Genomic DNA, 72,089 nt, shown 5'->3' with positions numbered 1-72,089 from the left:
GGGTTTTTTGGCGCCCTGAAACGCTGAAAATTGGCGCCTCCCTCCTGAAACAGACATGTGAACTAAAAACAAATGTCGTGGGGAGACTTTTTGCGATAAGGCCCTGAAGGGGCTGTATATGCAGGTCCTGCTAGGGAGAGGGGCGGCTTAAGAGCCCCTACCCTTTCCAGCTAGGGTCTGGGGTAGTGCTGTAAGTTCCCCAAGCAAGGTCTGGGGTGGAGCCCACATCTGACAACGGTTTTCCAACATATTATACACCTAAAATTATGCTAAAGTACCTCATTTTCAATAATATTTGGACTGATTTGCATTAACAAATTCAGCCCAAAACCCCTTTTTGGCGCCCCCCCCCCCAGAGAAGCGCTAGGGTGACTGCCCCACAAGCCCAACCTTTGATATTTAATTTAATTTAATTTAAAAACTTTATTTTTTGTTGATGGTTACAATAGTTTTAACAAGAATAAACTAATTAAAATCAACACATTTAACAATTATAGACAATACACACTCACATGAAAATCGTTAAAAACAATAAATAATAAATAAACCAAAAAAAATCAAATAAATAAATTGACTATATATATGTCCACATATATATAGTCAATTTTCGATTAATCTTTTAAAAAGTATTTAAAAACAAAAAACAAACTACAATTTACAAAATTATAATATAAATTACAAATAACATTAAAAATATTCAAATTCAAATTCAAATTACAACCGTTTCATTAGAGAAAAATGAGTAAATATTGTATTATAATGTCAGGATAAATAAAAATAGTAATTAAAAACGACAGATTTTACAATAACAATTTTTTGCATACCAATTTTTAATATGTTTTTTGAACACCTCAGAACTTTTAGAGGACATGGTCTTGTTATCTAGAGTGTTCCATAACGAGATGGCTCTAAATATAGTACAACATGTATCCTTATATTTGGAGCAATTTGAAGGTAGAATCAATTTTTTGCTACAACGAAGTTTAAAAGGAAGGTTTTTTGTATTGAATAAATCCTTCATAAATTGTGGATTTAGACAATTAATTGATTTAAAAACTTCTATCATAAGAAAGCGCAAATTTCTTAAGTGGATCCTCGGACTATTATCAAAACTTAACAATTCATCAAGAGATAAGTCAAACCTTTTATGGACAATACAAAGAGCTTTTTTATGAATTTTATTTATAAGGTAGTCATAGTATTTAGAACAAAACATCCATATTAGGGGACAATAAGAAAAATTTGACATTATGAATGCGTTAAACAACAATGTAGCTTTATTACGGGATAAAAAACTTCTTACGCGTGAAAGAGCAAAACATTTACCATTAGCTTTACTGCATAAGAATTTATTGTGTTCTCCAAAATTTAGATTCTTATCAATTGTAACACCAAGTAGTTTCACCCTATCAGAGACAAAAGCAGTTATATTACCTATTTTTAGGTATTGATTTTTTGTGTTTTTTAAACCAACTAAAAGTAATTGGAATTTATCAGGGTTGGCAACCATCGAGTTAAACTTAAACCAGGCAATGGTATTAGTTGCTTCTTTTTGCAATCGAAAAATAACCTTTTCTAAGCTGTAATCACAGGCATACAGCGTATTATCATCTGCATAGTTGCACAATTCAGTATCTTTAATAAAGAAGAATATATCATTTATAAAGATATTAAAGAGGATGGGGCCAAGAATGGAACCTTGAGGAACTCCCGACAAAATATCAACCCAATTAGAAACAAAAGGTCCTATCCTTATCCTTTGTTTACGACCACTAATATACGATATAAGAAATTTAAGACTTTCTTTAGAGAAACCATACGCTTCTAATTTAGCAATAAGTACGTCATGCGGAATAAAATCATACGCTTTAGATAGATCCATTAATTATGTTTCAACAATACCTCCATTGTTAATGCATTCATGTCACTTATTAATTAAAAAAATAAGTGTATACTGAGTACTATAACCTTTACGAAAACCACACAAAAGTTTGTCAAATTTTGGCTCCATAAATAACAAAATCTGTTCATAAACGATCATTTCAAAAACTTTGGAGAGAGCGGGTAGGATACTTATAGGGCGATAGTTAGCCTTATCTGTTGGGTCATTTTTTTTAAGACACGGTAAAACATCCGCCATTTTTAGAAATGACGGGAATGTTCCATCTAAAATGCTATTATTGATACAATCTGTAAGACTATCGCTAAAGTATATTTCACCACTTGTTTTTTTTTTTTTTCATTCAGAGACCCTATAATTTTTGTAATATCATCAGGTGTAATACAATGAAACTCGAAATTATGTGCATTCATTTTGAATTTATTTTTAACATTTCTTATACTAGGATGGTCAACATGCTTTTTTATAACTGACTCAACTGGGTCTGAAGTGCAAGGAGAAAAAGACCATTTAATATGGTCGGCCATACTTGATGGCAATGCAATATTTATGAAATATTCATTAAAAATATTAGTCAACAAAGAACTGTCTGAGATAATGTTGCCATTTTCAGTCAAAGTGATACGCTCGTTAGAATTTGTAGATTTGTCCGAAAAGAAAGGCTTAGTTAGCTTCCAGAGAGATGTATTTAAAGTAGAATGTGTATTGATTTGCCCAAAGTACTTCTTCTTATTTTTTCGGTTAAGCTTAACCACCAAATTCTTTTGTTTTTTGTATATTAGAGCTGAAAAATCTGATTTATCAACTAAAAATTTTTTATATAATGAAGAGCGGAACATAATTGCTTTTCGTAAGTCTTTAATTATAAAAGGTTTATTGTTACCTCTTAGGATTTTTGATTTAAGAGGGGCATAAATATATTAAGCATATTGCTGAATATCTCATTAAAAGTACTAATATCATAACAAGATTTTAAGTTGAAACGAAGTATTTTTGCAAAAATCTCACTTGAGAAATTTTTGAACGATCTATAAATAAGTTTTTTAGGTGGTAACTTACAAAAAGTGGATCTTAGCATGGTGTATATTAAATGGTGATTATCACTCACACCTGTACCAAAGGTATTTGAATGTTGGAAGCTCAGCTTTCTGTTAGTAAGGATAAGGTCTATACAGGAAGGGTAATTGACCGATTTAAAACAAGTCGGTTGTTTAATTAAATTAATACATTGATAAAGTTGAAGGAATTCCTTCACTTTTTTTTTTGAAGGTTGTATATTAAAGTCTCTTATTAGAATAAAATTAAGATATGATTGCAAATAAAAGTCAAGCACTCCTTTAAGGTGATTGAAGAAATAGTCACAATTCTGATTTGGAGGTTTATAAGTGGCTATTATGAGCCATTTCCGCATTCTTAATTTAATTTCAAAGGTGATAATTTGAATGTCTCTGGGGAAATCCTTTTTAGCTAATCTTTTAGAAATGATATTTTCATTTATGTATACAAGAAGACCTCCACTATGTTGAGAGATATCAAGCCGATAAGGCGTTTTATTACCTGGATATAAAAATTGATTTATTGGAAAGGAGTTATCTAACTTGGTTTCACCTAATATAAGTATATCAACAGTTTTATTTATATAGGTAACAATATCTGAAAATTTATTACGAATTGAATTAATATTTAAAAATGCTAAACTGATATTTTTGGGATATTTGGCCCTTAGTTTATCCAAATCAGAATTTAGACTAATTTCTTCAATAGTACTTGGTAAGGTAGATCGGTGATAAGAATCTATAGGGGAATGTCTATCAAATAGACTTTAGATATGCAATAAAGTTCATGGCAAGTCTACCTGATCCTCGTGTGTTTAGGTAAAGACCACGTAGCCCAAGGTGTTCATTAGACAAATTAGAGTTATCAATAATATTAAATTTAGTTAGTTTTAATTTTTCGGCTAAGTGTAGCGACGTTAATTGAGCTTTAGCATTATCGAAACGACGAATTGGTGTAGATAAAATTATTGAACATGAAGGGTTAGATTTTGAAATGAAGGAAACAAGATCTTTTAATTTTGCCAAAGCAGATTCAGATGAATCATTTGTACAATTATTTGTTCCAGCATGCAGGATAATATTTGAAGGTTCTTTTTTCAAAAGTGGAACTAGGTTATAATGCATGTCTTCAATCGTAGCACCACTAAATACTCTTACTTTTACTTTTCCAAGCTTATGCATTTTTTTTCGTTAATCCCCATCAAAATAGAGTCTCCACATATTAGCGTCGTTCCTACTGGCCATTTATATTCATCTGTTTGGTTATTACGAGGATTGATTATTTTAGTGACATTGTTTACTTTTTTTATTTGATTTTTTGTATTTTTTACATTTCCAACCGCTTTTGTACTAAGGGAACTTGAAGTCGAAACAACACCATTTGATGAAAGATTTTTATACTTTAAAAAGTCTGACTGATAATTTTTTCTGACTGAGACGAGTTGATTTGTTACATTTTCAAAATTATTTATTGAATTACGCATTGTTTTATTATTGTTTGAGTTTGAGGATACAGCTAGTTCAGGAATATTATATTTTTTAAAATTTAAATATTTAATGTTTAATTGACGGCGAACATCTGCTAAGTCATTATTTAAACGGTCTTTAATCTCTTTACTTTTACTATCAATAATTTTAATAATACATTCTTGTTGCCGGAAGGCATTAATGGTTTCAGCTTTTGGTGAATTAATTGAGTTTTGGTTTAATGGGCTATTAAAATCAAAATCGTTTAAAAAATTTAAGTTTTGAGTTGATTTTAAATCAGTCACGGTTGATTTGACTTCTAGCTTATCGATTAAAACGGTAATAATTTTCCTGAACTCCGATAACACTGCTTTTTAAGTTTTTTAATTCGTAATTCAAAATTTTAATTTCAGATTCTAAGGTTTTAACTTTTTTGTGATTAATTATACAAAGATCAGGTTCTAATTTTGTTTCAGGAACTATAAGTACTTTATACGACTCCTTACCATTTTTTATTGAGCAACTTAAAAGGTTTTTTGATACAAGTAAATTAAGAAACTCACTAACATGTAATTTTTCAAGCCGATTTTCAAAATGTTTCAATACTTCTTCGTAAATACTTTCCGTATCTGCTCTTTTTTTCTTTTATGGATGTTGTTTATGGCATTCATAAAGATTTTTAAGTGTTCCATTCTCAAGTTTACTTGTAGTTCGGCGAAATCTAGTAAAAAGCTTTCAAAATCATTTAGGTAACTAATAGTCTCTGTTTGGTTTGCATTATTTTTGTTCTTAGTTTTACTTTCTTGTAATAATAGATCCTCCGTAAATTTAGCTGACATCTTTTTTTTATCTTCTAAATCAATTCTTCTGCGCCATGCCTCTGTCTAGATATTTGTTAAAGAATTTATTCAATTTCATTTCATTTGTTAAAAAATTAAAAAAAGGGAAATATTTTTTGATTATTCAAGCGCGATTCGCTAGCTCCAGACAGAATTTTTTTTTTTTTTATGCATTATCCTTAGGTTCCCTAAGGATAATGCATAAAATGTATATATGCGGTATAGCGAGTCAAAAATCAGAAAATTTTTTTTTTTGGCCCACCCTATTGAGCAGCTGGGTAAACGTTTTTCTTTCCTAAACCATTTTTAACAGATAGAATTATCTTTGTAACAGTGAAAAAATAATGTAAATCCGATGCACCGTTAAAGAGATCTCTTAAAATTAGTAAAACATTTCTCAATTAGCCCCCCCCTACCGCTCCGACCTACTACTTTATACTAGTTCGATAAATAACTCCTAGTGTCAAACATAGCACCTGCACTTTTCACATTTTTCTTTCTCGGACAAATATAATTCGAACATATAAATTTATACATAGTGGACAGCTGTGAAATGTATATATTTGTATGTATATGCATTTTAATAATTGTGTGCAATTATTTTAGGAAAAACAGTTGCCAAAAAAACTGACAAGAATCTCAAAGAAGCCTTCTGTTAAGTCTGGTGTATTTGAACATTTTATTATTTCTCAAGATGGAAAATATTTTGTCTGTCAGTGTATGACAAATGATTCAGATGAAAACAAATGCTGTGGAGTCAAGATCAGTTTCTCTTTTACTACTTTGAATAGATCAGTCTGAATTATTTAAAGTAGTGGAAAATAAAGACTGCATCCAAAGTAATGAACCAGTGACCAGCACTTCCAGCCAAGCAAGGGAGCAGAGAACCTTGCAGATATTAGTTCCAAGATATTTTGTTAGTGACGAAGTTACTGTGACAATTACAGTAGATACATTTAAAAAACAGATCATAGAGCTTGTGGTAAAGGATGGTTTGCCTATATCATTATTTTCAAAATCAGCTTTTATGAGTCTTAATGAAGAAATGGACCACAAGCTTAGCGTTTCTCTGGAGAGAGAGAGAGAGAGAGAGAGAGAGAGAGAGAGATTTAGAAAATTATTGATTGAAGAAGCTATTAAACAAAACGAGAACTTAAAAAATCTCTCAAAGGACGCTTTGTGTTACTTAAAATGTACGGCTGTACACGTAACAGAGTGAACAATTTTGCGATCAATGTCCAATTTGTTTGTAAAAATAATGAAATAGTTACCAAGACATAGGCAGTAAAAGACACCAAAGTTCATCACACCAGCGAATTTCTCTAGATCTTAGTGGAAAAGAATCTTTAAGAATATGAACTTAAAAAAGAACAAGTTTTTTCAGTTGTAACTGACAATGCTTCAAACATGATAAGTACCATTAAGCTGATGAACAAGACTACTGAAAGTGACAGGCAGCTGGAAGAACATACTGGGTTCAAAGAAACAAGTATATTTGAAATGGCGGAACACAGTATAGAGATAGAGGAGCAAACCGAAGTTGCTTCAGATGAACAGCAACATGACAGTTTAGATGACCTTGTTGAAACTGTCGATAAGTTTTCGTATTCATCACATGCGCTGTGCAGTGCATACGCTACAGCTGGCTATACTGGATGATCTGCAAAAAAGACATGCTGCTGCGCTAATTGAAAAGTTGAGAAAATTGGCTACTGCTGCCAGAACCCCCAAAGTTGACTCAATTTTGAAAAGATGCGCTGGAAAAGGGGCAATTATTGATCAAGCCACACGATGGGGAAGTACCTACTTAATGATTCAACGCTTGGTTGAACTAAATCCTTTCTTGTAGACATGGCTAATCCTCAATTAATGCTACATAAAAGCTAATGGAAACAGGTGAAAGAGCTTGAAGAATTGCCACAACATCCATTTGCAGAGACTAAAAAATTGCAAGAAGAAGAACTCCAGGTATTTTCTTTGAGGAGTGGAAAAACTTGATGTTTTGCCTGTTCCAAAAAGGAATGCCATTTGCAAGTAGCATTACCGCTTTAATGAAACAGAGAGAAAAAGTACTATTAGTAAATAAGATTTCTTTGGCAGCTGTTTATGTAGACCCAATGCATCGGATACTTCTAGATGATCAACAACTGACTAAAGGAAAAGAAGCTCTGTTTGAAATAGCTGTAAGAATGAACAAGTTGCAGTACAAGAGGATTGGGTCATACTGCCACATCTTCAACATCATCTACTGCCACATCTTCAACATCATCTACTGCCACATCTTCAACATCATCTACTGCCACATCTTCAACATCATCTACTGCCACATCTTCAACATCATCTACTGATGAAGAATTTGATTTTGAGAAATATTCGGACTATAAAGACCGTGTAAAGCGTTCCCGCATGGAAAAAGAGTCATCCCTATCAGAGAACACTGCCAGTAAATTTCAGCACAGTTTTTCATGTGCATTAAAAGTAGTGGAACAATTTGACCGTTCATCTAAAGTAACAGTATAGGAAGCAAATGATATGTATCCTGAAATGGTCAGAGAAGTTGCCCGAGTGGTTACTGCTTTGCCACCAACTCAAGTTAGTGTGGAGAGGTTGTTCTCTGCGCTAAAAATAATAAGATCAGATTTGAGACATCCATGAAAGAGGATCTGACGGAGGCAATACTTTTTCTGAGGACTAATTCATAATTTCATTAGTGACTGCATAAGAGTTTATTATATATCTATTCACAAAAGTTCAGAGAAGTTATTTGTTCAGAAATTGTTTTCTAATAAATATTGTTTAAAGGATTAAGTGGTCGGATTATTTATATTATGGTAATGAAATAGGCAACCGACTCCACAGCCCTTGTAACAACCACTCTAACAGAAATGAATTTTTTTTTTTGTATGTTTATTTATTAATAGCTATTCATAAAACTGTTGTCTGGAATGAACTAATTTCAATTAGTCTATTACTATTTAATTAGTCTACTAGACAACAATTATTCCTTATTTATCCTTATTTATCCTTAATTATTCCTTTATTTAATTATTATCTAACAATTGTTCTAGTTATTCATTTCCAGACTTTTAACAAGTCTCTAATGTCATGCAATAATCTCTTAGTGTCCAAAAGCTATGACCATATAAATTTTGAGCAACCACCCCAATTATTTAGGGGATTTATAATATTATCTTTAATTAAGTTATAAATTCGTCTGACAATCAAATTCTGTTCCTCGTTCAAAAGTTCGGAGCAAAAGTTTGTTTAACTCTTTTTTCGTGAAAAATCAAATGACGCGGACTTTAAATTTGTCGAAGAATAACGAAGAAAATTAAGTTTTTATAAATGACTTTAGCCTACAAGATCATTTGCATTTTTCAGAAATAATATAATATTATTCAAATTATTCTTGCTATTGTTATTATTAATTTAATAATTATCAAAATAATTTTTTTTTCAAATTTAATTTCTTCATTGATTTTTATTTTTTTTAATTACATAAAGGCATTCTTTAATGCAGTGATTGATTTTTAATTTTTATAATTTTTTATTTTTCAAAATTTGCCGATACATATTAATACTTTTCTTTTGTAAAATATAGGAATGGCGGGGACAAGAAGAAGACAAAAATTATCTTATTGCCAAGCCATTTAAAGTTATTAAAAACTTGTCATTAAAAATTGATGATCATGTGTTTTTCTGAAGTTTGAGTTTAATAAGTTTATTTTGGTTGACAATTATTGTTTTGTATTTTTGGGTATATATCTAAAAAATGAAATATATGTAGCTGAAATACCAAATTCTCCTGTTTTAATATGTTATTTTAGAAAAAGATAAATCTTTTTCTAAAATATCATACTAACACAGAAGAAATATTGCATAAATAACAGAAATTTTGAATAACTTATTTTTTTTAGCATATAAATAAAATTGCTTAAAAAATATTAACTATGAAAATAATAATTAAACAGAATACAAGGTTTAACTTTAAACTGATTTAAATACAAGTATTGGGTGGTATTATACCACGTCAAAAGCAATGTAAAAAGGTTTCATAATTTGAAAATGCGGCGATTCCTTTTATCACCAAACGGATTAGAAAAACTTAATAAAGTATTATTAATAGTTACGTACAAATGACGTCTTTTAATGTGTTGCTTAAAACTATATTTAACTCATTTAAAAACTTGGTAACCTATATTAGAATGATGTCTACTAGCGTAAACTCTGAGATGTAATATTAATATAATTATGAAAAACCAATGATCTTAGTTTATAAATATACTTTTGGTAAATATAACATGCTTACGTGCCAAACTTAAGTATGTTCTTGTTTATATCACATTAGAATGTTTAGAAAAATGTTGAAACAACCGCCTTATTCGGTTTGGGTGTAAACTTTATATAATCATAACCTTTGAATTTTGAATTTTAAAACCTGTCGACTAATTTGTTGCCCTCACATTTGGGGTTGGGATGGTAATGTTTTAGGGGTTTTTTTTCCAGGCTCCAATCACCACAAGTTTTATTTCTTATTCTACGTATAAATCATTACTTAGCTATAGCTCGGGTTATACGTATATTAGGCTAGCAGTAACAGTATCGAAAAAAGTCAAACTGATAAATCTCGAAAAGCGCCTTTCCGGAATGACATCGAAATTGAGATTAACATCGAAATTATAAATAAAGGAATTGTATCGAAAATCCGAAAAACAGAATAATCTTGAAATTGTGAAAAAAGGAATAGTATCGAAAAGGGACTTTTCGAAACAATATCAAAAAAGAGAATACATCGAAGTTGTTAAAAATGGAATAGTATCGAAAATCCGAACAGCAAAATAATCTCGAAATAGCTCAAAAGAAAATAATATTGAAAAGGGACTTACCAAATAATATCGAAATTGTGAAAAAAGGAACAATATCGAAAAGGGGCTTTCCGGATTAATATCGAAATTGTGAAAAAAGGAATAGTATCGAAAATTTAAAAAACGGAATTAGATCGAAATTGTGAAAAAAAGAACAATATCGAAAAGGGATTTTCAAATTTGTGTTGTTTTCAAGTTGTGAATCAAAGTGTAGTAACTATACGGAATAATATTGAAAATGTGAAAAAAGGAATAGTTTCGAAAATTTCAAAAGCAGAATAAATAGAAAGGCCAGTATTTTGCGGTTGTAAATCAAAGTGTAGTAACTATACTGTATAATTGTATATTTTGTACAATATAACCCAAAAGTTCTATTAGTAGAACAAAAAATATTTAATGTTGTGTTGTTGGCTATTTATAAAACGATTTAAAACAAGATATATTGATTTTATTTACAGGTAATGTCAACAAACCATAAAAAGTTACAAAATTTTGTCAAAAACAATAAAGACAGAACCATAAAAAGTTTAAAGGATAAAGTTATTTGAAAATATACAAAACTATATGCCAACTAAGTCATCTGTTATATGTGCACAAAAATTTTAAGAAGAAAGTACTTTAAAACAAGCCTTGTTTTAAAGTATTTTTTTCTTGAAATTTTATGATATAAAACTCATTTATTGATACAAAACTCCTTTTTACAAGTAGAGCAGGCTAAAAGACCCTGCTTAATAAAATAATTAGAGCTAATTAAAAATCCTGATTAATAAAGCAAGAAAAGCATGCTAAAAGATCTCTTTTAATAAAAGATTATAAGCAATACCCACTCTTCCTCCAATTGTCATGGAAAAATTACTATTACAAGTAGTCATCTGGTCATTCTGTTCCAGAATGTTTAACTGTAAATACTAAAAAAATATTGAGCACGCAATTTTAAATACATTGCTGGTATAGTATGTAGCTACCAAATGTTAAAAATTAATTATATTGTATTTTACAAGATGCTATTTAATAAAATTTCTATACTAGTAGTTATTGAGGTTATTATGCAAGTTGCTGAGAGCTTATATGAAGTTTTTTTACAAGAGTTGTCTATTATCTTTACATAATGTTTTGTAATAGTCATAAAAAGGCCCTACATATGTGTTTAAACACTTTCTTACTTACTTACAAAATCATGCAGAATCTTTTTGGTTTGATTTTTGAAGAACTTAAAAAAAATAAAGTACCCAGTAAACATTAAACAGTTGGTAAATAGTCGGCCCGATCCTAATAACCAACTATTAGCTACAGTTGGGCCAACAGTTGGCTATTTAGTTGGTACCGTGAAAAAAACGTAACGCTTTTACCAACACTTAGCCAACTGTTTTATAAACTGTTGGCTAAGTGTTGGGCCATTTATGGTACATTAACGGCCCAACAGTAATAAAACAGTTAGCTAACAGTTGGTACCATTACTGGTCCAACTATATGATTTTTTTCGCGATTTTTTAAATTCGCTTTTGCACTTTAATTGAAAGTGCAAATGTTATAAATGTTTACAACTATTTTTACAACTTGACGTGATGGTGAAAAATGAGTTGCATATTTGAAATCAAAATGAGATATATACAAAAAACAAATTGTTTGCTCGGCACCAGAAAAAAATTTTTTTGTTGACCTGTGTAATAATACAGTAATCATCATTGTAATAATAACAGTAGTAATAACAATAACAACTACAACTATAAAAATAAAAGAAGAAATATACAACAGTAGCAATAATCAAAAAAACTAGCAATAAGCAACCCTTAATAGCGATTATAAGTAATTAAATCATTAATAACAAAAACACTTTAATAACTTGATATATTATTTAAAAAATTAAATACAAATTTATCTATAAATAATATTTTAACTTTGACTCCCTATCAGCAATATAATTGCTTATAGTTAACGACACAATTATAATAGACCGCATTAACATCAGTTAAGTTCTTTTTAAAATACGTCACAACACAGGTACCAGAAAATGAAAGTCAAGTAAAGCCTGCAAAAATCTAAAAAAAGAAATTAAAAAAAGTTACAATTTTTAATTAAAAAAGTATTATTTGCATTTTATTGTTAGTAGAATTAGGATAATAATATAACAGAAAATACAAAGAATAAAAAAATAGCTATAACAGCCTAGGTCTATCAACACAAAACACAGCAACAATAGCGCATAGCATAAAATATTTGTAAACACACAATACTGTCTCCCGAGTAATTAAAAAAGTTTTACTAATTCTCCCTCTCATCAAAGAGAGAGAGAGAGAGAGAGAGAGAGAGAGAGAGAGAGAGAGAGAGAGAGAGAGAGAGAGAGAGAGAGAGAGAGAGAGAGAGAGAGAGAGAAAGAAAGTGTTTCCAAAGCAGCATGTTAAAAAAAGTAAAAAAACACCCAATAAATAGTAGTAACTGGTTTTATTATGTTACCAGTAAACAAAATTATTTTTTACATTTGTTTTAATTTCCAGCATTTCTTAATTAAGCTCCAGCTTCTCTCTAACTGTTGACTAATGATTAATAGAGTAAATTTCACATCATATTAAATTTACAAAATTAAAACCATGTTTCAACAGTAAGCAAACTAATCAAGTGATGACAAAGACAACTAAAAAAAAAAGAAGAACATAACTATGTTTGAAATTGTGAAAAAATTTTAAATCATTTAAATTCAAAACTGTTATTAATTGTTACTATAAATAGTAAAATTCATACTTTGTTTTGTTCTAAATTGTCTAAAGTAAAATCAAATTAACAGACATTAACACTGTTCGACACTTAATTCTGGCAAGTAAGCTTTCTGCTCGCTGAGTAGAAAACTTACTTGCCAGAACTTTTATTTCTAACATTTCCACAACGATTAATTTCATCTTGCCTAGACCTATCTCTTTTACTTAAATACAAGTATTTTCAAGTTGCCTATTAATATTTACATTAATAACTTCTTTGAGCCTAATATTATCCACTTCAATTTCACTATTATCATTAAACATATTGTCAATAACCAAATACGCCATAGCCTAGGGGCCCCGCAAAAAAAGGGGCCCCAAAATCGAATTGCAACGAAATTAAATTTTAATTTTTGGAAAGTGCATACATTTTCATTAGAAAGCAATTGTGTAAAAAATTTTACTTTTTATTTTTCTAAATATTTTCATGATTAAAAAAAAAGAAAAATATTTTAAAACGAAAATTAAACAAAAAGTATTTTGCAACATTTTGTTCATTAGTATAAATAATAACTTTAACGAGCAATCAACTCAACAATTTTATTTAACATTTGACATTTTTTTAATAACATTACGTTTTTTTATTAAAAGTTCAACCAAGAACCTTCTAAAATATTATTCTCTAGAATTACTTGGTTCAACTTATCAAACTAAGAAAATAACGATAATAAGGGCTGTTTTTCTAATTAATTAAATTTACAATAGTAGTAAACATTATTTATTAGCAAAACAGCCTGATTAATTTTCCAGATTGATATTAAAAACGGTAGTTAATAAATTTGCTTTTTTTATTATTTGTGCATAATGTTTTAAAATATTTGATTTAAAATAAATTGAATGCGTTTATTTTAAGAGAAATTTTGCACGCTTTTAAGTAAAATAACTTCGTAATTGAAGAAAGTAATTGTTTTAAATTTTAAATTGCATTAAACTTAAGCAATATTTTGGACGTTTTTAAGTAAAGTAAATAAGTGCGCTGGGAAATAAGTAATCATAAATTTTTAACGTTTGTTTTCCTGTTTATTTTTAACAAACTTGCGCTTATTTATGTAGACTATTTTAATTAATTTTAATAATAAAAAATAGTGGAGTGTTATCTATTAGTAAAATTAGTGGTCGTAAACAATAGCAATTAAATTAATTAAATGTGTTTATTTTCAGAACCTTTTAACAGATATGGGAAGAAGCTATGAAAGTGGAGCTGCAAAAAAAAAGAAAAAAAAAAAAGAAAAAAACATAAAGAAACATCGAAAACTTGATAGTTTTTTATTAAAATTGTCATGGTATTACACCAACTTCAGCTAATCTTGCAAACTGTGGCATAAGTAAAGAGGCAAAAATATTGGATTTTGTAGAGGACTCAATTAATGAAACTCAAACTTTAAACAAGCAATCGGAACTCAATAAGGAGAGAGTATGTTTCCATATCGATTTGCTATTGAATAGGAAAAGTGATCCAGGACTTTAAGAAATTCTTTCAGCTGAGGATATACAATTTTGGATTAAGAACGGTCCGTTAAAATGTCAAAATCCAGATTATGACTTTAAATCCTCTAAAACGATGTATCAAGATTGCAATCGATATTGCTCAAAAAGCTTGTTTATGGGGAAAAAAGTAAATAGTGAAATGTTTAATAGAGAATGGCTCATATATTCCCCAGCATAAGGTTGTGTATTCTGTTTTGTCTGCAAGCTTTTTGAACATTCAAAATGTGCTTTAGCTTCAACAGGATATAAAGATATAAAGATTCTAGTGTTCAAAATGTAGGTAAAGGGGAAACTTTTACTGAATCATTGAAAAGGTTCAATTATGGATGATATTGGTCCTCGGCAAGTGGGACAATGAGGTGTATTGCTTTCCTGGACTTGTTGAATGCATGGCTGACAAAACAAAAAATGTCTGCAAGGCATTACCAATGCATTTCGTTCATTGACGGTGCAAACAACGCACTTTTGTGACTCTGTTGAAGTGGAAGTTGGGAAAGGAAGACTCTCACCAAGCTCATCCATTGAGTTTTCATCCAAAGCACTAAAGTTGTTTAAATACTTCAAATACAATTTTCCATATTTCATAGAAAAAGACAGATTATCAAATAAAGTTAAGTTAATTAGTTTGGTAAAAAGGTTAAATAAGAAGTGTTATACAAAAACTTGGAAAATTATCTTACATAGCTTTGAAGTTTTGAAGGAGATATGATACTGATGATAGGAATTTCTCAGTTGTCTAAACTCCGTCTCAAAGGTTTTTCTCAAAATAACGCATTTTTTCTATTGCACTATAGTCGCGTTTGTCACGGCGGACTGGCTGATTGCAGGCAAGCTGTTGAAGCTCTTGAATTGTATGCACTATTACATGCTGATTAAGCAATTTCATAAACTGCCAAAATCTGCTATATCGATTACCCATGTTTGTTTCAGACGTCTATTGAGACCTTCTACATTGTTATTGGTTTTGTGATTCAAGCCATAAACACTGAACCCTTCTGGGGTCACTATATTGAGCCAATACCTCTCAAAATACCTTTTAAAAGCAAGTAGTTTGCTTTTGATTTCGCCACTGAGTGTTGCAATCTCAATAACTCGAGATCCCCAAGCAACCAAGATCTTGTTGCAGGAAGGAGACAAAGTGCCATAACTTTTCGTGCCCACTTCTTTACTCGAATTTGGTAGCGGTATTCCCTCTGAAGACCAAGAATTGCTAATTGCTTGGTGATTACATTTTTAAAATGAAACCTAAAGATAAGGATTTAAAGGAGATCATTAATTGATAACAAACTATGAGAAACTTTGATAACTTGGAAACTGGGGCAAAGTAATAACAAATAAATAACTTATACCTGCAACCATTCACCAAGCTTTCACTCCAAGTTGTTCTTAGAGCATTCTGTACTCCTCGTTCAAAATCCGTGGCTGGAAAGAAATCTAAACTTCTTTTATTTTGGAAAAAACAAGCTTATATAGAGCCTCGAATTTGGATGCCATTAAAGCTCATACAGCTTGAATAGATGTCCCCCAAAGGTGAGGGTTATCAGGATCAAAATTCATCTGATCCTCATCTGGAATTGGATCTTCAAGCACTGCTGAATACTCCACAGAAAATATCAAGAGCTGATACCACTTGCTTTCTTCCATGAATGGTGTCATGCTGGAAGTACAATAAATGTAACTATAACTTACAACTGTAAATAAAAGTGTTCTACCTAAAGTTTTTAGTATATTAATTTTTCGTCTTGGGGCTGTCCATTAGTTACGTCAACAAAATAGAGGGGGTTCTGAACTTTTTTGACAATTGTTGGCAAAGGTGAGGGAAGGAGGTCAAATAAAGTAAACGTCAACTATGTTACTTTATTTTTTTTAATTTCATTACTCAAAAAAAGAAAAATTAGGCTGCGTTTGTAGCGTAGCGTCTTTATTTAGGTGGGGGGAGAGGAGTTATTAAAAATTGACGTAACTTTGGAGGGGTTAGGGTGGGGGGTGTCTCTGGAAATTTGACAAATTGTTGACAAGGGGGAGGGGGGAGGGAGGAGGTAAAAATTGCCAAAAGTTTGTTGACGTAATTAATAGACAGCGCCCAAGATAATTTTTTCTTTGAAAAAGTAAAATGCATACATATAAAAACCTGATTGTTCCATCAATAAAACACACTTTGGCCAAATTCGCCTTGTTAATAACTAGCATATGCCCAAACAGCAATGCTACGTTGTCCTGTTCTGCAACTGATCCCACAAAAATGTCTCCATAGTGATGACATTCTTTTTTATTCAGAACTTCAGCAGCTTCTTTTGGTGATTTTGGGTTCGAGGGCTCATTTAGCCTTCTCCTTTTCTGAAGACTTGGGATAATTTGAGGAAAACTAACAAATTTAGAAACAACTGCAGGAAACTCACTCACAGTGTTTTGAAAAATTGAGCGCAGGTCTTCAGATGTTGCTTCTGCTTTTTTCTTCATGGTACTTTTAGCAAGCAGCACTTCAAAGTCTGTTTCTTTTGAGCTGCAATTGTGAACAGTTGTAACCTGAAGTTTATTTTCATGAATAAAAGCTCTGCCTTTGCAGTTCATTCTTATAAAAAAAATGGCTCTTAAGATGCAGTTTATCTTTATAAAGTTTATCTTTAGTGTATCCAAAATCACCAGTCCAAAAAACTTTTGAATTTTTTCTTTCTCCTTCAGTTTCATTATAATTTTTTGATAAGTTCTCTAACGACATTTTGCAATATTGAGTTTCTTAAAATTTTCTTAAATTTCAAGTTTAAAATCGAATTGAATTTCATTCCATGTGCAAATTAAACTGTTCATTTAAACTGCTGCTCTCCATTGTAGATATGCTAACTTCGTGTAAAGTTGATGCGACATTTACATGAAAAGTTAGGAAATATTCATCGAACTCTTAAATAAGTTTCTTATTGAAAAGTGATTTAGTATTAAAAGTTTCTTAAGATTTTCTCCTAGTACTGGTTTTTTATATATATATAAAAAAAAGTGTGATCAGAAAATCACATTTTCGTTGTTAATCATTAAAATGAGTTTTCGATATTATTCCGTTTTTATTGTTTTCGACATTATTCGGAAAATCACATTTTTGATGTTAATCATTAAAATTTCGATCTTATTTCGTTTTTATTGTTTTCAAAATTGTTCTGCATTTGTGAATTTCGATATAAAAACTTTTCGATATTAATCTGAAAATCACATTTTCGATCTTAATCATTAAAATGGGTTTCGGTCAGTTATTTTTCGATATTAATCATTTTTTCGGTCAGTTAATTTTCGATACTATTCCGCTTTTCCGTATATTACACATATGTGGCGTTGCAAAATATTTTTGGCCAGTAGGCATACTGGTCCAGGTGCCCAATTTCTGTTTCTCTGAAACAATAACTTTTCTAAATAAAGACAAAAAAACTTTTTAAATGTATCTTAGGGCTCCTAAACATTGCGGCTCTAGGTTCAGTTGCTTGTGGGACCGTAAGTTTTGCTTATATAGGCCTTGCAGCGGCTAGGCCACTGATACCACACGCAGATATTTACGTGAAAATTTCTAAATTTTTCATGTACATATAAAATTATCGAAGTTATTTAAAGATTATTACAGTCAAAGGATATTCTTGAGCAGGTGAATTTTTTTTTGTATCAAAGTGTCAAAAAAATCTTTACAAAAATAAAGCGTCCTCTTAGAAAGTTCGGGACTCCTTAATCTTCAGGGCATGGTGTTATAGCCCCCATAGTTCAGGGCAGGTTTAAACTTTCTCTTCTTAGTTTTTAAATAATAAATACATTTGCGCAAAAAACATGCTAAAAAGAACTAACTATTATGCCAATTATTTTCCATTCAAATAAACTGTCCTTTCTGAGTCTCCCATGGGTATATGCACCTTCTGCTAAATGCCTTGTTTCAGCTTTGTTTAAATTCCAGACCTTTCCAATGGTTGGCCAGAGAGTGAATATTTTTGAGACGGTTTGATTTAGAGAACGGTTATTTTAGCTAAATCATAGACCGGAACTAGAGAAGGTTTTAATCATGGGTAGAAATCTATTATTGATATTTTCAAACAGGGAAGAAATACCTAAAACGGTGCAAATCAAATGTTGCGGCAATCTAAATATTAGTGACTTAAAGTTTTACTTTTTTGCATTACTTTTGTACAAGATCCTGTCAAAGTTATTGTAAAATAGAAGTTAATTTACTTACTTTATATAAATTACTATTAGTTTACTTTACAAATTATATAAAATGTAAGCTTGTGTAATTTAAATTTTATTTTATATAATTTATTTTTAATAAAGGTTTGTTATTACTTTTAAAATAAAAAGTTCTTACTTAAAAATTATTATTTTATTTGTAAATTTAATTTAGATTTGGTAGCATATTACTTTTATGTAATTTACTTTCATATGCAGGTTTTTTTTCCATGCTTTATATAAGGTTACTTTCTATATATATATATATATATATATATATATATATATATATATATATATATATATATATATATATATATATATATATATATATATATATATATATATATATATGTGTGTGTGTGTTTGTGTGCCACAAAATTTGAAATCAATTTTTGAAAGCTTTTTTCTCAACCAATTTTGCTCAAATTTTGCACACTTAATCATTTTCGATGACAATACAAGGAAATGGAAAAATTTGACCAAAAAAAGTTAATTAAGTTAACAAAAATTTAATTTGTATTTTCCCATACATTTTATTTATTTGATATGAATTTGCGTATTACGTCACAAAAATCATTGATTTGCAAATTATTTGCAGTTTCGAAGTCATTAAAGCGCAGCGATTCAAAACCTATTGTTTTTTAAGTCTTAAGTTATTAAGTTAAAAAACAAAAATTTAGTAAAAACAGAAATTTAAAAATTAAAAAAAAAATAAAAACAGTTATTTTTCCTTCTACAAAAGATTACAAAAAAAGAATTTCTAGGCCCAGTAGAATTCTGCTTGCATAAAGCATGGATTTGAAAAAAGAATTTTTTTTTGATTTAGGGTAGGGTGGGGCAAGATGCCCCCCTTAACAAACTTTAGCGTATATAACAAATACTTTTACATTTTCTTGTAATTTTTCTTTTTAATATCAAAATCTACTTATAAGAGAAGACATTGGTAAGATAAAATAACTACTTTATTACTGGTGATAATTTTTAAAATTAAAAAAACTAATAATTGTGCAAGGAGACATCTTGCCCCAGCCATGGGGCAAGATGCTCCAAAGAGTGCATCTTGCCCCAAACCTTTTAAACAGTTGTTAAAAATAACTATCAGTTAAAATAAAAGGTATTAATAGTTCTTTATTAAAACTCTTTACATTTTATTAAAATAACTGAAATATAAACACTGCAATTATTCTATGCAATTATTCTATGTGTTATTCTATGTATTCACTGCAATTATTCTATGTGTTGAAGATAAATAACTTTTTTTAATTTATATCACTAACATAAATGTTCAAATAACATATACATGATTATGATTCACAGTAGTAGCTAGGTCTGAATCATCTGGACCACATGAAAAGTGGTACCAAGATGTACATTTACTACATTGTGTCCAATCATCAAATGGTGGCACATTGTATGGACAAGAGCATATGGTGCATTGAGTTGTATCAGTGATAAAAATTTCAGAGGCAAAAACCATATCTTTCTTCTTTTTCATTTGTTTCTTTATGCCATTAGGTCTTTCTGCTTTTGCTTTTCAGGCTTTTTCACCTTTTTTGTCTTCAAATTTATTGATTTCATTTTTTGCTTGATCCCCTTATTAAGTGCAGCTTTTTCTTTACGCAATATGACTGCTTGTTGCTTTTTTTTTACATTGTTTTCATGCTCTACTAGTCGCTTCTTGAAAGGTGAAGAAGTAAGGTTTTCAACTGACTCTGTCTTTCTCTTTCGTTGTCTTAAAACAGGAATTTTGGGACATGGAGAAATTTTTTCCAAAATATTTAAGGGAGAATTAAGGCCAAGATACTCATCAACAATTGGCAAAACTGCATCATCAACAGCTTTCAATTTTGCAGCAGTAGTTGTTGTGCTCATGACATTTGCCAACTGTATAGGTGCAACAAGTGGCAAATTAGGCAATTCACTAGATTGCTGACAGATTTTCAATGGCTCAGCTTCATTAGTGAGCAAAGCTGCTTCAAAGGCTTCATCATTAAAAATAAGGTAATTTATTGGGTACAAACCAGAGCATCTAAAACCATTGATTGCTTTGTCAACGTTTGCAGTGAAGTTGTAGGCAGTTGCAAAAATACCTGCCGTGTCAAAAAATGAAATTCTACGCCCCTGATGTGATAACATCCAGTTGCTTGCTGCTGTATTGTAGCCAACTTTCAATGGTTTAAAAAATGTACGATCTAAAGGTTGCATCTTGTGTGTACAATGAGGTGGAAGAGTTATGAGATGGATCCCATTGTCACGACAAAAGTTAATGGCCTCAAGTGTTTTGTGACTGTGATGACCATCAAGTACAATTAATTGCTCATTAGTTTTAGATGCATGAGTCACAGCAACAAAATGTTTTAACCATTCAATGAATAAAGATGAATCAGTCCATCCACTGGAGCTAACTCTAATAATTGAGCCTGAAGGTGCACCAATAGCCAGCCTATCAGTCATTCGCTTACAGGGAAATATAAATAAGGGTGGGGCATAAGTGCCACTTGCACTCATTGCACACATGACTGTCACAGTAGCACCTCTTTCTCCACTAGTTATTTTCGAAACTTGTTGTTTGCCTTTTGTTGTAATTATTTTTCCTGGCTTATGGACATTTGTGATTCCAGTTTCATCCATATTCCAGAGCTGTTTGGCTGAAAACTTATGTTCCTCAAATGATGACTTGTATACTGAAAAAAACTGATTTACTTTTGGTTTATTGAAGCCAATGGCTCTGCTTATACTGGTGGCTTGTGGAGTTCGAATAGATAGTTGTGGATTGCGAGACATGAATCCTTCCAGCCAATCCACTCCTGCCATTTTTGACTCTTTATTAAAAGGATTATCGATTCCCATTTGCTTAGCAAAATCATATGCTAGGCGACGCACATCTATTGTTGTCAAGCCAAATAATGCTGTTTCCATAATCTGAACTTGTGTAACAATCTTTAATTCAAATTCTTTACTAAAAAAAGGAAATTTTTCACCCAGAGACAAACCACCAGCTACTTTTACTTTTCCATCTCCATGACGTTGTAATGTTTTTTTATTAATACTAAATTCTGATGCAACATTCTTTAGACTGCAGCCCATCTTTATTACATCTAATGCTGACTTTATTCTATCATTTGTTGCACCTCTCCGTGTTTTTCGCACACAATTTCTCACCATTATTTGTAATATTTAAATATGTATCTAAAGAAATATTAAAACCTTAAAATTTTAATTATATAAACATACCAACACATACACAGTATTATATAATTATTCAATACATTATTATTTTATACATTACATAACATCTATAAATTAACTCTCTTTGAGTTAAATAAGAACTTACTAAAGTTACATGTACATACAAAATTACTCAAGATTATTAACAATAACACGATGTTGCAATTATTAATATGATGTTGCATGCTAAACACAGCTCCTTTTAATAGAAATTGTATTATACACATGTAATAATATATGAAGTTGTATTAATACAACTTCATTCAGCTGAATACAATGCATATTTGTAAAAGTTTTACAAATATGTATTGAATTGCAGCAATAGCATGTGATACAGCTCCATTTTACTTAGCATATACATTATAACATTTACTTAATATATAAAATTATTTTAAAAAGCTATTTATAAATATGTATAATAGTTATCAACATATAAACCAACATATAAACATTTTCAATAACTAAATTAGTAAACGTTTTTATGTTCTAAACACACTTTAAAAATGGTAGAAATTCCGTAAAACCACGACGCAAGAAGCCCTTTGAGGGCATCTTACCCCACGTAACCGAGGACATCTTGCCTCATCTGTAGTGAGTGCAAGTTTAATACAAATAAAATTAATTTTATTGCTAAGTTATACAATTTCTTGACTATATATTATTGTGGGATAAATTCTCTATAAAACAACACATTTCTTACCTTAATCGCATAAGTATTGCCAATCCAATAAACATTCAAAATTAGAAGCAACTTACTAACAAAATACTCCAAAAAGTAATAAACCGATTTAAACCTCACCTACCAGCAATATTAAAAACATTTTTTATTCCACTATTTTGTTTTAACTATATGAATAGTATTATAGAGGGATAAAACATTACCGTCCTATGATACTCTCACATAAGCAAAAAGACTTCTTGCCCCACGGGTCATCTTGCCCCACCCTACCCTACCTACTACCTACTACCTACAACCTACCTACTAGTTTCATATAACTTTTTTTTTAATTAGTTACTTTTATAGGTAAATGTAAATTACAGTTTGAGGAACTTTTATATGATGTAATGTAATTTTCAAAAGTAATTAACTTTTAAATGTAAAAGTAAACAGCTTTTTCATGTAACTTTCTTTTAAATATAAAAGTAACTTACTTTTTGATGTTATCTTCTTTTACATAACTTACTTTTGAATCTAAAAAAACTTACATTATAAGCTAAAAGTCGTTTCAAAAAAGTTAATTACTTATACGGAAATGTAAATTTACATAAAACGTCTAAAATTACTTATGTAATTTACTTTTTGATAAAAATTAACTTACTCGTGTAAGTAAATATAAAATCTTTGCTCAAGTATTAGTATGTATAGGTCAATGTATCTTTTTTTTCGTTATTTGAATAAGAACACAAGTTTACATTTTCTTCAGATATATGATTTTAACTATCAAGATAATCTAAAGTTCTATAATTTTTATCTTAATTTGCACAAAATATAACAACTTGCATTAGATGACCTTCCTTAAGCATCGCTAAACTTCATTCAAACAACAACCATTTTGAACAAACTACTTACTAGTTCAGAAACTTACTAGCATAATCATGCGCAAATAGTAAAAGTTACAAAAAAATCTGCTGTAACAAAAAATAAAAAAAATATTGATTTTAAAAATATTGATTTAATAAAGAGCTAAAACACCTTGATATCACAGGGTTTTGCAAGTTATAAGTGCACGTTTGTAAAGTTATAAGTGCATTTATAAAATTAATTTTAACCCTTATATTTTAAATATAAATGAAAGGCAAAATACGGAAAACAATTACGGAAGAAACTAAAAATACGATTATTTCAATGAGAAATTGTGAAAAATATTAAATCAAGGAAATATCCAACACTAGTAATTTAACTCGAAATGCTGTTAGTCGTGTTATAAAAAATAGTGATAATAGTATACCCTTCACGTCGTTTACAGTAATAAGAAAAGAAATGTATAAAATTAAAAATTCTATAGATACAAACATTGAAGAGACATATGGCTATTCTCCAAAAGATACAAAAGCATACTTGACAGTTCCTGCAAATAAAGGACAGAATGTTAGCCTCATGTGCTTAATTTTCAATTTTGGAGTTGAATGTTTCCAATACAAAAGCGGCGCATACAATACACAACCATATATGACTATCCCGATATGACTATTGAAGAAACTCTAGAATATATTTTATCACCTGATAATAATTATAGTCAACAGAGCAATGCCTTTTATATAAATATGAGAAAATGGTAGGAAAAGGCAATAAGGAGAGAAGAATTTATCTCATTAAAATATTTGAAATGATTAGTTTATTATTTTTTTAATAATGTATATTTTTGTATGCCTTTTTAAACATTTATGATTAAATAATGTATACTATTTTTTAAAACTTATGGATAGTAAGTATCTAATATAGAAAAGTTATTGATATAAAACAATATGCTAAATTAAGTACAAATGTGAGGAATTTTCCCAAATTAATCACTTTTTTTTAATCACACTCTGATTCCTATGATGTAATTTAATTTAATATTTTGCGCAATGTTTTTTATTTTTTTAAATTAAAAAAAATAATTTCCAGAAAAATATATATGCACTTAAAACTTTGCAAGCGTGCACTTAGAACTTTGCAAACGTGCACTTATAAATTTGCAAACATGCACTTATAACTTTGCAAACATGCACATATAACTTTACAAAACCCTGTAAAGTGTAACATATATGTGTGTGTGTGTGTGTGTGTGTGTGTGTGTGTGTGTGCGTGTGTGTGTGTGTATTTATATTTATCAGAGCCGACGACGCCCCACACTTTTTTTATAAAGGACTTTTTTATTTTTAGAGAAAACTCTTGATAAAGAGGACTTTTTTTAAAAATAGACGGTTGTGCTCCATCACTTCGAAACCCGTGTCGTCGACTATGTTCATGTATAATTTCTTTTAACTCTACTTTGTTATAGTTAGCGATTCTTTATTTTTTTTTTTTTTTTTTTTTTATTCAATTTTTTTTTGTTCTTTAATCCTTACAAATTCGTAAAATATAATAGAATCTTTACAGAGTAAGTAAAATTTAAAAAAAAAAAAAAAATTTACAAAGTTACGTTGTACAAAAAAATATATAAAGTAAAACTGTAAAGTATTAGAAATTACTTCAAAGAACGCGGAAAACTTGCAGAAGACCGATGGTCTTGTCGTCAAGAAACCGCTATGCGTTACTAATATTTTTTGATGCTTTTATTTAAAATAAGTTTATATATATATATATTTTTTTAAAAAAACAAAAAAATGTTATCGGTTTTCGGCAGAATGAGGATAAAAATCCAAAAAACAAAAAATGCAGACAAAAAGAAGTTTTTAATTTTATTTCAATACACATTAATATAAGTAGGTACACGATTTGCTAAATAGGTAAATTGCTAAATAGGTAATATATAGTCGTTCGAGTGTTGATAAATAAGCCTATTATTTGCTTTTGTATTTTTGTTATTTCTGTTGTTTTTGAGTTATTTAGAGTTTTTTGGGTTATTTAGAGTTTTTTGAGTTATTAGAGTTTACATTAGTTTCGGAACAAAGTTAGATTTATACCTAGTTTTAAATGTTTTTGGGTTAATAAAAGTTCATAAAGTTGTTAGTGTTTAAAATGAGATCTTTTAATAACGTTATCAGAGTATTTAAGTTATTCGATTTTTCCAGTTGAGTATTTTTTGATATCAATTTATTATATAGATAAGGACCACGGTACGAAATGGAAAAGTGCGAGAGATTTGTTTTTTTAAAAGGTACGTTGAAGTTTCCCGTTCCTCTGGTATGGTATCTATTTTTGCTATTTTGGAAAAAATTCTTTGAAAAGTAAGAAGGAACAAGTCCAAGTTTATATTTGAGCATAAATAACAAATTTTGGAATATATTGATTTGATATACATTTAATGCTTTCAAATTTTTTAAAAGTGGCTCAGCATGCGAGAGTCTATCCTTTTATAGTTTTATAGTTATTGACGTCAGACAAAAACAATATATGCATATTTATGTATATATATATATATATATATATATATATATATATATATATATATATATATATATATATATATATATATACATATTCTTTTTTTTTTAACATCTTCGCTTCCAACAAGGCTGCAAGCAGCCACTAATTAAAATTGGAAGTTACTGAAAGAAAAAAGATGAAGATTGTAGAGCAAGATAACGATTGACGGACGACTTAAAGGATTGCAAATTATATAAATCAGGAAAGCAAGATGAAGGAAACGAATTCTAAAGAGCTGATGTTCGAGGAAAAAAACTAGACGAATAAGCGTTTTTGGAGCACTTAGGAACAGTCACAGAAAAAGGATTACACTTAACTGAATGTCAAGTAACACGAAAATAAATTTTAGTAGATGGCACAAGAGACGCTAGCTCTTTAGAGCAGTGCCCATTATAGTATTTGTAGAAAAGAGAAAGAGAAGCAACATTACGACGATGTGATAATGGTTGGAGGTTGGCTGCAAGAGCAGGTCCAACTATGTTTACAATGCGTTTTTGCACCTTGTCTAAAAGAGAAAGGAAATCATTAGAAGAACCGCCCCAGATATGGCAACAGTATTCCATACAAGGCCGGATTTGAGATTTATAGAGATAGAGAATAGAATCCGAAGTAAGAAAGTGACGAGCTCGATAAAGAGATGCAACCTTAGCAGATGCTAATTTTGCAACTGATTTGATATATGGTTTCCAAGAAAGATTGGAAGTAAGAGTTAATCCTAGAAGATGAAGAGTAGATGACTCATCGAGTAAATCACCATTCATAAATATAGGAAAATCTAAATTATTGCAATAACGATTGGCTGAAAAAAAGCTTTATCTGAATTAAAGTTCACCAGCCACTGTGAGCCCCATGCTGTAGCAGAAGTAAGATCCTTTTCAAGCTCAAATGCCCCCTCCAAGAAATCAGAGAGTGTTGGTTTCTTATCATGACAAGAATAAATGGTAGCATCATTAGCAAACAATGCCACCTTAGATGTGAGAATATCTGGAAGATCACTAATGTAATTTAAAAAGTATATAGGGCTAAGGATAGAGCCTTGAGGAACCCCTGAAGTTACAGAATAAGAAGAAGAGTGCTGTCCATCGAGGACAATTTTTATACTACAATTAGAAAGGAAGGATTCAATAATCTTAAAGATGTTGCCGGATACACCATAAGAAGAAAGCTTATGGAGAAAACCAGCATGCCAAACTTTATCAAAAGCTTTTGAAATGTCAAGAGCGATGGCCTTAACCTCTCCACCTTTATCTAATGCACGATAAAACCTGTCAGTTATTACTGTTAACAAATCAGCTGTAGAACGAGAAGATCAAAATCCATATTGATTGTCAGAAAGTAAGTGATTAGATTCAAGATGAGAAATTAAGTGTTTGTTAATTAAAGATTCAAAAACCTTGCTTTTGATAGGAAGGAGACTTATGGGACGGTAGTTAGACAAATCAGATTGCTCTCCAGAATTTTTGAAGATAGGGATAACAGATGCCGCTTTCCAGCAGACTGGAAAACAAGACTCTGATAAGCACTTGTTGAATAGTTTTGAGAGAATGGACAACAGCTCCGGAGAACACTTCTGCAAAACAATAACAGGTATGTTGTCCGGGCCACAAGCTGTAGAAGAGTCTAGGCAGGAAATTACTTTAGATATAGAAGCTGGAGTGATATGAATGTCAAGCAATAGATCAACCTGTTTGTTGGCAATATCAGGTAGAACACAACTAGTGGAATCAAGAGATGATATTGATGAAAAGTTTTTAGCAAACAGTTCAGCTTTGTCTTTAGGTGAGATGACAAAGTCTGAACCACCCAAGAGAGGTGGAATTAAAGATTTTCCCTTGTTATTGATATTATTAAAGATTCTCCAGAAGTCACGAGAGCTTAATTTTTGAGATGAGATACGAGATTTCATGACCTGTGAATAGCGGGTTTTGGCTTTAGGCAAAAAACCTTTTTACAATTGTTTCTAGCAGTAATAAACAGCCGCCTGTTTTCTGGAGAATTGTTTTGCTGATAAATATGGAAGTAACGGTTTCGATTGGCAATCGCAACAGCACAGTGTGAGGAAAACCATGGAGGAGAGTGAGGCTTGACCTGGAATCGTCGAGAGGAAACAAAAGATTCCATGCCAGCCTGAATTCACGAAGCTATGTAAGGAGCTTATTTGTCAGCAAGATGAAAAAAGATTTCTACCCAAGGGCCATCACGAAGAAAACCACGGAAAGAATCCCAGTCAGCTTTACTGTAGTTGTTCGTAGAGGTTCTGTATAGTTGTAGAGTTGTTACTGTAGAGGTTCGATAATAGAGGGATTCAGGTGATGAAGTTTTTTGTGTTTTATAGTTTTTGGTACTTTATTCATTTTTAAATTAGATTGAAGAACTTGACTCAAAGCATAGATAGTACTCAGAACACTGTTTAATAACCCAAGCAATTGCTTCATTACTACTAATAAACCCTAAACCGTGACAAAGGGCTCCAAATGTTGTCTCCGCAATGCATACCAAAAGTACAAACAGGGACACTATCCATGCGCAACATGGCACTGTTAATACTTTGATATTTTTCAGCTGTTGATGGAATCAGCCTTTCTGAAAGCTACCACAGAGTTCGGGAAACCTGACTACCAGCCGGCCTCAGAACCATAAAACTGAGTTTTAGAGCTGTACCCTCATTAGGAGATAATAGAATGAGTTGCCTAGTCATAAAAACAGAGACAAAAGCAAAACCCATCCATTGAGTCAAGAAGATCCAGCATTCAACATCCTAAACTGGAAACAATGTATTGTAAATACATCTGTGCCAGCCTAATAGATGAAGAAGGGGTGCAAGGCTGGTCAACAGATGGAATCTGTTTACCCCTTCTTTGCCTTGGAGGCCTTCTACAAGACAGTAGCAGGGTGCATTTAACATCTGCTTAAGATGAGTATTTTCATCGGGGGGTGTTTTAAGTCAGAGTTGGCATCTCCTAGCCTTTGCCTAAAAAGGCGTATTCTACTAGGCAGCAGGACATGAATCAGATTGTACTGGGTTACATGATACCAGTAGCAGGATAACCTGATCTGACTGGAGGATAACCTGAGCAGGATAACCTGATCTGACTGGAGGATAACCTGAGCAGGATAACCTGATCTGACTGGATATATATATATATATATATATATATATATATATATATATATATATATATATATATATATATATATATATATATATATATATATATATTCTTCCTGATGAACCTACTGATGGTGAAACGCAGTGTTAAAGTAATCAAAAAATAGATAAGTGTTTTTACTAATTTATTATTGCTCTGTTCTTTTAGAACATTGAGCACTCTGTTTGTAGAATACACTAAAATAATTTATATATATATATATATATATATATATATATATATATATATATATATATATATATATATATATATATATATATATATATATATATATGTATGTGTGTATGAATGTATGTATGTATGTATGTATGTATGTGTATGTATGTATGTATGTATGTATGTATGTATGTATGTATGTATGTATGTATGTATGTATGTATGTATGTATGTATGTATGTATGTATGTATGTATGTATGTATGTATGTATGTATGTATGTATGTATGCACGCATGTATGTATGTATGTATGTATGTATGTATGTATGTATGTATGTATGTATGTATGTATGTATGTATGTATGTATGTATGTATGTATGTATGTATGTATGTATGTATGTATGTATGTATGTATGTATGTATGTATGTATGTATGTATGTATGTATGTATGTATGTATGTATGTATGTATGTATGTATGTATGTATGTATGTATTATGCATATTCATTTTTAATTTCTTTTAACTTTAATTTGACTTTTTAAACTTGAACTTTACTTGCTTATATTTTTTTTATTAAGTTAAGCATGAAACTTGAGGTTAATTTCATTTTTTAGTTTAGCCCCACGTCTTCCTAACCATACATAGAAAGTTTTTTATTTTATATGGCTTCACTTATACATTTTTTTTCAGTTTAGGGATCGTCCGTAAATTGCGCTAACTTTCAACGCTAAATTTCACTAATAAACAAAATAAAAAATTATAAGTTCCCTCGCAGAGCCTCGAGTCATATAAAAAATCAAAACAGCGCATTAAGTTTAATTAAAATCGCCGCGTAAAAGAGCTTAAGATTTCTAACTTCCCTTTTATGTTAAATATTATTGCAATACTTTTTTAAAATTGTCATAAACATTTTCAATGTTTATGGCATAGCTTCTTTTTAGGTAAAAGAGTTATCATTAATTAGCGGTAAAAATCCAGCTGATAAAATTTAAAATGTTTTACTAATTATAATAAGTATTATAATTTTTCATAATTCAAAAAAAAGTTTCAATTTTAACATTTATGTTTGTCAGTATGACATTTATCATCTTTTTTATATATGTAGACTGACAACAGACTTGGTTTGTTCGCCGATAAACAAAACAAAACTTACGAAAATTTCGCATTTTTATCTTCCGTAACTAAGTTGCTTTTACGGAAGTTAAACATGCGCAAATTCACCTTTTGTAACGCATTATACGAAAAAAATAAATCATAATTCCGTAATAACGCTTTACGAAAAGAAACTTGCGAAAAAAATCATTTCGAAAGAAAACTTGCGAAACAGTTCCTTATGGAATGAACATTTCGGAATGTGCACTTACGGAAAAGACTCAAAAGCATTCATTAAATTGTTATATATATAAAAACGTTATTATTTAAATAAGAATAATGTTGTTAAATGATTCTTCAATAATTTATAAATATATTTCAGATATACATATATATATATATATATATATATATATATATATATATATATATATATATATATATATATATATATATATATATATATATATATATATATATATATATATATATATATATATATATATATATATATAAATTTAACAACATTATTAAAATATCTTGTTCCATTACAAAGTTTAATTTAACTTCACGTATTGTTCGACCGTTTTTAGTTCTTACTGAATCTTGCAATTAATTTATCACTTCCTTTCAGGCTAGCAACAGCTCTGAAACTTTCAGCGATTGTACAGTCATGGTGATCTTCTATGTTAAAGATATGTTTTGTTTCTAGGGGCGAAGACCCGAGGAAGGGTCGTATTGAACTTGCCCGCTGAAAAAAAAATATTGCTACTAGTTTTTTACGACCCTCCGAAATAGGTTGAGCTTTAAAACTTTCAGCAGTATTTTAGTCCCAATAACCTTGGGATGTTGCATAATAAAACATTTCCTTTGATACAAGGGGGAACGAGTGCCCTTACGACCTTCCCACCCGAACTTTTGCTTTTTTTTATAAAAGAAAATATTTCAGAAAATATCTTTGAAAACGATGTTCTTTAATTTTTTTTGAATTAACTTGTTGTTATTAAGGTAATAAAAGCAAAAGTTCATATAACAGAGCATCTTAAAAACAAAAAAAAAGTGAAACTGACTAAACATAAAATCATTCTATTTGAAAACAAGTAAGAGCTATTTTTAGGCATTGTAATATGTAATTAAGTTTTAGCATTCATTACTTAAATTAATTTTTTTTTTTTTTGATTTAAAATATTGAATTTTTTTCCAATTACGCAATTGCATTCGTATGTTAACGTTGCTCAAGTTATCTTCATTATTTTATTCTTATTCATTAAATGACATTAAAAAAGTTTATTTTATGAAAGTCTTGGTTTATTCATAAAATTTACAATTGAAACTTAATAATATTATACAATTATTTGTATTTTTGTTACTTAGTTAATTATACGTATTTGATTCATAAAACTTAATTAAATATATTTATTAAGCCACGTTTCGCAATTTTTTTTTCCGTTAAAAACTGTTCCGCAAGTTGCGGTGCGAAATAGTTTCGTTTCGAAAGAAAAATGGTTTTTTATCATTATTTCAAAAAATAAAACCTTTAAATGTTAATAAGTTCCAATACTAAAAATAAAATTTCAAATAATAAACATTTTTGTATATATGAAATTTTTATTTTTTACAATTATATCCATTTAGCCAACAAACTTTCTATGTTGACTTCAAAACGTCGTTTAGCGAAAGAGCTCGTTTTGCAAGTGCGACTTCCGTAAGCGCTACTTTCGTATGTAGCAAAATAGTTTTATTTCGTAATTAACTACATTTATTCAGTAGCATTTGCGAAATGAACAACGACAATTTTTTTTGTTTCGTAAAATTCGGTACGGAAAAAAAAAATCCTGATTCTCAATATCCTTCCGTATGAATTTTATTTTTCTTCCGGTTAACAACTCTACTACAGACACTGTTTTGTCAGAATACAGAATGAATGGTCTAAAGAGGAAAAAAAAGTTTAAAGAGTTGACAAGCCTATGTAACGATATCACTGATATTCTAATTAGCTTATTTTTGTGTTTTATTAACTTATAAAATTAAAAACGATGTTTTAATTAAAAAAAATTACTTTGTTTTTTAATTTCTTTGGCAAGGGAACATGACGTGTATTTAAGTATATTTATTTTATGATCTTATTAAACTGTTTTTTGTTTTTATTAGATGCTGCTTGAAGTCAAATAAAAACTTATCCAAAATGGATGCCATGCAATTTATTGGGATAGTAATTAGGCATTCTTCTGACTGATTAAAGAGAACATCCACATATATCGATATCGATCAATGATAGCTTAATTACCTATAATCAACTTTTCATTTTTTTAATTGTTTTTGCGTTTTTCAGTTATTCTCTCCTATTTACAATATACTATCAACTATACTCGACAGAATATATTAGTTTTTAAATTGGAAAGGGTAACTTTATTTGAAAATTTTTTCTGTTTTTTTGTAAAATTAATAATTTATTTTAAATAAATTAAATTACACATGATTTCTCTTTGTACCTCTCCTTACCTAGATTAAATCAAATCTAAATTGTCTGTTATATATCATTGCATTTTTTATATAACTTTTAAAAGAATGTCTATTTAAAATTAGGTTGTCTCTTGGACGTCTGAATAAGAAATCCTTATGTCTTTCACATGAGTCCCGCCAGAGACGTCCATAGGACGGCTCAATAATTAGTAACATTGCGAATAATTTTCTAGATAATTTTGCAAAGTTTTGATGTAAAGTAAATGATATTGGTTGGTAGTTTGAAGGATCTAACTTATTTCCTTTTTTGAACAGTAGAGTTATGTTTGCAATTAACCATTCATTTGGAACAACTTTTAGACTTTTACAAACAAAAAATTATTTTGAAAACTTAAATGTTCAATTGACGGAAATGTAATGCTGTGTTAAAAATAGTCACAAAATGTTTTTTTATAGGTGATGCTGGAAACCCTGGATATTACACAACCTAGGTTTCACTTTTAGTAAATCAGCTTTTAAATCTATTTTGTTAAACAAGTATGAATTAATTTATGAACTTTGAATGTCGAGTTCAAAACTATATTTAGCGTTTTTAAATATTATTACATTTATTTCGTATTTTTAAAGAAGAACTAACACCAGCTTTGCACTCAATAAATCTTTAGAAAACCCTACACATCTCAAAATTTGAATTTACTTATTTTAAAACAAGCGATTTGTTTACAATTCGACTGTTTTATTGCAAATAACTGAAAAAATTGAATCCCTAATACTTTATCTTAAAATCCATTGTTTTCCTGCACGTTTCATTAAGTTGGTTTTAATTTATATGTTCCTTTTTTGGATTTGGAGAAAGATAATAAGCTAATATTTGATAAACACTAGGGTGTCCAAAAAACCGCGGTTTCGGTTTTAATTTAAAAAAAAACCGCGGTTAACCGTGGTTTTCGGTTTTTTTGTTAATAAAAAGTTAATGTAAGTTTATCGATTTATCAGATAATCGTGATCTGATTTTTGTGCAGAAATTAGTGCAGCTCGAAAAAACACGTTCGATATCTGTTGAGGTGGGCTTTATATAGAGTATTGCGTTGTAAATTTTTTAAGATTTTCTGTTCTTTTTTTCGTATTTCAGTACAACAAAAACTCTTGCTTCAGCCATTTGAATTGATCGGTAGATTTAGGCAAGTGTGTGCCCAACAAGAAGTTTTAATGTGGGCCATATATGGCAATTGCATGTTAACCATATATTTACCACTCTCCTTTATGGGATGGCGTTGGTGCGGCCCACGTTTGATTATAATGCTTTTATCGTTCACAACCACACTAAAAAAGAACTAAAGCCACACAATACTTTTACATGAAAATTTAACGTGGACACGGTGTGAAAAAACCTATATAAAAAAGTCATTATGGTGACATATATATATACGTTAAATTTTCCTGTAAAAGTATAGTGCGGCTTTCTTTCTCTTTTAGTGTGTTTGTTTCTCTGTGTGTGAGTTTTAAGTGCAAAATAATATACTTTCATTAAAACTTTATTCACAATTATACAAGAACATTAAACACAATTATACAAGAACACTAAACACAATTATACAAGAACATTTAATTTATTCATTAGCTCTTCTCTCGATGCATACGTCTACCACCACGATCTGTGAAATAGCCACTATACTTACTTGCAATAAACTTTACAAACGCCTCAATAGAATATTTGCTTGACCTTTTCCAAGAGCGATAACTGTTCATCTGTAATTTATCAGTCATGAAGACATTCAAAATGTTTCGTACTATGTTCGATATATATTTTCCACCTGCTGTTGCTAGCCAGTTAATCTAAATACAGAAAACTAAACTATTTATAATAATTGAGTTACATTTAAACTATATTATAAATCAAAAGTAATTAAACAATACTATAAACACAAAACTATATAAATACAAACATATATACATACATATATATAATTACTAATAAATATAACTATATAATTTATTAGTAACTATTTATATAATAAATATTATATAATATTTATAATAAAATTTTTTAAATTTTTCTATAAATTTTCAATTGAATTTCAATGAAAGAGAACGGAAGTTTTACTTAAAAGTTACAACAACATTTTGTTAACATTTTATTAATATTTGAGTAAAACTTACTAACAGTGAGGCCATTTCATCATCCTGACATTGCAACAACATGAAATCTAACTCTTCTACGATACTCGCTTTAAGTAAACTTTCATCAGTATGACAAATTGGCATACGTTCTATCAGATGCTTTATTTTTTTCTTGTAGAAGTTACAAATTTTACTAAATCTAATCAAATATAAATAAGTCTAAGTATTAAAAAGAGAGATAAACTAATATAAGTAATTAAACAGATTTCTAACCTTTAATTAGGTTTTCAATGGAGGTCAATCTATATTTAACTGATTGTGTGATTGATGTGTGAGTGTGAGTAGAACTTTTGGTGTGAGCAATGTGAGGGGATGGCAAAAACTCCTGAGATGACTACAACAAAAACACAAAAAGTTTTAGAAGAAATATAGTTTTCTATTTTATTACATTTATACAAATGTTTATAATTTAATTATCTTTAATTATAGTTATACTACTTAACAACAAAGAAATTATTACTGAAGATAAACTTATTTCTTCGGGATCATTTAGTAATGACATAAAGCTTTCACTAGAATTTCCTTGGTGTTGTATCTCTCTCAAAACATTCTAGACATTTTTCAAATTTTTATATCTAATATTAATACTAACATTTTTTAACTTAAATTATTTTTATCAAGAAACATGTTTAATACTTTAATATAAATAATTAATTTTCGACAAAAAACGCCGATATTCAGCAATATTTCCTCTAAATTTCTCCGCGTTTACCAACTGCAGGTAAATGTTTACCTGCAGTTGTATTTTGTATAATACAACTGTAGGTAAACATTTACTGCAGTTTACAATATAAAACATATCTTTACACTGTAAATTATATAAACAATATAACTGTTCTATATATGTACGTTATATAAAACTCTAGGAATTAGATAAAGTAAGGTCAGCAAATATCGTATATATATATATATATATATATATATATAATATATATATATATATATATATATATATATATATATATGTATATAATTTATATATATTTATTTAAATAATATTTATATCCGTATGTATATATTTTTATATATATTTATATGCCTGTTGAAGATATATATAAATAAAATATCAAATCATGAAACCAATAATATAAACAAATTCGGAGAAAATTTATTAATAACATTTATAATTTCTTACATTGCTTGCCATTTTATGTTATTTCAGAATATTTTTCCGCTTATTTTAAGCGATTGCGCTAAGATGATTTTTCTCTCTAAATAAAACTTATTTAGAGAGAAAAAATCATCTTAGCGCAAGATATTTGGAAAAATTTGTGTTGGATAACAAGCCTCAAAAATTTTTATTAAAATACCGCTTAAATTTTAATTGTATATCAACAACTTAAATTTTCACTAAAAAACCACTTAAATTAAAAAGGGTGTGACGTCATGAAATAACCTAGTGATTTTCATAATAGAATAAAATAGTTTTAATTTAAAATTTAAAATGTGGTCTTATAATGTCAAGAAAATGTGTTTTATATGAGTGGTCCATATGATAACCACATCCATTTTGCACATATTTATTTAAAGAGTATACCACATTAGGTGGAATGATTATGTGGACCGCATTATGTGTTCCGCATGTGGGCCACACCAATCATCAGTTTATATATCGATAATCATCTAGAATATAGTTTTACAATTTTATTCCACTTATAAGCACTATGGCCACATGTGGGTCACATATACCTTTCTTGTCGGGTTATGCTATCTTACTATTTCTAAATACTAACTGATTGATTTTTCTGAGTCAATTTTTACCAAAAAAATTACAGAAGATAAATTGATGACAGTCACGCTAGATTCGATTAATACAAAATCATGGTATATTTTATTTATTTATTAAATAAGCAAGAAACAGCAGTAAAATATAATTCAGAAAATAATTAAATAAGAGTTAAACTATCACTAATATTCAAATAAAGCATTAAACGTTAATCCAAAGAAAGTTAAGAGTGTTTTTAAAAGTATTGTGTCTCAAGCCATTAAAATTTGTTCCAAAAAGTATCTTAATGATAAAACACAGTTTTTAGTAAACATATTTGCAGAAAATGGACACAATAAATCAAACCTAGTTAATTGTCAAGAACTATATTCAAAAAACAAACAACCTTCCTAACATAAATTATAATAAAACAGAAACAAGTAAAATATACAGTTAAAGTTACATGGCTTCCAAGAACAGGTCTAAAACTTAGAAAAGAACTTAAACCATACAACATCAAAATAATTTTTACTACACAACTTTAAACAATTAGTCAAAATTAATTCCTAAAAGTAATCCCAGTGTTGAGAACAAAACAAGAAAGTTTTAATGAGATGCATTGAACATTAAAAAAACTATTTAAATAGTAAGTGGAATGCATCTGATTCAACCGAACATAGTAGAGAATGTAATGGTTTGTTTGATTAGTCACATCCCGAAATTCTGGCAATAAAATCAGAGCATGACGGACGTAAAACTGTTAAAGTGAGAGAATCACTCAAAATTAACTATGTCTCATACCAGGAAATAAAAGACGCTTCTATACTTCTCTACTGTGACAATGGCGTTAAAGTATCTACAAACAGTAAGAAACCTTTGTTTACAAAAATTATCCAAAAAAGAAGATATAGATTATACACATGTACTAGCAGAAAACAAAGTGTCAAAAGACTTTTTTATAAATATAAACATTCATCTATCAAATAAGGAACAAAAAAATAATTATTTTTTATCTTAGAAATATATAAAACATAAAAGAAAAAAAATTAGAAAAAAGGCATGTTTCAAAATTGGAGGGTAGACCTGGACATATGATTAACGATGATTTTACCTCTTTTTCACCAGTGTGACACAAATGTAATATATAATATTGAAGCATTAGAATGTTTCCAACACATTTTTAAAAAATCGCCTTAAAAATTTATATAAAAAAAGTTGTTTATTTAAGTTTAAGTTTTCCGGAACCACCTTCCAAACTTGTGTCCGATACGACCCGATTGTACTTCATTCACAAATACTAGTTTTAAGACCAATGAATTAAAGTTTTAAACGAATTTTTAATAACTATTGTAAATAAAAATGTATCTTTTATCAATAAAAATTTACTATATAAAATAACTAGCAACAAATCAAAAAACATACTGGTCTCCACATGTTACCGACCACCTGAAGGTGATTTGTTTAAACTTTCCAATCATTTAAAACAAATTTTTATAAAAAACAGCAATGCTATTCAACAATTTAAAGACTCACTGTCGGCATAAGAGTGGGATAAGGTATACCATGAATGCAATCTTGGGCACACTAACTCTGCTTATAATAACTTTGAAAAATTTTTCCTAAAATACTATAATATGCACTTCCCAATTAAAGTAAAATTAATAAAAGAAAAACACTTAAAATGTCCATGGATCACCAAAGGTTAACAATCCTCAAAATTAACAAATCCTCAAAAAAACAAAAAAACTTTATATTAAATACTTAAAAAATAGAAATGAGGCAAACCTAAATATTTACAAACAGTATGAAAACTTGTTTGAAAAAATTTAAAAAAATTCAAAGAAAAACTATTACTCAAATAAAAATAAAAAACGCAAATGGTGATATTAAGAAAACTTGGGATATCATGAAAGAAATAATTGGGATAAAAACCTGCAAAATAAATAGTTTACCTGCTCAAATTGTCATAGATAATAAAGAGTATGACAATAATAATGCAATTTCAGAAAAATATAATAGTTATTTTGTCAACATAGGCCCAAATCTAGTTTCAAAAGTCAATTGCCTAAACAACTCATTTGAAACTTATTTAACTAGTGTCAACAACGAATTAAGATTTAAAGAACTAAAAATTGATGAACTCGAAAATGCAATAAACTCTCTTAAAATAAACAAGAATCCAGGTATAGATGACATTTGCAGTAATATCGTCGTCAATGTCTTTTTGGAGATACGCAAACCTATTTTCGAAATATTTAAATCATCAATTATAACTGGAACTGTTCCAGATAAATTAAAAGTAGCTAAAATTGTACCTATTTTTAAAACCGGTGAAACATTTCTAATAAACAATTATAAACCAATCTCAATACTTCCAACCTTTTCTAAAATACTTGAACGAATAATCTACAATAGATTATATGAATACCTAATTCAAAACAAATTCTTAAATTAAAAACAATTCGGCTTTCAAGCACAGCACTCAACAGAACATGCAATTTTAGATTTAGTTAATAGCATAAGTGATTCTTTTAATAAAAAGCAATTTTTAGTAATGGCAGCATGCTGCCATTACTAAAAATTGATAATATAAACATCGGAAGAACTGAAACTATTAAATTTCTTGGGATAATTATTGACGAAACAATTTCTTAGAAAGCCCATATATAAAAACATTAAATACAAAAATTTCAAAAAGTATCGGCATACTTTACAAAGTCAAAACTATACTTTCCCAGGAAAATCTGAAAATTCTCTACTTTTCTTATATATAAAGTTATCTAATATATGCTAATATTGTCTGGGGAAGTACAAATAAATCTAAATTAAGTTATAAGGTCCCTCATCTATATACACACCAAAAACACGCATCAAGATTGATTCATAATAAAAATAAATTCACTCATGCCGATCCTTTACTTAAAAACTTGAATGCTTTAAGTATCTATCAAATTAACCTCTACCAAAATGTTTTATTTATGCTCAAATATAAGCTCGGACTTATCCCAACTCATTTTACTAATAACTTTTTTCAAACCAACGCCAACAGATATATCACACGAGGAACCGGAAACTTTACACTGCCCATAAAAAAAAACAAAATTTTCGAGATTTTCAATTGTATACCGTGGCCCCTATTTATACAACAAAACAATACCTCAAAATATAGAACTTACTAAATTGGATAATATAATAAAATGTAAAAAGAACAATTTAAGCTATAAAAATAAATAAAAAAGAAATAAAACATAAACTAAAAAACAAATAAATAAAAATTGTTAGCAACTATACATAGTAAAATATTACTGAACAGTAGATCTCAAAAATTAATGTGTGTTTTATAGATTTACTCTTTAAATTTTTAGCTTATTTTTTATTTTAAACGTTCTCGATGAAAAGACTTTTCTTAGTCTTCTGCGAGTTTCCTTACAACTACATAGTACTACTAATTCATGTTAATATATATTTTTAACAAATAATATATATTTTTAACGACACTGACAAGCAAGTCCCTTGTAGCTAGGGCTGTTATCGATTAACCGATTAATCGTTTTTTTTTTTTAATTTGATTAATTAATCGATTATTCGAAAAATTAGAACGATTAATCGACGTTTTATATTAGGAATTGGTTTTATATAACAATAAGCAGTTCAGAGTTTTTCCGTCTTTAAACACCGGATCGTTGACACTGGAGTTAGTAATTGCTTCATGTTAAACCACGGAACTAACTAAGTAAGCCATAATTTTCAAGAACATCTTGAATATTTACATTTATTACTTTTAGAAAAACTTTATTCCTCGTGTTTTTCTTCATAATGGTATGTTGATAATAATCTTTTTGAATGTATTTTTGTGGGAATGTGTGTTCTGATTTGAATTATAGTGTACTTTGAAAGATTTTTATAAATTATATTTTCGTTTTAAGATTTATCTGATAATATATGCAACAGCAATGATATATGGGTGCAGCCAAAAAAAAGACAGTCTAAGGTTTGGGTTCATTAATTAGAAAATATAAACGATTCACGAACTTTAAAATGCAAGCATTGTGACACCAAATTTAAATTGCATTTATCAACTACATCCTTAATGTACCACATGCAACACAAACACGACCTTCTATTAGAGCCTTCTTCAAGAAGCTCATTAGTTGCACAAAGTAGTTCTCAAAAGATAGTTTCATCCCATTTTCAAAAAAAAAATTCTTGTCCTGGGTTAATTCTTGCAAAGTTAACAGCTTTAGATAAAATACCATTTTCAACTTTAGCAAATAGTGAAGAAATTATCAAAGGATGGAAAGCTTAAGGTTTAAAAATGCCATCAACAAGACAAGGAATTAAAAGTATTACACTTGAGTATGCTGACCAGATTAGAGAAAAATTAAAAAGTGATTTAAAAAAGAGAATAGAAGATGATGAGAGATTTTCATTATCATTAGACGAGTGGAGTTCCAAAAAAAACAGACGTTATATGTGTATGAATATCCATATGAAAAACGGAATTGTGATTAGTATGATATTGGTATGATAAGAAAAAAAATTGACCCTATGCCAGCTACCAAGGCAGTTGAGATTGTTATTAAAAAACTAGGCGAGTTTGGTTTGCAGCTTAAAAACCATATAATTGCTGTTATAACAGATGGTTCGTCTGTAATGAAAAAAGTGAGACGATTGATGGGTATTAGGGTGGGTCGTACTTTTAAAATTTAGGATATGGGAGCGCGCGCAACATTTTTTTTATGTATTAGGGTATTAGAAGAGACGTGAATAATTTTTTTTTTCTTAAAATAAATAAAATATATAAAATGTCATCTAAAAGATACAATATATTTAAAGTTCAACTTATTTACTGTGATCATAAATAATCAAAGCAAAACATCAAAAAATTAATATTGCTTAAATTAATTTAAATAGATCTTTTTTTGATTGGTTCACGGGCATGATTTCTCGATGTTCTAATGTTGCTCTTATGAACCCATCTCTTCTATCTTTTCCAAATACCGATTGAGAAGCTCATGTGACTTCTTGGACACATCGTTCAATAGCTTGCCCATGAACAGGAAAACAAGGTACATACATCGGAATATCATTGTATTTTAAAAGTTCATCCTTTGACAATAAACATGTAAGTAAAGGTTCGTGTACATCCAAGCTCCAATCAATTAGATCAAAAAGTGATTCAGCATTTTCATTATGTATATGATGTTTTCTACTTCTTACACTAGTGTTTCCGTATTTTAAATCTCCTCTTAATTTTAAAATTGTTTCAACTGCAAATTGTCTTTCTGTTTTTTCTAGACTACATAACAACGTTTGAAGAACATTTTCACTATGAGCATTCCATGAAGAAGATAAAACGTAAGGCATTACAATGTCTTTAACTTTAAGTCTTTGATGACAAAGAAGTTTTAACTGCTTGAGTATATGATTAGGCCCTTCAGTCCACTTCTACTTTACTTTGATTTCAAACCAAAGTGGGGTATAAACACCAACAATAAACTCCACCAGAAGTTGCAGATTATATGTTTCTTCAACTGAAAGTATGATTTCGGAGCACCAAAGTAAACATATTCTATTTGCAAAATTCAACCATCTTGCATGCGAATGTGGACCAATTTCTTTACTTTTAAGATTTTCCGGAAAAACCCCAGCGTTAATTGCATGGGTAATTTTATAAAGATACTTTTGATCATCTGATAGCGACTTTACAACTTCAGAGTCAAGTTCTATTGTTGCATTAGGAAATTCAATTTTTACTATGCTATCTTTGACTTTGAAGCTAGTTGCCTTACCTATAAGTTTTCCAATAGAACCAGAAAAATTATTTTTAGACGTAGTTTTTCCATCAAGCTGAATCATTAGATGTCGGAGAGGTAGTTCATTTGTATGAAGAGCACAAATTATCCACATTAATTTTTTATCCAAATTATGTTCAAGGAAATGGATAACACCTCCTTTCCAACCAGTGTTTAAATTTGTTGAGTCTGCACCAATGGCAACTAAATAGTCTCCGACATCATGATTCACAATCCATTCGTAAATATTATCAGCTATTTGCTCAGCTGCAGTCTCTACTCTTTCTTCAGAATTGTTAGTGAAATGAAATTGGTATTTTCCTCCAGGTTCAGAACAAACTGAATAATGTTCTTCTTTTTTTTCCGATGGATGTAATTTTCCATCTTCTTCTCTCATGTACTTAGTCAAATCTTTTCGTCCATCAAAAAATATACATTGAATATTATCATTCATCGCTACTTTTTCAGCTCTACCTCGGATTTCTTTCATTAACTTAGTCTTACTTCGTTTTATTTTGTTGTGATCAACGAAAATATCAGTATTTTTCTTTAAAAAATTTGCATCTTTTGCAGAAGCTAAAGTAGTAGTAGCTATGGCTGCTGCAGCTCTGTTAGATACCCCATACCTAATAGCTGCTTGAGAAACCCTGGTAATATCTAAGTAATTTTTTTTCAAACTGAAGTCAACTTTTTCTGTATTATCTGCATTTTTGTAGCCAATGTCCGAATCGTCTGTTGTTTGAAATTCTACTGCTAAAGGAGAAAATAAATTATGTTAAACAATTTTAATGAAAAAAATTTATAATCAATTTATACTCAACTTTTTAATTCACAGTTTAAACAAAAATTGACAAAAATATTTTTAGTATTATAGCATTTACTTGCATCCTCACTAAGTGTTCCAGGTATTTTAGAGTCTGATTCTTTTCTACCTAAATATCTTGTTAACCGATGTGTCTCTGGTATATTAACTAATCCTATTTGTAAAGAACTTTTGTTACCAATTTTATTTCTTTGAGCTTGTAGGAAAAATAGTTCTTGCAAAGGTATCTTTGCTACTTTTGGACATATGCAAGTTACATGAGCTTTAAAAAGACAACCATTGCATCCATTTTCATTACAGCTAAAGATGTTGCACTTACATTTCGTCAAGTCAAATAACTTATCAAGCTTGTCCGTATACATATTTCTTTTTTTTGTAGTTCTCAGTTTTCTAATGTCTTTTGCAATCTTCCATTCAAGGACAAGTTTATCGACTGCGTATTTTTCTGAGACCAACGGGATTGTAGAATTTGCTGACATCCAAATACTTTTTATTTTAATAAATATTTGTATACACATACATCTTGTATTCAAATGTGTAACTGATCTATCACGCAACAAAATTCCATACCGTAAACTATCTCTCAGCGTAGGCAGCTCTGATAAACAAAGTTCGAGTCCATTACCCAATAGCTCATGCAATTTAGGGCATTTTGACATTGTTTGAGCTCGAGTAGATTTAGCCATTTATAGCAATGAAATTGATGTTATGTTTGTTAAGAAATATAACTATAAATAATAAAACTCGTTTAAACCGCAAATCGTCAGGAAACTATTATCTTAGTAATTATCCTACAAATAAGCTATTGGAACTTTATAAAAATAAAAAATTCTACACCATTTCCTGTATTTAAATAATTTTAATGGTTTTTAATAATAATGGAAAGGAGGATATAAGTCCAAAGCCCACAAACTTTGATGACTATGTTTCATGATTCACCTCATTTTATACTAGTAGCATTACGCACATTGAAAATAACAACAACAAGTTTTATATACTAATTTTTTTTAAAGTTTTTCGTAAAACTGTTGTTTTTTAAACGCCCTGCGCCTACAATAAATGAACTTTTTAGGAAAAAAAAAATTATTCACGTCTTTTCTAATATCCAAACACATAAAAAAAATTTTACGCGCGCTCCCATTTCTAAAATTTATAAGTAGATATTTTTTGTAAAATCCATAATGGTAGCCAACTTTTCTTACGTCTATCGTGTTTGTATAGCATTAAGAAAAGTAGCACCGAATATATATATAATTTTTTATGTCTATATTATGTCTTATTGTTTTTAATAATTGCCTTTCCTTTGGCTAATATAAAAAAGGCCGAAAAATGCCAATATAATAAGATTTTTGTAAAACTGACATTTTTCAAACGTCCTGCGCCCACACTAGATGAACTTTTTAAGAAAAAAAAAATTATACACGTCTCTTCTAATACCCTAATACATAAAAAAAATGTTGCGCGCGCTCCCATATCCTAAATTTTAAAAGTACGACCCACCCTAATAGGTATTTATCATCAAATTTGTCATAGTCATAGCATACATTTGGCTGTGGTAGATGTTTTATATGCTAATCATACAAATTTAGTAGAACCTGATGACGAATATTTTGAATATTATAGTATAACAGAACTTGATAACTCTTCAATAAGTGACGAATGTGATGATGATGAGGAAGATTTTGAAAAAAGCGAAGGACAAAGTTGGGTTGAAGTAGCTCCTTTCAATTATGAAATCGAATTTGTTCAAGATTTTTTATCAGCAATAAATAAAATTAGAAAAATTGCTCGTTTTTTTAGAAAATCACCTGTAAAAAATGATTTCCTGCAAAGAGAGTGTCAAGAAAAACTGAGAAAGAAAAAAGTGATGATAATTGATGTACGTACACGCTGGAACTCAATGTTGGCAATGTTAAAGCGGTTCTTGGAGTTAAAAGAAATAATAAAATCAGTACTAATAAATTTGTCAGTTATTCATTTATATCCAACAAATTGTGAAATTAAGCAGGTTGAGGTTGAAATTGTAGAATCATTAGAAATCATTGAGGTAAGTTCACTTGCATTGGGAAGGCGAGATTGCAATATAATTGATGTTTTAAAAATATTTGAATTTTTACTTTCTAAATTAAAAACTTAATCAAGTGAAACTGGTATGAAATTCTATGAAGCAGTAAGTAAAAGAATATTTGAACGTAGAATTATTAATGTAGAAGGCTTGTTAGAAAATTTAGATGATCTCAACACTTACCTAAAAGCACTTACACAAAAAAATGCAATATTAAAACGACCAACAAGAAACGAATTTGCTATAACAATTAAAGAAATTGTTCATCATTTATTTCTCATTGATCAGAATGTTAATGAAAATAGTTTAAATCAAGAAGTTGAGGCTACTCATGAATGTACTGAAAATATAACAAAAAAAGAAGAATTGAATCGCATTTTGTCAAAAAAAAAAACACCTATGTTTCAACTGTAGTAAATTTTCAAAACAACGTTTCATCTATTAAAAAGAAATGAGCATTTTTGAAAAAATTAACAAAAGAAGTGGAAGTCATTTATTTGAACAAATGTACAATGCTTTGTTAACTGTTCCACCATCGTCAGTTGAAGCTGAAAGATATTTTAGTGCGGCAGGGCTTTTTGTAACTAAATTGAGAACATCCTTAAATGATGAAACTATTGATTCTTTATGCTTTCTTCGCTCATATCTTTTACAGATACAAAATAGACATGAAATAAACGTTATTTAAACTTGTTTATATTAAAAATTTCTTATAAAACTTATATTTGAACTTCTGAGACGTTTTTCACTAATGTATTACGATTTAGTTATAAAACTTATTATGTTTTCAATAATTATATAAATTAAAATTCTTTGCCTCTTTTAACCATTATAATATTATAACCATTCTTATTACAGTGGACTGTTTTATTACTTTGAAACAAAATTAATTTATATTTAAAAAAACTCAAATAATACTATTTCTTGTGTAATTAAAGGGAAACTTTATTTTGCATAAATTAATCGATTAATAATCGATTAATCGTTTTTTTTTAAACCAATTAATCGTTAATCAAAAATTTCTCAAAATGATTTATCACAACACCCGTACTTGTAGCCCTGTGGTGCGACGGACTTACATATATTTTTTAAATGCATGGGTTAATAGCCAGCACTTTATATTATTAACCAAGAATTTTTAAACTTATTATTTTTACTCACATGAATTAAAATATCAAACGCGCATGCGTAAAACAGCATTGTTAACGCTCTTTAGATATTGTAAATATTTGTGGTGGACATTTATATAAACTGGAGACATGTAAATATTATTTGTTTTTGAAATATATAATAATGACTGTTGTAAAAAAAAAAAAAAAGTTGTTAGTTTAAATAAAAATAGGTATATTATTATGAGAATATCAAATATAATGATACATCGCTCTTCTGGTGGCGGGACAATGAGAAGCAAGTCCCTAGTAGCCCCCAAGTCCCTTGTCATTGTCGTTGAAAATATATATTATTTGTTAAAAATATATATTAACATATATCTTCCACTCCCAACCAATTGCTTCGGCATATTTTTTTTTTTTAATATTTTTTTTGTTTTATTATTATTTCAGTTTACAAAGTAAGTCGTTATACAATAAAATAAACTGTTAAAATACTTTTACAAATATATAAATATAACAGACTAACAATATAAACTAGGTTTCCGAAAGAAGATCACAAGGATCTTGTCATCGGGACCTTATAAAATATAATAAAATATATAGTACAAGGTATTATGAAGAATACATATAAATTACACGAGTTAAACTTTTACACGAGTTAAACTGTAAATAAGATAAACTAGCAAAATATTGCAAACAATATAAAATACAAAACGTGAGAAAGAAATAAGAAAAAAAAGTTCACAAGTTAAGTTAAAATAACAAGAAATTAAATTTTTTCAAGTGATTAGTAATATTGTAAAATGTTATCTTGAGAAAGAACAAAATTTTTTGCTTTGTTTTTAAAAAGATGAAGAGAATTAGTTAGATCAAAATCAAAATTTGGCAAAACAAGTTTATTCCAAAGGTGTGGCGCACGATAGGCAAGACAGAATTGATTAAAATTTGTGTGACAAAAAGGTTTTTCTAAAAAATTTATGTTTCTAAGTTCATATTTGTTGGTTGGTTTTAAATTGAAGAGATCTTTAAAGACTGGAGGAGATAGATTGTTTTTCCACATATAAACAAAACATAAAATTTTCAAGACGTTGAGTTCATATATATTTAAAATTCTTATTTCAATAAAGTAAGGTTTACAATAAGAAAAACGATCAGCAAAGTTAATTATGCGAAATGCCCGTTTCTGACAGCGATAAAGACGTTGTAAATTACTTTTTTCAGTACTTCCCCAGGCAATATTTGCATAGTTTAAGTAACAATGAATAAATGAGAAATAGAGTTGTCTTAAATTTATCTTATTGAGATAATTTCGAGCTTTGTATAAAACTCCAATGTTTTTAAAGACTTTAGAGCATATATAATTAATGTGTTGATTCCAAGTAATGTTCTCATCGAGATAAACACCTAGAAATTTGGTGACGGGATCTCTTTTAATTTCAATATTGTCAATAAAGATTTGAGGCGAGTTTGAGGGTAAGGAGTTTTTTTTCTTAAGCGAATGAAAAAGTGTCCATTTAGTTTTTTCGGTGTTTAGTGTTAGTTTATTAGATTTGAACCAGTGGGATAAATTTTCAAGTTCTTTATTTGCTGTAGCAAAAAGTTCGTTAATATCACTCTTAGAGACAAATAAATTAGTATCATCTGCGAACATGATGCTCATCAGATTAGTTGCTTTATTTAGATCGTTTATATAGATTAAAAAAAGGAGTGGTCCAAGGATTGAACCTTGTGGAACCCCGCATGTTATATTTAGACAATTGTTTTGATAGCTGTCATTACCAATAACAAATTGTTTTCTATTCGATAAGTAACTTTTGAACCACCTTAACACTTGTTTATTTATTCCATAGTATTTCAGCTTTTCAATTAAAATGTGATGGTTGACCGTATCGAAGGCTTTTGATAGGTCAATAAAAATACCTAAAGTATATTTTGATTGTTCAAAAGATTTTGAGATTTCATTTACAAATTGGATGATGGCATGCTCCGTTGAGTTATCCTTTTTAAAACCAAACTGATTAGCGTATACTAAGTTGTTTTTTCAAGATGTTTGTATACTCTGTTACACATAATTCTTTCTAAAACTTTTGAAAATATAGAAAGCACAGAGATGGGGCGATAGTTTGTTATTTTAGTTTGATCACCCTCTTTATAAATAGGAGTCATTTTTGCAATTTTTAATTGCTCTGGAAAAATTTCTTGTTTAATTGATGCGCTAAAAACTTTAAAGAGAACATCTTTTAATTGCTCGAAACAATCTATAATCACGTTTCCGTTTATTTCATCTGATCCACATGATTTATTCTTTTTAATAGATTTGAATGCCCTTTCAAGTTCTTCAGTTGACAAATCAGAGGACAACTCATCAGAGCATACGCACTTATCCAATGGTAATAAGAAGTCACTAAATAAGGCGTTAGTATTAGGGATCTTAATTGATAGTTTAGGACCTATTTCAGTAAAAATTTATTAAATTCATGTGATATTGCATTTGGTTCAAATATAACAGTGTTATCAATTTTAATCATTTGTGGTAGAAAACCTAAGCATGATTTTTTTTTCCAGTAATTTGCTTTATTATTTCCCAAATGCGCTTTGTGTTATTTTTGAATTTGTTAATAATTCTTTTTCAAGTTTTTTACGAATTTTCTCAAACAGATATTTATAATTTTTGTAAATTTTTTTCGTTTGCAGTTGCTTTTGTTTTAAAAAAGGTTATATACAACTTTAGTTTGATTTTTGATGATTTTTTTAATCCCTTGGTAATCCAAGGAGAGTTCAAACTCTTAGGTTTTGCAATTATTTCGACTAAGGGAAAGTTAGCGTCATATGACGTATATATATACCGAATAAAAAGTTTTGAAAAAAGTTTCATATATGTCATTTGCATTATCGTTAATGTTTATATTACTTCAATTTAGTAAAGATAGCTGGTCTTTGAATGAGTTAAAGTTTTTCTGATTAAAAATTCGTTTCTTTATTACTTTTTTTTGTCAATTTTTTTTTTCTGTAAAGGTGTTATTTGTAACGAAAATGGGGAAATGGTCGGTTATATCAGTTTTTAAAATACCTTTTTGCAAATCATTATTAAAAATCTGTTGAAATAATGTTATCAATTAGAGTCGCTGAGTTTTTTGTTACTCTAGTAGGTCGATTGATTAGGGGGATTGATCCTGTTTCAAAAATTGCGTCATAAAAACATTTTACTTTGTAGTCATTATTATAAAGAAAACAATTCATATAAAAGTCCCGAAGCAAAATATTTTTTTTCTTTTCCGCGTCGCCTTTTTTTAATAATTTGTTGTAAAAATATGCTTAGGTTTTCGCTCACGCCACCAGGTGGCCGGTAACAACAGCTAATCAATAGGTTTTTTGTTTTTTTGTTTTCAATTTCAATTGTTAAAACTTCTTTATCGCAGTCAGAAACGCTCAACTCGCTTCTAAGTATAAGCCTTAGTGTTTCATGTGCGTAAATTAAAATTTCACCACCTCGTTTCTTTGTTTGTCTCTCTAATGAAATTATGTTAAAGTGCGGGATTTGAAAAGCGCTATTTAGATCTTTTAAAGTTATCCAAGTTTCTGTTAGGCATATTATATTAAAAAGATTTTTTCTTTCTTCTAATAGATTTAAAAGTTTTTCAAAGTTACTATTTAAACTTCTTATGTTGAGGTGGAAAATTCTAATTTGATTAGAATTTTTGTCAATAACATTCTTAAAAAGAAACCCTTCTAATTCGCTGAGAAAAAGATACAAACAATCTGAAAAATTCTCAGAATAAAAATTACTGTCGGGGTCTAAGTTTTCATCCAAGGAAAAAAAAATTTTTTCAACGAAATTAAAAGCAAGAGAATCAAAATTATTTAATGCAGCCATGATTGTTTAAAATAAGCTCAAAAGATTTCCTTTTAAGAATGCGTATTTTAGTTTACTTTTATTCTATCATTCTCAAAAATAATATTTTTAAAGAAAATAATTTTATCGTATCGAACAGAAACATTCTCACCGTTTAAGCGTCTTCGTTTAACATCGGTAAACAATTTTGTTCTAATCGAAACGGTCTCTAGCGAAAAGTCTTCGTTGATGAAAATATTAGTGCCTTTAAGTCGACTCGATTCTTGTAAAATCTTCACTTTGTCTTTGTATCTTTGGAGCTTGATAATTGTTGTCCGAGATCTTCCGTCTGTCTTCTGTCCGGTACGATGTGCACGCTCGATTTCAATGTCTTTAATTCCAAGTTGTTGCTGGAAAAACAAATGAACTTTTTCTTCCGTTTGTCCCTACGTTTCTTTTTTATCTTCGTTTAAGCTATCTATTCACAAATTATTTCTGCGCGATCGATTTTCAAGCTTACGATGTTTATCTTTTAAATTTTCGTTTTCAACTCTTCCATTCTCTGTTGATTTCTTGGGTGGTCAAATTGTTCTTTAATAAATTTTTCGTTGAAGTTCAAACTTTCAGCCATATCTACAATTTCTTTTTCAAATATTTTTATTTTAACTATATTTTCGTTAGTGCTTTTTTCTATTCCATCTAATCTTTCATTTATGATTTTAAGATTTCCACTAATAATGTCTAAAACTGTTTGTTCGTGTTTTTTGAACATTGCTTCTGTTTCTCTTTTGAACTCGCTAAACATTTCTTTTTTAAATTCATTAAACATTTGTTTAAACAATTTCTTTATTTCTTGTGTAGTTATTGCCATAGTTAATTTTAAAGTTGCCAAGTTGGTTTATAAAGATGATAGTTATTTAAAGTTGCCAAGTTGGTTTATAAAGTTGATAATTGGTTTATAAAGATGATGATATTAGGATAGTTATTTTCCATATGTCATATTTTCACTCAAACAATGTTTTTATACTATTTAAAATCACATAGCTTCTTTAGTTTAAGCTGTACATCAAGTGTTCGGAGTTACCCGCCGCACAGTGGGACGAAATCCCGATTTCGTGGCCAAAAGTCAAATTTTTGAGTTTTATTTTTTCGTCTTTTTACGTTCAGATCTTGTTTACAGATAGTCCTAGAACAAAATTCCGATCAGGGCAGGTATATACCTGCTCTAGAGTGGCCTGGGCGTCAGTTGACATTTAGCCCCCGTTCGGTACGCACTAAACAAGTGGACACGTCGAAAAATTCTTGCCTGTTTTAAAGTGCTGTTAAACTGAAGAAACTATTTCAATTGGAATTCGGCAAAATGGAATCACTTTCTGGAGGCATGTAGAATATATGGTTGTGCACTGTTATTGCTAATTTTAATTTTTTTCATATTTAAATCGCGCGACAAGTAAACATACAAAATTGTAAATTTTTTATCTGAAATCGATTTTCTAATTTCGTTTTAAAAATTTAACCGCGGTTATCCACCTTCTTTTGACAAGGAACTGATCGTGTATAGTGTTAAATATAACATATTAAAAAACTGGCTGCCATTGAGTGCCATTTTAATAATGAGACTAGTTTTTATGGAGGAATGCGTGGTGCGACATTAAACTATGTTAATAGATTAATGTCGCACCACGCATTAATGGTCATGGAAATTAGTGAACTAACATTATTTAATAGCACTAATTACATTTTAATGCAATAATTTTTTATTTTAAATATATGCTTTAAAAGTTACTTCTTATTCCGTTTTATGATAATCTCAAAGTTTTATAAAATAGTCCTCAAAGAACTTTCAGCAGTTATTACTGTATTTTTTTTTACAGAGTCTTCCAAATCTTCAAATATAGAATTTTCAAGAAAAGATATATTCTTTATGGTGAAAGACAGTTTAAAAAATGAATATAAATTCATCATTAATGTTTTGACAGATGCAATTTTCAAAAAAACGGAACATGCGATACAAGTAGGCGAGGATGAAATGTCATTATCACGGTTATTTTCAAACTTTCGATCGAGATGGAGAGCAGCAGGAAGATGGGAAGATTTTTTTCTGAAAAAAAATAAAGAATGGTTAAAGGGCACCGTACAATTTTTAAAATTATCTAATACTGAATGCACCTGAGAAGATTGTGAAGAGTGATAATAAAAAAGGAACACGTGGGCGACCTTCGCAATCCCTTGCTTCATCTAGTGAAAGATCAAAGAGGCGAAAGACTCAAGAAGTACGTTCTACTTTTGGCATATGCTGCTCAATTGAGTTTAAGGACTTCTGGTCAAGTACATGCTGCTCAAGTTGTTAAAGATGTCACATTAACAACCCCAACAAGAGCCTCAAAATATATATCCGCTGTTAGTTCTCAAAATGAAGTACCTTTAACCCCAGATGAAGCACTTTCTTTAATGATCGAGAAAGGAGAATCAAAGCACTCTTATCAACTAATAAGAAATCTAGCTAGAGCACATAAATGAAAACTATACCCATCATACCTTGAAGTAGAAAAAGCAAAAAAACGTTGTTATCCATCAGTTGTGTACAAAACTGTTAGTGAGTCGTGCGCACAGATTGAACTACAGGCTTTACTTGATCATACCACATCTAGAATTATACAACTTCAGGCTGATGTCATTGATACTCTAAATCCGGAAATTCTCCAAAAATTAGTACTTTACTGTAAATGGGGATGTGATGGAAGCAGCGGTCAAAGTGTTTATAAACAAAAACTTACTGAGACTGGAAAATCTGATGAAAGCATTTTTTATACTTCTCTTATACCTTTACAATTAATACACAACAACCACGAGACGGGTGAAGCAACTATTGTATGGAAAAAAAAGGAAGAAAAATAGACTCAATTTAGGATAAAACTGGGGCTTATCGTTGATTGACCGAAGCCAGGATATGGAAGCTCTAACGATAGAAATACAGCGCGCCGCTTTTTTCAAAATGCTGCTATATCTGCTGAAATAACAGGAGTCGATGAAAAATTAATTCACCGATTTCATGTTATTTTGCAGATAATTTCGAGCGGGTTTGATATAGATGATGAAAAATTCAAAGACTATTGTGTAAATACCGCCCATTTATTTGTTGCTTTATATCCGTGGTATATAACAATTGTTAAAAGTCACCAGACAAGAGACAAGGAACGATTTCGATTTCGATACAAGTGGTTCAACATCAGATTCCGAATCGAATGATTCGAACATTGATGAATATGACATACGTGATTTTGTTACTAGGATTAAAGAAACAATTTTTTTACACATATGTGAGTTAATCTTTTACCAATTTAAAAAAAAAAAAAAAATTACAAATTTCTGTTTTTTTATTAATAGTATAAATTTGAAAATAATTTTGCAATGTTTTTGCTCTAATTTAACTCCTGAATCATGAGCAATGACCTTGAAAACCAAACTACACGAGATTTCATATTTTCAATGTATGAACAGTTTTAACCGCCATATTGGAGCCGCCATTTTGAATTTTTTAAATCTGACCTCAGATTCCTAATCAGCGACCTCGAAAACCTTTATTTAGGTAATTTAGGAATTTTGGCCACAAAATCAGGATTTCGTCCCACAGTGCGCCGTCCCGGGCTATCCGACTTTTAATTTTATCTTTAACGTTGTTACGTATCATTTATGGCTTCTTTTTTATGTGATATTGTAAGTCACCGAAAGCTTTCACGACGCGCGCGGCAAAGCATCTATTAGGCGCCCCCTGAAGCATACATATTTTCCCCTTAAGCATATTTATAATTGCATATACTCTTAAAGAAACTTTTTTTTTTAATGATGCATACAGATGGGAAAATTGGCTGATGATCCAATGAATGTATTCGGTTGAGAAGGTTCAAGAAGTTTCCTGAGTAAAAAACGAAGATTTCTTCAAACAATTAAATTGCATATATTCTTACATGGGGTTGACTTCTTTGACATCATATATTCATGACCTTTTATTTCAAAAAAACAAATAAAATTTCAACCTCTGGTTCATTGCTGATAAATTATCTCTAACTTAACAAAAAACTAGTTTTACTCTCATTTTTACATCATCTAGTTTTACATAAATAATCAATTAATCTCTCGATAAAGACTAAACTGCTTATTAATTAAAAACGAAATTAAATGTAAAGAATATACAATATAATTGGGAGTACTTTTCGACGAAAATTTGTCACGTTGAAACCATATTAGCCTTTTTGAAAAAAAAAAACATCCGCTGTAATTGGCGTTTTGTATAAATTAATCACGTATAATACTTTACTTTAGTCTTGTATTTAGTCAGCCATAAAACGAAATTGCTAAAATTGCGAAACTGTAAAACTGCGAAATTGTAAAACTGCAAAACCATGCATCCAAAGCAATTAATTATTTTAATAATATTCAAGTTCGTAAACCCGGCCCCAACGATGAAAGCATGATAATTTTAGATATTGAGAAGCTTAACACATTAAAGATATTAATTTTAATGTATAAGAAGAACAATCTACTACAAAGAGTTTTTTCAGATACCATTTTTGGAAAAGTATAATTTGCATTTAAATACCAAGCACAACTGCCACTTAGGTAAAATTAAATCTCGGCAGTCGAATTTTTTAATTACAAACCAAAATAAAAGTATTAGTGACCTAAAAAGCATATCATTGTTTAAACGGCAAAATAAATTGCACCTTTTTAATTGCAAAGACGGATTCAGCATAGGGGGTGAGGGGAGGGAGAATTGGTGGGGCGAGCAAACCCTCCCCTCCCCTGCTTCCTAATTCGGTCAACTGGTGCCCCCTAAAATCTAAGTTTCACATTAAAAATTTTGCATTTGTTTTAAAGCGTAAAAAGAAGATAAGGTAACGATTAATCATCGCTTACATACCTGCTTTACAAATTTGCACGCATTAATGGCAGAAAACAAAGCGAAGACGTTTTGTTTAAAAAAGGTATTGTAATCATAATGTACATTGCCAATGAATTTTTAACATAGTTCGGTGTATCAAAAATACTGTGACTGTACATTTACAGATATTCATAAAACTACAATGACTTTGCAAACGTTAAACTACTTTCTTTTAACGAGAAAAAAAATTTATAAATTAACTGAATTTAACATTGTGGAGCAGTTTAGATTTACTATTGTGTGTTAAAAAGGTTTTTGACCAAAAACCCGTATGGCACCCCCTCCCCACTTGAAACCTACTCGCGACTAACTATTCCTTTTACATCTGTTTATAATGAAAAAAATTTCAGTAGACTAAACACCAAAAACTATCTGCGATCAATAATGAAAAAAGGATGCCTTTTTGGATTGGCTTTAATTTTATTCAAATATGAGCTTGCTAAAAGCATTGACTTAGAACTAAGTATATATATATATATATATATATATATATATATATATATATATATATAAATGTATGTATTTATATATATTTAAACAATTTTAAAATGTATTCTACAAAATAGAGTGCTTAATGTTCTTAAAAGAACAGAGCAATTATAAATTAGTAGCAAATCACTTAACAAAATTACTTTTCATTTAACACTGTGTTTCATCAATAAAGACTCATCAGAAATTATTTCTGATGAGTCTTTATTAATGAAGCACAGTGTTGAATTAAAAAAATTTTTGTAAAGTAATTTTCTACTAATATATATATATATATATATATATATATATATATATATATATATATATATATATATATATATATATATATAAATATATATATATATATATATATATATATATATATATATATATATATATATATATATATATATATATATATATATATATATATATATATATATATATGTATATATATATATATATTAGGGTGGAGTGAATTTTAGTTTTTTTTACAATTCGTTTAGCCTGGGTGTGCAAAAGTTGTCTATTTATTTCAGAAGTACTCTGGAAAAATATCAATGCTCTAGGAAATTATCTTGAGGTTCCTCAAGACCTTTAAAACTTTAATGGGTCCCTTATATCATGTAAAAAAATTTTTTTTTTTTTTTAAAGTAAGTCATGTTGGGTCTCAAAAGAAGCAAAATTTTATAAAAATTTCAAAAATAACAAGTATTTTATAAAAAAATTATTATTTAAGATTTTTTTGAAATTATAATTAAAAAAATAAACTTTTTTCATTATTAGTTTAAAAGGTCATTTTTTCTGCAATAAACTATAAAATAACAATTTTTTTTTTAAATAATTGTTATTTTTGAAATTTTTTACATAATATTAGGGACCCATTAAAATTTTAAAGGTCTTGAGGAACCTCAAGATAATTTCCTAGAGCATTGATATTTTTCCAGAGTTTTTCTGAAATGAATAGACAACTTTTGCACACCCAGGCTAAACGAATTGTAAAAAAAACTAAAATTCACTCCACCCTAATATATATATATATAAATTTAAGTAAGTTTTTGATTTAACAATTTTTATTTTATTTTAAATTTATATTCATATTATCCATAAATAAAAGTTGAAAACGATCGATTATAATAAAGAATGTTGCGGACAAATAATTACTATCATAATCACGAGTTATTAGCTTTTTTTTTATTTTATTTTGCATATTACAGAATGGTTTTAGACGAAAAAAAATTTAGGAGAAATCGTATAAAAAGGAGGTTTCAGGATAGACACGGTAACAGGGGTCTATACTGGCCGCTTTGGACACTTTTAGAACAGGAACTTTTTGTTTTAGATTCTAAGTTACTTAAAAACTCAATTTTGTAAATTTTAAATTAAGTTACTTGGTTTATATAACGAAAGAGTTAGAATTTAAAGACAAAGAAGCCGGCTTAAATGATACTGTTTTTACCTTAAAACAACAGTATCTATATTATCTTTGTGCTAATGGATAATCTTAAAACATTAGTCAATACGTCGGTTATTCAAAATAAAGAAAAAATAAGCATTATCTCATCATCAGCATGTGTTAAAAATATGCTATTTTCAAGATAAAAAATTTAAATCAGTCTTTTAAATTTATTAACTTCCATCGTCGCTGTCTTAATTATTAAATGCATAATAGACTTTTTTCATAGATAAAATACGTTTTAAAAAATAAAATTATGTATGTAACTTTGTTCTTTCTATTGTTTGTTGTGTTCGAGGATGTTCATCTTAAAAAAATATTTTTTAATTCTTTTGTTTATAAATATATTTATAAAATATTAAGTATAACAAAAAATTTTAAAAAAAAATGGCGCTTTATCGAATCAACTCAAGTTTTCTTAATTTTAAAAAACGATTGAATTACTTTTAAACATTAAGTGCAATTAAAACACGATTGAAATGCGATTGAACACGGTTTAACGGCTTGCTGTGTTTATTATGAGATTATAAAATAACCTACTCTGTCCTTAAAAAACAAATAAATGTTTAGCTTGAAAATAATTATGTTTTTAGTTAAATGCTTTATGTTTGAAATATAATTCTTGCTTTTTAATACCTTATTAGTCCTCTCGCTTGTATACATTGTACACTTTTTCCAAAGAATACATGCTTACTTGGTTTCACTCAGGGCTTCTATTCAAAATTATGAACTAAAAAAAAGCTCTAAAAGGTAAATTTTTATTAGAAAACTGATAAATTTTTTTATTGATATGCGGCGTAGATATTAGATTGCAAGATTCTATTATTTCTTAAATTTGATTCAACTTGACGAAACTTTAAATTCTATAGATCGACATAACTTAAAAAGCAAACAAATGAAGGAAGCAAAAAAAAAAAAAGAAACACTCTAAAAAATTTTGGTTTGTTTTCCGAAAACAGTTTTTTCGGCTGATATGAAAGAATAATTAATATAAACAGTACTTTTTTTTTTCGAATAAATGTCAAATTAAACATTAAAAACATTTAAAAAAACTTATTTTAAATAAAATTTAGTGTCAATGAGTAGATATAAACTTTAGTTACTTTAAACTTAGCTATAAAAACAAATGAATAGAATGTAACTCACTCTTCGCTAATTCCACTTAAAGTGGGTTGAACTACACCCCGGGAAGTATTTACATTTTAAAGTCAGAGCTTTAGGGATTAAATTTCGTAAGTTTATTATTAATTTTTAGATGTTGTACAATTTCATAACTTTAAAAATTCTTTATAATATACTTCGTTAAAAATAAATTTTCTATTTTAATAAAAAGTTAAGGAACTAGGACATAAAACTTTTTCATTCAACCTGTTTCAATTTTTCATTACGCCTTTAAGTTTGTTAGAAATGAAAGTAGACTTCAAAAAAAATTAATATTTTATTAGTGCATTTTACTTTTTCGAAATTGTATTAAATTAAATATTAAAAAAAAAAGAACTAAAATAAAACTAGTGATAAAATTAACAAAAATGTGTCTCGTTCTTTGCCAATTCCTCTTAAAGTGGGATGAACCCAGATTTTTATATTTTTAAGTTTCAAAAACAGAAACAAGCCGTAGAAATTAAACCCTGTAAGTTCAAAATATATTTTTTCTCTATACTAATATATATATATATATATATATATATATATATATATATATATATATATATATATATATATATATATATATATATATATATATATAAATAAGAAAACATCAAACAATACGAATTCTCTTAATACAAATAATAATTTATAAATTATAATAATAATAAATTATAAATTATTAAATTATTATTTGTATTAAGAGAATTCGTATTGTTTGATGTTTTCTTATTAATATAACATACACTCTTATACACGATGTCTACACTGAAATATATATATATATATATATATATATATATATATATATATATATATATATATATATATATATATATATATATATATATATATGTGCGTATGTATGTATGTACATACACATTTATAAGTGTGTGACATTATTTTTGGACTTGGGAGCTATTTAGAGCTATTTAGAGCTATTTTGGGGTGGGAGCTATTTAGTGTTAAAATTTTTAAATATTTTAAAATTAAATAATGGTTTCATAACTCAAGATTTATAGTTAAAATTGTCTTAAAATGTTTTTTTCTGTCTTTACTTTGGCTGCAATAGTCATTGGCTACATCTATGATGTTTAGTTCGTCAGTTTTTTTTATCGTATATATCAAACAAACATACTTCAGTTTATCCGTGCTTGACGGTGTTTCTTAACCAGAATGTGCTGAAAGCTTTTTTTAGTTTCTTATGGCTATAAGAAGGATAAGCTTATTAAGTCTTTTAATTTATGAGAATGATTTCTTTTCAACTTTATTTGCTCTTTTGTAAAATACATAAGCGCATAAGAAAAATTTTGTCTGTGTTTTAACTCTCTTTTTATTGTTTAGTAATCTTAACTTAGTTAATGGTTACTTGCAGCTTTGTTTCAAAACAAACAAAAAAATAAAAAATCACGAAATACTCTCCAAAACAAAGAAACAAGTAGTGTAAATTCAAATTAATTTCAAAAGTTAGATAATATAGGCATATATGATAACTATATACGAAACAATTTTTTATTTGCTGAGCAAAGTATATACTTTCCCATGTTATTTTATTATTGTATTATTAGATAGTTGAGACCTAAAAAGGATATATATGCAAACGGCTTGTCTAAATATTATGCTTTAAAATACGCTAAAACTGATGTTTTGTTATTTTCAATCTTAATTTTCATCCAAAAGCTTTTGTAATTTATAACTTTTTTAAATTATAAACCTTTATTTAGTAAAGCGTCTCAAAATAGAAAAAAATAGACTAAGGAGCTGTTTATAAATTGTTTTTAATAGTAACCTCCTCTTTGTTATTTTTATAATATGTTGTTATTATTTAAGATGGAAACTTTATTCCAATTTTTTTTTTTTGATATTCATGGTTTTCTAGATATTGGATTTCAAAGTTGGAATAAATATTTATATATATTGAATAATGAAGTCAAAAGCATTTTTAAACTTGAAGTATATATATATATTTTTAGTGGATATTTTACTTGGTTATTGTTTATTGGATAGTTCAGAACTTGTCCAATTGATCTCATGATAAGCTCAATGCGAATGATTAATATCATATGTGCGATTCCAAACTTTTGATATATAGAACTGTAATGACGTAAGTTATAAGCATATCATTTTCACAGTGATTTCTTTCAATTCCAAACTATTATTGTTAGTATACTGTAGATTGATATAAAGACTGATTGTATAATCATAAAGACTGATTGTAGATTTAAACATTAATTATTCTATAACCATTAACTTTCACAACATTTTTATGCAGAATTTCATTTCAAATATTATTGATTATGCTACTTCATCTTAAAGAATTAGAACCAATGCCTAGTTAGTTTTTTGAGTTTGTTACGGATGTTGGTGATAATAAAGAATATTATTTATTAAATATTTTAAAAGAAAAAAATGTCTTTCTTAATAAGGTTATTTTTATTAGCAAAAGTGTTAACCACGTTTTCATTTGTATATTTTTCCTTTTTTGACATGTTTATAGTTAAATCGAGTTCATTCAACATTAAGTTTATTATATTTGTGATAATTATTATAGTTTTTATCTATACGGTTTAAACAGGTTTAAACAGGTTTAAATAGATTTAAACTGGTTACTTTTAATTCATAAGAAACTTGTTTATAAGGAACGAGTACTAGAGGACTCAAAATCTAGAATTCTTTTTACTACTAAGTTACTTTTTAATAAGAAACTTGTTCTATTAAGAGTTCGTGGAATATTTCCAAATTTTTCACCTACGTATCACATCAACATTTCTCTAAGTTAAATAGGATTATCTTCAACGGAGAATACCAGTTTAAACGAGTATTTCGTTTACGAATGAAATACGTATATTAAAAATCAACTGAAACTTAAAAAATTCTCACAAAACCTTTAGCACTGGTCTGGAAAAATTCTTTAAATAATAAACTTTCTTGTTCTAGCCCATTTGGTTGGTTTCTTATCAGAAAAAAAAAACAACAGAAAGAATTTATATAGTAAATATTATTTATGAGCAATATTTATAGAATAATATTTTGCATTTGTTAAATCATTTATTTCTTTTTTTTTTAAAAACCTTTTTACTTAAAAGCTGAACAATCTCATTTTGATTATTTTTCATTATCAAATCATTATTGAACCAATTTTTAAAACATAAAGACGTATTCCAGACGTGTTCCAAGGCCAATCAGACTCCCGTCCCATTTAAACTCCATCTACTCTAACCAAAAATATTATACTTTCTAATACTTCTCTTCAGTTATTTGTTTCACAGTTCAAAATTTTGTACCAAAAACAATAGAAGTATTTCCAGGGACATGGAATACATTAGAGCAAAGAGCCTTAAATAAGTAAGTTTTAATTATTAGGCATTGGTCGCACATGCGCATAGTTTTTTAGTTGTTTGTTGGTTGTTGTTTTTTTGACGTAAAATGTAAATGCACAAACAGAAAATACAATTAGTGTGATTACTGTTTTTTAGGTTAGTAGCATAAATTAATCTAACTAGCTCTGCGTGGTAATTTAAAAAGCAGCAAATAAATTATGATAAAAATTGTGATTTGAAATCTGTTTGGACAGAAATGTATCAACAAGCTTTTATTCTAAGTACCACTAGTTCAGTTAAAAGTCAAATTTTTAATGCATTTTCAAAAAAAGTTGCCTTCTTAACCACAGATTACTTTTACTAATGCCCCATACTTCATCATAAAACGATAGTTTAAGTGGTTGTTCGTTGTACAAGTCATTATGATTAATTATTTCTAAGTTAAAATTATCGTAGACAATTTTAAAAACAAACTTTAAAAACACTATTAAAAAATTAAAAAAAAAAAAGCACTGATATTACAATATTTTTAAATAATAAAGTTCAAACTAATTAATTAGTTTGAACTTTATTATTTAAGTTTATTATTTACGTTTGATAATATCACAAGTATAATAACATTAACTGCAAGAAATATCTTTATTTAAACTGTGTCTGAATCGATAATTGCATGACAAAGTATCTTAATTTTTTTACTGTTTTTGAAATAAAAACTTTTTAACTGTTTTTTTGGTCATGAAAATTTGAAACATATTTTTTAAAGCTTTAAAGTTTATTCTTTGCAATTCGTTAAAAAAATTTGAATTGAGTTGCCCTTATAAAAATCACAATTTAAAAGAAAAAATTAGATTTATTCAGGTCATGTCGCCTGGGCAAACCTGCCCTGTACTCGGAATAAGTTCGCTCAACGGTTAGGGTATGTTGGTCACAAAACAATTTATGGATGAATTCGATATAGGAAAGGATAGATTGAGTAAAAACAATTAAATAACAATAAGAAAAAAAAACAATTAAATAACAATAAACATTACAATAAGAAAAGTAAAAAAAAAACATAATAATAGTTTTTTTATTTATATCAGAGTATATATTTTCACGTTTTGTAGGTTTTTTGACAGGTTAAACGGTAAGAATTTTGCTTTTCGATAAAAAACAGTTTTTTTTTTTTTAATTTTTCTAGTTTTTGTTTTTTCCATGTTCCTGTTTCAAAGCTTTTATAACTGGTGTATTGGTTATTGTAGCAGAAATTTGTTCTGATTTCTAGGTATAAACCTAGATATAGTTCAAGACTTTTTTTTAAAACACCCACTGCTTTCGGGTGATGATAAAAGTTAAATGTTGGGAGTGACACCAGGTATGCCATCTAAATCTGAAAAATTTTCTTCCTTGAAGGTTTAAATATGATTTAAATCTTTAAGGAAAAATATAAAATACATATTTATTTTTTTAAATATTAAATACTACAATTTTTGCAGTGTTTAAATATTTTGTTTACTTATAACTAATACTCATTTACATAATAGTTTAATTTATGTAAAGTTAATTTATATAGAGTTAAGTGTAAGTAAGTTCTAAGTTTACATATGGAAATTTAATTTTTATATTTATCGTTCATTCATTGCCTTCTCAATTATGCAAACATTGCTTGGTGCAGTACTAATAAAAATAAAATAAAAAAACTATTTAATAAACAAAAGCTTGCAAACAAAATCATTTCTAATGTGGGCCATTTTACACATTCCTAAGTATTATTTTTTAGTTCAAATATCATAAATCTCTACCAAATAAATAACTTCTTATATTTTTATTCAAAATTAATAAAAAATTTTTACCAACTAAAAAAAAAAAATCAGAACAACTAACGATATTCTCAAATAACAGGTTGCATTCAACACAAAAGTTATTTTACGACAAATTTTCAATTTGTACTAGAGGGCCAAAATTATGGAATAAAATATTAAATGATAAACTTAAAACAATTGAGTTTAAGAAGAAATTATAGCAAACTATTGATGAGCGACATAACGCCCAGCTGTTTTTGAAGTATTAATGGTTGCTACTGAAAAACCAAACAAATAGAGTTTTGTCATTTTCAGCTTGGAAAGGATCATGTCACTTGTTATTGATTTGATTATTGTTTCATAAAAACTTATGACTAAAAAAATTTTCCAGATATTTCAAGATATATGCTGTTGAAAAAGGAAAGCTTCAGGATTATGCGTATTTGCCTGCATGCATTTTTAATAATATAGTTTTTATTATACTCAATATTTTTTTGTACCTAATTTTTCTTAACCAATACAAAAGTAATAAGTTAAAGTAGGACATTAGGACCAATGATTTTTATTTATAAAGTCTTTAGAAAAACGTTTTATATTATTTTGCGCTACGTTTTTTAATTCATGTTATTTTATATTTACGTTATAGATTAAGGAGCTTTGTGATAAGACAATTTATGTCTTGCTATTTGTATTTATATTATGTTTTACAACGTGAATAAATTTACACATAAATATAATAATATTATATTTATGTTTGCTTCGACATATCAAAATCTATTATAAACATTTCATTCGAAACTTTGGTTAGATTATATTGATACTTTTGTGGAAGGAGTATTCAAACCTACTTTTGACTTTGTTTTTAGTTCTTAAAGCGCATAGTTTGTGATTAAACCCAACTTGTCTAACCTGCCCCTTTAGTTAACGTGTCCGGTCTACCCAACGTCAAAGCAAAAATTAAACACTTTTTTCTTCAACAAGAATCTTTATTATTACATTAAGTTTATGTTACATTATTATAATATTTTAATTTTGATTACATTATATTATTATTCCTTTTAGGTTATTTTATTAGAAAATGAGTTCTATCGCAAGATTTGCAAATATAGCCAAAGTTTCGAGTAGACATGTTGATGATGTGTCGAAAAAAGAATCCGAGCCGTTGATAGAAAAAAAAGACGAAGAAATTGATGTTTTTCTAAAAAACAAGGATGTCATCTTTAACAATGAAACAAAACATGAAAATAAAAAATCTTACAAAAGATGGTCGCTGCTAAAAGAACATCCAAACTATTCACAGATTATAAATGAGGTTGTTGAGATGCCCGATTTTCAAGAGACTGACACTAACAAAGAGCTCATTTCTCAGGAGACCGACACTAAAGAAGTGCCAAATTATCTAGAGACTGCTACTAAAGAAATAACCAATTTTCAAGGAACTGAATCTAAAAATGATGAGGCATCAGACAAAATAGTTTTACCTGCTGATAATAAATCTGTCGAGTCAGAGGTAACGCTAAATTCAAGTGGAAATGCAAAATGGGCCGCGTTAACAAAGAAAAATGCTAAAAAAATTTTTTTAGAATCTGATAAACTTAAACAACCCGTGTTGAGTTCAAGTAGTGACTCGACTTCACAAACTGATAATAAAGTTTTAAATAATAAACATTCAATTGGAAAAAGTAAATGGAATGCTGTAAGGGAGCGTGCTAACTCTATAAAAAATACTAAAGATGATGTTAATGCAAATGAAAAACCGTCTTTACCAAAACTGATACAAGTTGTTAACACTGCCACAGCTACTAAAACAGCTGCATCAAAGTTTTTAGAAGCATCTCAAATGAGAGTTAATCTGAAGGCAAGAATGCGTAAAATAGTTCAAGAAAGGTTGACAGTAAAACAGATATTTAAACGATACGTTGAAAGTTCAACGCTTCATGGTTTTTGTTACGTTTGTGGCGATACCTTTATAGTTAGAAGAATGTTATGGGCTCTTTTAATGATTCTAGGAGCAATATATTTTATTATTAAACTAAGATATGGAATTGAGGAATATTTAAATTATCCATTTAGTACATTGTCAACGGTTGATTATGTTCACGAATTATTTTTTCCAGCAATGAGCCTATGCGCAACAAACAGTTACCTTGCTTCAATGGTTTCTAAAAATCAGTTAAAGTTACTTTACGACGAAGGAAGACTACCTTTAGATAACAATCAAACTAACCCTTCTTACAACATGTCAGGAAATGAGTTAGTTAAAGCAATTCAAGAAAGCTCATTATCAATAGAGTCAATGTTAGCATTTTGCGATTGGATTCAACAAGATACTAATAACCCTGATATACCGCCAAATCCCTGTGGTTCTCAAAACTTTACCACCTATCTAAACTACAAAGGTGAGCAATGTTACACGCTTAACTCTGGATTAGAAGGACATAAACTTCTTAAAGTTGATACTGTCGGCTTAACATATGGTTACGAGCTAATATTTGATTTACAAACAAACAAAGTTATTAAAAACAATCAGTTCTCAGGTATGAGAGTAGTAATACATAATCAAGATGTTCCACCTCAATTAGCTGACGGGTTTATTATACCCCCTGGCTTTAAAACATTTGTTAAAATGGGAACCGTACAGGTTACAAATAGACCTACATACTTTTTTAGTTTTTTAAAAATAGTTTTGTAAACTATTGGTAATAGTTTAAACGAAAAAACTTTTTTTAAATTTAGTCTAAAAGTCTGCCTCCACCTTACTCAACAGAATGCGGAACAAAAAAACTAAAGTACTACAATACATACAGTCAGAGGTTTTGCCTTCTTGAAACTCTCACAGATTTTACTGGAAAGTTATGTGGATGCAGAGACGTTTTTATGCCAGGTGCAAATTTATTTATAGTTTTATATTAAGCCACTTATGCATTAAAAATGTTTTTTAATATACTACAAAAAGTGTTCAATTCAATTTAAGAACAAGAAAATATTTTCATACTTTATTAAGGGAACAAATTTTTAGTCTTATAAGCTTTAATATTTAAACAAATATTATATAAAAAATTTCTATTGATCTTTTTGAAAAGAGGTTAGTAAAAGTACATTAATAATTATATATATATATATATATATATATATATATATATATATATATATATATATATATATATATATATATATATATATATATATATATATATATATATATATATATATATATATATATATATATATATATATATATATATATATATATATATGTATGTATATATATATGTATATATATATAATATTATATAAAAAATTTCTATTGATCTTTTTGAAAAGAGGTTAGTAAAAGTACATTAATAATTATATATATATATATATATATATATATATATATATATATATATATATATATATATATATACATATATATATATATATATATATATATATATATATATATATATATATATATATATATATATATATATATATATATATATATGTATATATATATACAGGGGTGGCGCCAGCATTTTTTGGTCTTCGAGGCATCTAACTTCCAAACAAGGAACAAACTCCAAACATTGAGGGGCTTTAAACTTTAAATGGTCATATTTTTTGAACACTAAAATATTTTACAATGAATTTTTAAATTTATCGATGAATATAAGTCTAGTTGAAAATAGTTCAAAAAAAATTTCATCAAAAACTTTTAAGACCCTTCTGACATGTTTTGAAGGGGGTCTCAAATCTAGCACGGGCCTGCCGATTAATGATATGTTACGTATATGGCTTTGTTTTTAATTTTTTCGTTTTTATTTTTATTTTTACTTATGAATTTTAATAGCTTAATTTTTATTTTTTAATCTCATGTTTAAATTTATTGTAAAAAAATGTATACATATAAATTTATTTATATTTATAAACGTGTTTAAGTTAAACGTATGTAAAATATTTATAGAGCAACATAGTAACAATGTATGGTTTTTATATAGATTTGTTCAAGAATTACTTCATAAATAACTAATTTCCAAGGGATTTAGTACTGCAATCGTTAATTGTGCAAATAGAATTGTGCACAATCATTAACGGTTAACTTGGCAACGATAGCAATTTATTATTATTATATATATAAATATATATATATATATATATATATATATATATATATATATATATATATATATATATATATATATATATATATATTCATTTATATATATATATATTCATTTATATATATATATTCATTTATATATATATATTCATTTATATATATATTCATTTATATATATATATTTATTTATATATATATATATTCATTTATATATATATATATATATATATATATATATATATATATATATATATATATATATATATATATATATATATTCATTTATACATATATTCACAGTATTCCGTTTACCTTTAAAATTTTTAAATTTTTAATTGACGTCATTTTTTTAGAAAATGGACTTCCATTCTGTTCATTGAAAGAGTTATATTCGTGCATGTATCCAGCAAAAGGTACCTAATATTGTTTTGCGTGCTAAATCTTTTTATTTAAACTAATTTTCATGTACATATTAACGTTGATTTCAAATTTAAGTTACAGTTTTGTGACATGCTTTAGTGTTTTTGCCATAATCATTTTATTAGTTTTTAAAAAAATTAGGTTTTTTATAGGCTTTTTTATTAAATAATTAGAAAATAAAGGTCATCATGACAATTTTCAGATATATATATATAATTTTCAGATATATTCAATTTCAGATATATATATATAATTTTCAGATATATAGTATAATGATTTTTTCAAATCAATTTAATTCAAAACTATTCTGTTATATCTGCATTAATAGTTTTGTAAAACTAACATATAAATTGTATATCAATATTTAACTTGGTGACCAAGACAAAAGCTCCACATTAGGGTGTCCCAAAAACACACTTTTTTAAAAATTTCAATGTGCTCTTAACTGATCCCCATTCTATAGGTCCTAAATAGCTACCAAAATCTTTTTTTTAATTTTTTAATGACTAGAAGTGATAGATGTAATTCTGAGTTTTACGGTTTTGTACACTTATGTGTATTTACTAAAAAACAGCGTTATCTAGTATTTCAATATGTTTTAATATGATGTAATAATTAGTACACAAATAATTCCCATAGGATATTATTAAAGAATAGGATCATTCCCTATGAACATTGTTAGAGATTGATATTTTTCCCTCTGGACAATATTATTCCCAGTAGGCACAGCGACGTGACAAAAACGTGAATTTCACGTTATTTTGGCACGTGACAATTAGGTGACTTTTAGGTCCCCATGAAATGACCAATTCACGTGATTTATGGACGTGTTTTTCACGTTACTTTTGGCACGTGATATTTAGGTGACTTTTTGGTCCCCATAAACTGTCCAAAAGACGTGCTTTTTACGTTAATTTTGGCACGTAATATTTAAGCAATAATTATGTTTTATAATTACAATTATAAGTGTTGGGATTCGTGTAAAGAAAAAAAAATTATCGTCGAGGAAACATTTAATACGTATTAAAATACATGGTTTTATTAGTCAGTATATTAGTTCTTGACATAAAAATTTTTAATTTGTAATAAAAGCTGCACTTTTGTTAAAATATCCTCCTTATATCCAATAAGTAATAAGTACGAAGTCGTAGATCTGCAACTTACGAAGAGCACGCTTCAAACTTATATATCTATTCTCCCATAAAAGCACGCTTCAAACATAATCTAACGAATCAGTCGATATTTTCTTCTATAAGAGCACGCATCAAACTTTATCTAATGAATCAGATTTAGCTGAAAAGAAACGAATAAAATTTTAAATAATAATATGATTATTTAATAATTATCTTAAATCACAAACTTTTAAAACAAACCTTACTTTGAGAGTTGCTAGCTACTTTTGGCAACAAGATTTTCTAGTGTGTTATTTGTTTTTTTTTATCTAAATCATTAAATAATTTTAAGAAAACAATACTACATACAGTGTAAAAAAATAAAAGTCATTTGCCTTCTAATTTTATACTCTGATTGCTAAAAAAGTAAATAAGTATTTAATAAAAAAAAATGTAACAAAAAAATCGACAGATGATTATAAAAAAAGAAGTACATAATAAAAAATAAGAGTTTAAAAAAATATTTTTTATCTATATATATATCTAATATCTATCTATAGTTTTATCTATATCTATATAAAGTTAATAACTGATGGGCGTGATTAGAAAAAGACCTGTACTCACCTTATGTGATAACATCTGTGTACTATGTGATAACATGATAATTTGTTTTCTTTGTTTTTCATCTTCTTATATTTGCAACTGTTTCTGCATTAACTTGTTCATACATTAACTCACTAGATGCAAAGGTGACAGCCCACAAAGTTGCTTTAAATGAGTAATCTACAAAGTTTTGAACAGCATTAAATGTCATTTTAAAATGCACACAAAAATTAAAACAATTTATAAAAATGTAATAGTTATCACATAACCACAAAGCATTATAGTGGGGATTTTATATCACGATTTTCCTTATCCATGGTCAGATTTTCACCTTGAGGCTCCTTTTGCTGTGGAAACATTCACCACGGCTAAGGAGCCTCATCTACCCCTAATTATATATAATATATTAAGTATAAAACTAAAAATATGTATAATAAAGTATTGTCAAATTAGGTCACCAATAAATACAGAGTGCTGAAAATTCAACTCAGAATCAAGTTGCATTCACCAACAAGATATGAATTAAATCAAATTCTTGCTACAGAGTGCGATCACAAAGAAGACAAAGAGAGGGAAAAGTGAAATTTCTCAAACTTTATAAGTTAAAAGGTTATTGGGTCTTACTACAGAATGATATTCCTAGGCAATAACATAACAATACCATTGGGTCTTCCTAGTCAATAATATTTTATGCAGAACTTATTATTTGTCATGTAGCTAAATAAATTTAATATTAAATAAGTTATAATAACTTATTTATTATAAAATTAATTACATTGATAAATTTGACAGTCTAAAATAATATACAATATGGTAGAAAAAAAAGTATACCTTGTAGTAGGGTTTGATCTTTTGTGTGTTGCAATATGAGAATTATCTGCCATAACGTTACACAATTTTGAACTAAGCTTTATAATATATTTATTAAACCTAAATTGATAAAACTTAGTTATAAGATAATATGTTTGGATAAAATATTATATATGTGACATTTTGTTCTTGTCAAAAATGCATTGCGACGTTATAAAATATCTTACGCCCTACTTTTTAAATTAATTATTATAAAATTAAAATGCAAAATAATTACATTATTATAAAAGTAAAAATTAAAAGTAATTACAATAATGAATATATAAACTACATATTTCATGTAATCATTATATTTAAAATATCCAGAAAATTGTTTACGGAAAATATCCTGAAAAAATTCAGAATATTTCCCCCCTCATTTTCCCCTTAATTTTGCATTCAGCCAAGTTGTTTCTCAACTTTTTAAAAACTTTTCTTAATTTTTATATGAATGATGACTAAAACAACATAATAACAAATAGATGAATAATATATACTTGTTATATGTTGTAATAAAAGTTGTATGTATGGAACTTGTAATATAAGTTGTATGTATGGTAAACATTTCGGATATTTGGAAAATAAATAGATAAATTTCAGAATAATATCTGGTATTCCGGGAATATCCCGAATAAGATAATCCCGGAAACTAAATTATAAAAAAATAGTAAATAAAGAATATCTTTCCAAGTTTCTAATCACAGGTTTTTATTATGAATAAAAAAAGTTCCAAAATACACAATATTTTGGCAACGTATCATTCACATTTTAATCAAGTAAAATTGTCACCTGGACAAGGTCACCTAAAATATACATGATTGAAACATGAAGAAGGAAACGGGGTAAGAGCAGGCATCAAACTTTATCTAATGAATAAGTCGATATTTTCTCCAATAATAGCTTACAACACCAAATTTAGCTCAAAAGAAACAAATAAAAACTTAAATAATAATATGAATATTAAATAATCATCTTAAATCACAAATTTTTAACACAAATCTTACATGGTGAGTCACCAACTGTTTTGGCAACAAGATGTTCTGGTGCTATTTCTTTGATCTAAATCATTAAACAATTTTTAAAAAAGCAATGCTATACTTGAGAGAAACTTGCTTTACATATTGGAAGGTCGTCAACATTGAAAGATAAGTAAAATGCAGTTTCAAATACAATAGCATCATAATCATCTTTTTGTGGGGAAAACATCGAACAAATCCGCGTTAATAACCTGTTTTATATTGTACATAATAACAATAGTAATAAAAGTGATATAATATATATAATAATAATTTCATATAACTCGAATATATATATATTAATCATATAATATTTAAATAATATAAAAAAAGGAAATAAATAAGTATTAACCCTTTTTAACAAGTAAAGCACGAGATCAAGATGTCATATATTTTAAAAAGATAAAGTATTTAATAATAATATATACATATATCAATAATAAATAACATAACACATTTATTTATTGATATTATCTTGGATAAATTCTTTAACCTTGTTGATAAAAACCAAATAAAGAAAGAAAATCTATTTTGGGTTTTTATCTAAACGACTCTTGAGTAATAATGTATGCAGAAGTTCTAGAGACATTATTATTGCTCAAGAATCAAGA

The 72,089-nt window shown here is 28.3% G+C and overlaps 2 protein-coding genes and 2 long non-coding RNA genes across 10 annotated transcripts in view; 1 reads left to right on the top strand and 3 right to left on the bottom strand.

The window, feature by feature from the left end:
* Nucleotides 1–19,663: 19,663 nt before the first annotated feature.
* Nucleotides 19,664–23,381, bottom strand: LOC136088509 (uncharacterized). Its single transcript, XM_065812355.1, has 2 exons — nt 23,109–23,381; nt 19,664–22,981 (listed from the first exon to the last, which is right to left on the bottom strand). The coding sequence occupies exon 2, from the start codon at nt 21,724–21,726 to the stop codon at nt 20,065–20,067; it is 1,662 nt and encodes a 553-aa protein (XP_065668427.1). The 5' UTR covers nt 21,727–22,981; nt 23,109–23,381; the 3' UTR covers nt 19,664–20,064.
* Nucleotides 23,382–34,294: 10,913 nt separating this feature from the next.
* Nucleotides 34,295–35,565, bottom strand: LOC136089157 (uncharacterized). The gene is made up of 4 exons (XR_010642814.1): nt 35,386–35,565; nt 35,139–35,259; nt 34,905–35,064; nt 34,295–34,580 (listed from the first exon to the last, which is right to left on the bottom strand). It is a non-coding gene; the product is annotated as an uncharacterized LOC136089157 (long non-coding RNA).
* Nucleotides 35,566–57,607: 22,042 nt separating this feature from the next.
* Nucleotides 57,608–72,089, top strand: part of LOC100202608 (acid-sensing ion channel 2) — a 25,720-nt gene continuing 11,238 nt past the window's right edge. Inside the window, exons 1-4 of one of the 4 annotated variants that reach the window (XM_065812348.1) lie at nt 57,608–57,876; nt 64,436–66,014; nt 66,110–66,257; nt 67,832–67,891. In XM_065812348.1, coding sequence (XP_065668420.1) covers nt 64,452–66,014; nt 66,110–66,257; nt 67,832–67,891 — 1,771 coding nt within the window. In that variant the 5' untranslated portion in view covers nt 57,608–57,876; nt 64,436–64,451. Of the gene's footprint in view, nt 57,877–58,154; nt 58,359–58,574; nt 58,757–60,103; nt 60,377–64,435; nt 66,015–66,109; nt 66,258–67,831; nt 67,892–72,089 lie in introns of those variants that run through there. The other 3 variants (XM_065812350.1, XM_065812351.1, XM_065812349.1) reach the window with 3 other exon arrangements.
* Nucleotides 68,922–72,089, bottom strand: part of LOC136088508 (uncharacterized) — a 3,636-nt gene continuing 468 nt past the window's right edge. Inside the window, exons 1-5 of one of the 4 annotated variants that reach the window (XR_010642223.1) lie at nt 71,252–72,089; nt 70,445–70,543; nt 69,635–69,793; nt 69,277–69,339; nt 68,922–69,191 (exon numbers count right to left, since the gene is read on the bottom strand). The exon at nt 71,252–72,089 is cut by the window's right edge and continues 389 nt beyond it. This is a non-coding gene — a long non-coding RNA (uncharacterized LOC136088508). Of the gene's footprint in view, nt 69,192–69,276; nt 69,429–69,634; nt 69,794–70,444 lie in introns of all 4 variants that reach the window. The other 3 variants (XR_010642225.1, XR_010642224.1, XR_010642222.1) reach the window with 3 other exon arrangements.

This window comes from Hydra vulgaris, chromosome 12 (assembly GCF_038396675.1).
Source record: "Hydra vulgaris chromosome 12, alternate assembly HydraT2T_AEP".
NCBI lineage: Eukaryota > Metazoa > Cnidaria > Hydrozoa > Anthoathecata > Hydridae > Hydra > Hydra vulgaris.
This window is presented reverse-complemented; position numbering and strand designations above follow the sequence as displayed.

Bases quoted from the DNA above. Each gene is read 5' to 3' on its own strand.
- LOC136088509 (XM_065812355.1), bottom strand. From the start codon at position 21,726: ATGGTGAGAAATTGTGTGCGAAAAACACGGAGAGGTGCAACAAATGAT.